This window comes from Sorex fumeus, unplaced genomic scaffold, assembly GCF_029834395.1.
Source record: "Sorex fumeus unplaced genomic scaffold, SorFum_2.1 ptg000072l, whole genome shotgun sequence".
Lineage (NCBI taxonomy): Eukaryota > Metazoa > Chordata > Mammalia > Eulipotyphla > Soricidae > Sorex > Sorex fumeus.
This window is the reverse complement of record NW_026606129.1, coordinates 303,561-373,384: the sequence shown is the minus strand read 5'-3', so window position 1 is coordinate 373,384 and position 69,824 is coordinate 303,561. Positions and strand designations below refer to the sequence as shown.

At 62.8% G+C, this 69,824-nt stretch overlaps 1 protein-coding gene across 3 annotated transcripts; it reads right to left on the bottom strand.

Moving 5' to 3' along the window:
• Positions 1-14,233: 14,233 nt before the first annotated feature.
• ARHGEF7 (Rho guanine nucleotide exchange factor 7) lies at positions 14,234-62,458 on the bottom strand. Of its 3 annotated transcripts, XM_056129030.1 has the most exons (22): positions 62,041-62,458; positions 48,735-48,821; positions 37,114-37,198; positions 36,675-36,805; positions 34,546-34,747; positions 32,385-32,473; positions 30,258-30,352; positions 30,081-30,176; positions 29,225-29,347; positions 27,815-27,953; positions 26,734-26,793; positions 26,334-26,480; positions 25,068-25,154; positions 24,336-24,414; positions 24,117-24,256; positions 22,108-22,332; positions 21,040-21,133; positions 19,600-19,689; positions 17,880-18,056; positions 14,774-14,873; positions 14,633-14,687; positions 14,234-14,495 (listed from the first exon to the last, which is right to left on the bottom strand). In XM_056129030.1, the coding sequence occupies exons 1-22, from the start codon at positions 62,425-62,427 to the stop codon at positions 14,373-14,375; spliced, it is 2,811 nt and encodes a 936-aa protein (XP_055985005.1). In that variant the 5' UTR covers positions 62,428-62,458; the 3' UTR covers positions 14,234-14,372. The 3 variants fall into 3 exon arrangements, with proteins under 3 accessions (XP_055985005.1, XP_055985006.1, XP_055985007.1); XM_056129031.1 differs by lacking the exon at positions 17,880-18,056; XM_056129032.1 differs by lacking the exons at positions 14,234-14,495; positions 14,633-14,687; positions 14,774-14,873 and adding an exon at positions 19,118-19,158 and having other exon boundaries at positions 17,897-18,056; positions 62,041-62,456.
• Positions 62,459-69,824: the final 7,366 nt, after the last annotated feature.

Below are 69,824 nucleotides of genomic sequence, written 5' to 3'. Positions count from 1 at the left end.
GAGAGATACAGATTGGCTCGAGAGAGAGCTGGGTGGTACCCTGAAAGAAGGGCACAGGTCAGAGACACAGATGCACATGGCTCCAGGCCGGACACAAACACGGCCATGGAGACAAGGCAGATGGACACAGCAAATTTAGCTTGGGTCCAGATGTGGGTCCAGATGCAGTTAGTTATGCAGATACAAACACATCCATAGCCACACGCCCCACAGACACGGCATCCAAGGTACTCACATGCATGGGCACATGCACCCACAGACACATGCACCCACGGACACAGCATCCACCAACACACATATCCACAGACACACACCCACAGACACATGCATCCATGGACACACACATCTGTGACACAGGCACCTGCAGACACACATACCCACGGACACACGCATCCACTGACACACACACCTACGGACACACGCACCCACGAAAACACACCCACAGACACACACATGCACAGACACATGAATCCATGGACACACCTACCCATGGACACATGCATTTAAGTACACACGCATCCGTGGATGCATGAATCCACAGACACATGCACCCACAGACATATGAACCCAAAGATACACCCAGACACATGCATCCATAGACACACGTGTCCATGGCCATGAATCTGCAGACACATGCGTCCATGGATAGTTATCCGCGAACACACGCGCCCATGATGCGGTTCTGCACTTGCTGTGTTGGTGAGAGGAAGGTTGGGCGTGTGTGCTCCCCCAGAGCACCGTGGGGCGCGCCCACAAGCTCCCTGAAGATCTGCTCTGGCCCCGGAAGTCTCGCAGCCATCCCTGTCCTGTTTGCAAGCTGCTTCCCAAGGCGCAGACACGCTGCGGGTCACCTGAGCTCAGGGTTGCTGTGGGGACACCCGGAGGGGTCGGCCGAGACCTGGCCATCCCAGGGAAACGCGGCCACTCCCAGACTCCACTTCTCAGCGCAGGGCCCTCAACCACTTATCACAATGTTGACCCTTACTTAAATATAAGTCAGGCAATCATTGGTGGCTCCTATGCGCTTGTATTCATGCAAGAATGTTTAGCTGCAGACAAAGGTGGCTTACTCGTTCACCTGAGCCAGGCGCGCGTGGCAATTTGGACAGGCTGACGTTTGAGCTCTTCACCAACACTAGCAAAACTGTATCCATCCCGTTGCAAATTCACAAAGGAATGAAATTGTCTTCACTTTAATAAGGACACCCCACAGACACCCTCTGCCGCCATCGCGACTCCAGCCCACGATGCCAGCGTGGACTCAGCCATGTCCAGGTGCCCATGTCTGCTGCGCGCTCACACTCCACTCGGGGGGCCGAAGGGAGACAAAGGGGCCACAGCTCTCCTTGCTCCTTCCTCTCAGCCTGGTGTCTCTCCCCTCGCTCTGTCCCCCGCTGCCCCAGCAACCCGCGGGGCTCTCCTCTCCGTGTCCATCTCCCACTCGCCTCATGGGGCCGCTGGTCGGTGTGTGCGCTCCCTGCAGAGAGCCCGGGTGGGGGTGGCAGAGCCCCAAGGGGCCGGCCGGTTCCCCCGGGCCCGCCCAGTTCTACCCTGAGACAGAACAGCTGGCCAGGAGGGTGAGCAAATCCCAGGCTGCCTGGGGGTCTGGCCTGCTCCACCAGCCTGGCCACTCAGCCCTGGGGGTGTTCTCCAAGGTGGGGTCTGGTGCCCGCTGCCCACTGCCAGGGACACTCAGGGACTGGGAGTGGGCTCAGCAGAGGGGCGGGTGCGGGAAGGAGCCCCGTGAGGCTCGGTGCTCCTCACTCCCTGGTGGGCTGAGATGCAGACACTCACGTGCGGCTCGGCGGGACGTCCATGGGCGTCTTCCACACAGACAGAGCCCGGGGAACGTGAGGGGCTGCGGGGCCCCACCCTTGGCTCTGGCAGGAAAGACCGACACCCCGACAGCTCTTCGCCCTTAAAGAAACGCTGCTGGCTCAGTGGCGGAGAGACGCGTGTGGTGACAAGACCCCGGGGAGCGGCCGGTCATGCCCGGTCAGTGGGGGGCCCCGAGGAGCCCCTTCAGCTGAGGCAGCTGGGAGCGCGTTAGTAAACTGCATCTGTGTGGGTAAGAGGCAGAACTGCACAGAAGCTGCCCCTAACGGGAACCCCAGCTGCCCAGACCAAGCTGAGTGGTAGCAGCCCGGGAGAGGGTGGAAGCAGCTGCCGGTTGCCCGGGGAGCACAGGGCACAGGAGGCAGCGAGACTGGCACTGCGGAGACTGGCACTGCGGGTGCTGGCAGGCACGAGGACGAGTCAGGGCCCATAGTCAGTGCAAGGATTAGGATGCCTGCCTGCACACGGGGACCAGATCTCCTTCCCCAGCACTGCACAGGGTCCCTTAGTACCACTAAGAGTCAGCCCTGAGCACAGAGCAGGAGTGAGCCCCGAGCACAGACCCACGAATGATCCCTGAGCAGAGCCAGGAGCGATCCTTGAGCACGGAGCCAGGAGTGAGCCCTGAGCACTGCCAGCTGTGCCCTCTCTCCAGGAAAGCAGTAGAGCCGCTTCAGACCCATGGAGCTGGACACGTCCTCATGCATGGGAGACTCGGACTCCCAGAGGGCTTGACTCCTGGAAGCGAAATCCTCAAGCTGAGAAGAATCTTTCAGTGAGTTTGGTTGCTGTGGAGCCACACCTGGCGATGCTCAGGGCTCCCTCCTAGCAGTGCTCAGGGGACCATATGGGGTGCGGGTTGGAGCCTGGGTCAGCCTCGTGCCCGGCCAGCACCCTCCGGCTGTGTGATGGCTCTGGCCGCTAATGACAGAAGCTGAAGGTCAAATGCACAGTGGCAACGCTGCCATCATCCCTGGGAGCTCGGCGGCCGGGAGCTTCAGTCAGCACCTGGTCCCTCTGACCTCGGGCTCGTCTTTCCCTGCTCCACACACACCCTCCAGAGGCACGTGCAGATTCAGGAGACAGGCGCCTGTCACCTGAAAACACCCCCACACTGCAACTCGAAAGCCTCCTGGAGCTATGTGACCACACAGACAGACAGACAGACAGACAGACACACACACACACACACACACACACACACGCGTGCGTGCGCGCGCACGCGCCCACACACCTGGAACAGTGGCCAGCGCTAGTTTGACTGAGGGAAGTCCACACCAAGCGACCCCTTCTGAAAGGCACTTCACGGAGACAAAGCGATTTCCTGTACTGCGGTTACCATAGTGACCAGCCCTCAGAGAGGCGGGGAGCAAGGATGCACTTCTCCCCTCCCGCTCCTGACAGCCACACGGCAGGGGCGCGTAAGGCGGTGCTTAGGGGTGAACTTAAAGCTGGAGAGGGAAGCTGGCATTCCCTGAGTCGACCAAATGGAAAGGGTCTGTCTGCAGCCCTGCCACCCGGGGCAGGATCAGGGAGAGCAGCCTGGCCTCAGGACGGGGCTCCCTTCTGCCCACTCCTCCCAAGCTCAGCCTCTGCCACTGTCCACTGAGAAGGCTCCCAGGGTCACCTGCAGAGGGCCCTCGGGAAGGTGTTCTTGTTTAAAAGTCATAGATTTCACCCCTTCCCTACCCCCTTTGATTGTTGTGATGACTGGAACTCGATCCCCCACAGTGCAGTGCTCGCTGGGGACACGGGACGGACACCTGTGCAGGAACGGGGACAGACCAAAGTGTGCCGGACACTGCACCCACACACGCAGGTTCCAAGGCAGCTGCTACCCCTGGTGCCACAGGAACCACCACACAACCGACCAGCACTGCGGCCTTTGTCCCAGCGAGGGTCAGCAACGCAACACCACCCCCCAAGTCCCCTGGAGCTCCCCGACTTCAGAGCCCAGAAAACAGGTTTCATCCTCACAGCAGGGATCCAGTGAGGCCTCTCAGAAGGGTCGCAGGGGCCTCACAGATGGAGTCTCTCAGGTACCCTCTCAGGAGGGATCTCAGGGGCCGCTCGGGAATCTCGGGGGCCCGCCAGGGGATCTCGGGGCCCTCTCAGGAGGAATTTGGGGAATGCTCCCAGGCGTCCTCTTGCACAGCTCTGCAGGACACGCGCTCCTGCCTCCGCCCCGTCTGTGCACCTGCCTGAGCCGCCCCAGGACAACAGCCTCACAGTGGGGAGGGTGAGGACTGTGGGGTCTCTTCTAGTCCCCTCCCTGTCCAGGCTGACGGCTGCTTCTGTCAGCTCTCAGGAGTCCCGGCCTCCGTGGCACCAGGGCTCTGGGAAGCAGCTGTGTCTCGGGAGCCCGGTCGCCGGCTTGGGGGCGTCTCTCCTCTCGCGCTGCCTTCCAGATGCTTCTTGGTTCTCAGGACTGAAAGCTCGCCGCAGACCTTTGCTCCAGAAGCGGGGACGGGAGGCCACTGGGTCTGGGTTCCTGCCTGGTGCCGCCCCTCCACCTGCCCTGGAGGTCCCAGGCCTCTCCTGCCCTGTGCCCTTTTGCGCTCAGTCACCATGCGGGTGTGCGTTCGCCTTGGGGTTTGACTCTGCTTACCTGTGAGGCCCCTCTTGGTTGTGGCCTGCGAGTGTTTCCCCCCAGGGGGCTCCCTCTCTCTGAGCACAGTCCCAGACTGTGGTGAGGCGCAGCCCAGTGTGTCCGTCTGGTTTGCTGGGTTTCTCTCCTGAGCGGCCCACAAGTCTCAGCCGTGATATCGGCTCTTTGGGGGTGACTTTCTCACTGGTCAGGAGACGGAAATCTGAGCCCTCCTGTGGCTGGCACCCCTTGGTGGACAAACCAACCCTCTTTTTTTGGCTGCACCCGGCAGTGCTCAGGGCTTACTCCTGGCTCTGTGCTGAGGAACTCAGGGACCAGATGGGGTGCTGGGGATCAGGGACAGCTCTCCCTAGCCCCCAGACCTGACCGTCTGGACTCACTCCCTCTGTCCCTGTGCTGGGCAGCCCCATGTGTGCAGCTCGGGGAACCTGAGCAGGGGATGCCTGAGCGAGTGATGGTCAGTGTGCCAGGCCACTCGCAGCTGCTGTCCTGGAGTCTCCAGACAGGCGTCGCCTGAGACTTGGGTTCTCACGTGGGAGACCTGAAGGGGTCGCTCTCCGCTTCTTTAGTCTCTGGTTTATCTGGGATGTTTCACAGCACTGAGGGGATGTGTAATCAGCATGCATCTGACCACAGTTCCTATCTGAAGCACTAAGCGTTCTTTCGTTTGAACATTATTACTAACAGACAGCTCTGGAGTGGTCCTGAGCCCACAGCTTCGTAAACTCACCTGTTGCTTCTTGTGGCTTCGGATGGTCACCGAATGGCGCAGAGAGCTGTCACCCGGGCAGCATCTCCCCTCCCCCACCGGGGGTCTCATTCCCTCTCAGGCCTGGCGCTGGCCGCTTCTCCCCGCCAGCTTGGAAGACCTGAATTTCTTGGTTTCTGTTTCCAACTGAGTGGGCACTACTGGACCCCCGCAGACACTGGCACGGGGGAGCGGGCAGGGGCATTGGCATTTGTGAGAAAGACGCACACAAATCTTGGAAAATGCTCCCCGGAGCATCTGCACCAGGTCATGTGGTGCCGGAACAGCTGAGCAACCGAGTGGCCCTCCAGGGGGGGAGGCGGCTGGCCGCCTTCATGCCACCGTCTCCCCCCTCGGCTGTTTCCGCCCACTGCGGGAGGCCACCGAGGGAACCAGCAACCAGACCCCGTGCAGGGCAGAACACGAACGAGGGGTCTGTAAGATGGGGTCCCGAGCCTCGCAGACAAGGCGGGGACGATCACGAGATGCGTCCCCTGGCACAGCCCACGGGTTGCGCTGTCCTGCGAGGGCAGCTCTGCCTCCTGAGAGGCCTGTCCGTTGAGTGACCTGGGCCGCTGTGACAGCCCCTCCAAGACTGCCTGCTGGCCTATCTTTCCGGGGCCTCGCAGCCGGCTCAGAACCACCCAACAGGGAACCGAGTGCAAGCAGCAGAATGTTCTGGAAGCTTCTGGGCTGACGAGCTTCCACACACACAAGGGGCTGGGCCTCTGGTTTCCACTGGGACCCCAGATCCAGGGGCCCCAACCTCGGCAGACGGGCAGAGCGCCGGAGCCTCTTTACAGGGCGCCCAGCCGGGCCTGGACGGTGAGGCAGGAAGTCTAGAAAATACTTTATTTTTCCCATCAGGTGGCACTCCTGCCCCCAGGCGCCACCAGCTGCTCCCTGTCCGGAGTGTTCTGCCAGCCTCGGTCCGCCTGTGCTGACAACTCGCTCCTAGTCCTCCTCCTCCTCCTCCTCCTCTCCCTCTCCCTCTGTGGCAGAGCGAGAAGAGAACACATGGGCTTGGGGCTGGAATGGCGGCCACTGCAGGCGCCACCAGCCTCCCAGCCCGGCCCCTCTGGCCCAGAAGCTGCCCCTCAGACCGGCAGGGTCCACTCGGGGCCCCAGGCAACGGCCAGAGGGGCCAGCAGAACCCCTGGGCTCCCACACTGGGCTTCAGCTCCTCAGCTGTGAGGACCTGTTGACCGGCCCTGACAAGCCCGGGGTTGGGGCAGTCGCCTCCGTAACCAGGGTCCGAGCACTGTCCCTTACGCACCCTGGAGCAGGAGAAAGTGGCCTCGGCTCAGTGCAAGGGCTCAGGGGTCATCCTGAGGTCTGTCCACTGGGACATGGGCCCACGGGCTCGGAGAGGGGGTGGACAGTGAGGATGTGGAGCCTGGGGGCTCCCTTGGGCGGCCCCTGACGCCCAAGCTTGGACAGGCCTTGTCCGTCTGTCTCTTCCGTGACCCGCCCCTGTGCGCAGGTGGCCGGCCAGGTCGGGGGCCCGGGGCAGGTGGGCACTGCCCTACGTCCTGCGTATGCCTACGCCCCTCTGCCCCTCCTCCCCTGCACCCCATCTGCCCTCCTCCCCTACCTTCTTCCGTGGTCTCCGGGGCCGTGGACTGCCCCAACGTCTCCGTCACAGTCTCCCTTTCCTTGGCCTCCACTGGGCTTTCCTGGCCGTTCCTCCGGATCAGTCTGGGGAGCGCTGACATGTGAGCCCGGGAAGGACCCCTCTCCCCTCCCACGTCCCCACCCTGGCCCCTGGGCGCGCAGCTCGCTGGGCCAGGTCACCTGTAGATGATAGCGACGATGGAGATAGTGGCGATGATGATGATGAGTGCGGAGAACACCTTCACGTAGGCTGCGGGGAAGTGGGGTGTCACGGCCCAGGACGCAGGGAGAGCTGGGACTGGCCGGGCCCTGCCCCCACGCCGGGAGTCCCCTGGAGGCAGCCCCTCGGGCTCAGACCCAGGGGCCTGTGTCCAGACCCCCCAGTGACACTGGGCCAATGTCCATGTCTGTCAGTGTGTGCCAGAGTGTCCGTGTGAGGCTGTGAGGCTGTATGTGTGGCTGTGTCTGGGAGGGCATCTTGTGCGACTGTCCGTCCGTGCAGCTGTGCACGGGGTCAGGATGCAGGGGTGAGGGGTGAGCGAGCCGTGAGCTGCAGGGAGGCTCGTCCCAGGTGTCATGACCTGGAGAGCCCACAGGGTTCCCCGGGCTGAGCGCCGGGCACCGAGCCCCACTGCTACTGGGGCCCCTCTGGCCATCCCCTTCCCGGTCTCCCGGGGCCCCACGGGCAGCTGGGGCCGAGTGGCTGCGCAGCGGGTGAGCACTGGCTCAGCACGGCCAGGCCGGCAGGAGCAGCTCTCCTCGCACCAAGCCGGGCTGGGGAAGGCGGAGGGGCGTGGTGTGAGGCTGTCCCGCTGCAGGCGGGCGCAGCGTGCTCCTGGAACCCCGAACTCTCTCAAGGACCCAGTGCCGCTCCCTGAGCTCACTTGTTTAGTTCTGGTCCCACCCGGCGATGCTTAGGGCTGACTCCTGCTCTGCACCCAGCAGTCACTCCTGGCGGTGCTTGGGGGCCATATGGGATGCCGGGAACGGAGCCCGGGTCGGCTGTGTGCCAGGCAAACGCCCTCCCCGCTGTGCTCGCTCCGGCCCACGGAGCCAAGGTTCTCAATCAGACGCGGACGGCCCCAGTGGCCCTGCTCGGCCGCGCCTGTCTCCTGCCACAGGGCCAGGCAGAGAGGGCCCCTCAGGGGGCAGAGGCCGAGGACGAAGAACGCAGGGAGGAGGGGGCACTGCCCCGTGACCGGTGCTCAGGGTCTGCTGCGCCCTCACAAGACAGACCAGCTCAGAGCCGCCCTTGGCGGGAGTTTCCAGACCCCTCGGGCTCTCGTGCACAGCTGCCCCAGGACCCCGAGCACGACCCTCACCCAAAAGTGTATTGAAGCAAAGGCAAAGACTTCTCAGGGGGGCGACTATTCACAACTCGGGAAGTCAAGGGACGCGGAGACAGCAGGAGGCGGCAGGTTGGGTGCAGACGCGGGCAGGCTGCTCAGGACAGACGTGTGGCTTCCTCTTCTTGGCCAGAGCTGGCAGCCACTGCCGTCTGCGTCCGCCAGGCCGGGGAGCAGGGGCAGGGCACAGCTCCCTGAGACCCAGCAGGGAACCCACGGGAGGGCTCCCGAGAGGGCCTCAGGGAAGACCTGGCGGCATTTCTCCATGCCAGTGAGCCGTGACCCTCCCGGGTCTGCACCGTCGCACCGAGGGTACGCCCACAGCCTAGCGGTAAAGCTCAGAAGGCGACTTCACGGACGGTGGCAGGAGGGGGCAAACCCGGAAATCAACTCCTGTCAGAGAGAGACAGCGGCTCGCGGGAAGCCACCAGGAGCTGCAAGAGCGCCAGGCACGTTCACGAATCACGGGTAGGACAGAAGGCGGGGTCACCCACAAACCGCCTGCAGGATCAATGGGGCCTGCCAAAGCCCGCTGAAGGCTGTTCGGGGGTCGACGCGCGGACCTCAGGGGTCCCATGGAGACGCAGAGGAGCCGACAGTCAGAGCACTCATCCTCCAGTCCCCGCAGGGGCGCAGGGGACGGGCTCAGAGAGACGCTGGCTGTCGGCAGACCAGTGTGGGTATGAACACGGCTGGCGGCTCGGGCAGGCACCAGCAGATGAGCCAGGAAGGGGCTGGTTGAGGGCGCCCTCCCCCCGGCCACAGTTCCACTCACTGAGCTCGATTCCGGGCCGTGCCGGGGGTCGTGCCTGCGACCCGGGGCTCCTCGTGGCCACTTGGCTATACCCCCACAAGCACGGGCTGCTGGAGCAAGTCGTGCTGACCCTGCTACCCAGAAAGTTCTGGAACAGTGTTTCTGCCTCCTGAGCCCCGTGCTCTGCTTCAGGGCAAGGGTGCTTCCCCCGGTCCTGGTTTACTGCACATTCCGGAGCCGTGTTCCCGCAGCCTCTGACGACTCCCAGGCAGGCCCCTTGGGGGGTGCTGAGGCGGGACCCCAGGGGTGCAGTGGGGGTCCCCCGGTGCAGGGCCAGGAGAGCCCCCTCGGAGCTGCAGCTGCCCCGCTCCCCACGGACAGAATCTACACAGTTCTGAAGGGGTATCTGGTCAGTGCCCGGGCCTCAGACCCTGCACCGGGCCTGCCCGCTCCCCACTCAACGAAGGGCTGAGGCAAGGACAGGGGCACAGAGCCACGGCGGGAGCTCTTGGCGTTGGGGTTTGTCGCAGGAGGCCCAGCGGCAGACCCCAGTGCCGAGTGTTCCAGAAAGCCTCTGTCCTCTCCGGGCCATGGAGCCTCACTAAGGGAGGGGCTGAGGCCACGGGGTCCCACTGAGGCCCGCCTGGCACTGCCAGCAGCAGCTTGCCCAGCCCGGCTGTCTCCTCGGACCGGCCCTCCGGGAGCCGGGAGGGAACCGCCAGCCCTTTCTCTGGGTCTGTCCCTGGGCAGTCGGGCCTTGAGTGCACTGCGGGCAACCCTGGCACACTCGCTGGGCACACTCAGGGCACCCGGGCCCTTGGCACTCACTGGGCACGGCCTTCTCGTAGCAGACGCTTTTGTAGTAGCAGCAGCCAAGGTCCTTGCAGCGGTCCCGGGAGACATTGTAGTCGCAAATGTCATAGAGCGGGATGTCACACACTGCAAGCACACAGGGCGTCAGCAGCTCGGTCAGCGGCCAGAGCCCCGAGGAGCCTGCAGGAAGCAGAAGCGCCCTCCCTCCCTCTGCACCCTATCAGGAGCAAACTCGCTTTCTGGTGAGATGCCTGGGGTCTGGGCACGGAACCAGGGGGCCGGTGGGGGAAGGGGAGTCAGGTGCCATCTCCCAGCCAGTCCCCTGAGGAGTCACAGTGGGTACGGGGTTCTCAGGGGACAGGGTGTGGGAACCTGAGGGGACAGTGGGCGTGGGGGCCTGAGGGGACAGTGGCGCGCCAGCTCTCCCTTTCTCCCACCTGCTCATCAGGGTCAGGGGCCCTTCCACAGAGACAGGAGAGATGGGGCAGCTGGCCCAGCCCTCTGGGGTTTCTCCTGAGCTCAGTGAGGAGACTTCTACGGTGCTGGCTGGCCTCTACTGAAGGGGCCTTCTCGGTCCAAACATACCCATGGCCTCTCATACACGCACACATTCACACCAACACACTCACAGTACACTCACATGTACACGCACATCACACGCGTGCACTCATGCCAAACATACATATACACACCTACTCAACACTCACTTTCACACACTAACACACCCCCACTAATATTCTCACACTCACACGCACTCACACCTAACTCATTCACTCAGACCACACATACACACATCCTCCCCCCATACTCACACAGCCTCACCACGCACACACCCCAGTCACACTCACCACTGCCACACCCACATCACACTCTCACCCATGTCATACTTTCACGTACCCAGTTTTATTTATTGAATCACCGTGAGAGCAGCCACAAAGCCTTTCAGTTTAAGTCTCAGTCGGTCATACAATGATCGAACACCCGTTCCTTCACCAGTGCACACTTTCCAGCACCAAGAACCCCAGTATACCCCCCCCCCCCCCCGCCTAGGTGGCAGATTTCCACTTGACTCTCTCTCTACGCTGATCACATTCAATATTACGACAAAAAACCCGACATAATTATTTGGAATTTCCCCCAACATTCAGACCTGCCAAAAAGACATCATTAGGCAATTTGTTTCCTACTGCTGATCATGAAGTGTATGATGTCTTGTGGCCGCAACAGCAGCCACGCAAATTTGGATTTCTGGCATTTCAGTAATAAGCCTGGAGGGATTACTGCCAGAAGCCCCTGGGTTCTGAGATTGGTCTGTGTGCCTCTGGGATCAGGGTCGTTCAGGAGCCGGAGGCGGCGTTTGTGGGTGGCTACCCGGGGCCTTGTCATGGTGGGGAGCAGGGCCGATTCCACCCCCCGTCCCAAGGGGCCCCACGTGCTTCGTCAATGCAGCCTCATACCTGGCTGGTCACGAGGCTCTAAAAGATGGAGGCCACCACGCCCGCCACTGCAGGGGGGCACAGGCGGAGGGACAAACAACCTTCCCCTCCCAGGGCAGCATAGCACTCTCACTGTCACTGTCCTCCCGCTGTTCATCGATTTGCTCGAGCGGGCCCAGTAACGTCTCCACTGTGAGACTTGTTGTTACTGTGTCGGGCATATCGAGTACGCCACGGGGAGCTTGCCAGGCTCTGCCGTGCGGGCGAGATACTCTCGGTAGCTTGCCGGGCTCCCCGAGAGGGGCGGAGGAATCGAACTCGGGTCCGCCATGTTGGCTGCGTGCAAGGCAAACGCCCTACCGCTGTGCTATCGCTCCAGCCCAGGGCAGCATAGCACTGTAGTTATGTGCAAAGTCCAGATGCGTTTCGGTTGGGCATCCTATTTTGCTCAGATTTTCCCACCACCATTCAAGCCCGCCTTCCAGGGACAAATGCTAGATCATTTACTTTCCAGTGATCACTTTGCATATCGGAAATTCCACACGGCCACACAAGTGGCTGTGCGGTTCGGAAGAATAGTCCTGGTACCCGCATACCGGGACCATGCTTGTAGAAGCCCATGGTCGCCGGGATTCCATCTGGAGAAGGCGGGGAGACGGCACCTACCCCATCTGGGACCTCCCGGTGATATCAGCTCAGTATGGGGCCCGAAGAATTCTCCGGAAGTTGTGGAGCCCGCCGACCAGTTTTCTTCACTGCTGTGTGCTGTAAGATGGCTCTGGGGGTGGGTTGTGGGCGTGACTTCCGGGGCTGACTGGGAACCAGGGCAGAGCTGCTTGGCCTGGCGTCCCCATGACACGTCACTCTTAATACCCACACCATACTCACACCCACATCACTCTCACCCACACCACTCACACCCTCCCCACACTCACACACCCACTCATACCCACATCACTCACACCCTCACCACTCACACCAGTTACACCCTCACATCACACTCACACACACTCTCACCACACACCATACTTACTCTCCCCTATACATATACCCACACCACTCACACATCCAGACTCACAAACCGACCACACCCACACCACACACCCTCACTACAGACACCCTCACCACACTCTCCTACGCCGACATCACACACACTCACACATCCACTCTCACACCCGCACAACGCTACGTCACACCCACTCTCACCCGCCACACCTCAGGCTCCTCTGTCCTTACCCGCAAATTTCCTCAGGATCTGTGCGGGGGACTTCTTGAACTCCGGCTCATACTTCATGCTGGGGCGCCTGCTGGGCAGCAGAGGGCGCGGTGAGGTGGGCATGGGGGTCCCGGGGCCGCGGGGTTGTGACGGGCGTCCCGAGGCTCACCTGCCAAGCATGTGCCCGCTGAGCCCTCAGGCAGACACACCACAGGGTCCAGCAGACACGGTCACTTCGACCGCAGCTTGTGGCAGTGCGGGGTCAGGCCGTGCGTGCCCTTGGCCTTCTGTGAGGTCACACAGCAGTGTGAGGTCACACAGGGGGGCCGGCGCCAAGCCAGGGGAGGCCCCAAGGCAGCCGCGCCTGAGGAGCACGTGGGGCTGGGTGTGCAGGGAGCACGGAGCAGCCGAGGTGGAGTGCCCGAGGCCCAGGCAGGCTCGGGGCTGCGGGCGGGAGGGCCGGCAGAGCCGCGGCAGTGACCCAAACCTCTGTTTGGGAGGAGGTGCCCGATTTGGGGCTCCCTACCTTGACACAGCCACTCCCAGGCTCACCGCCGTGGGTGACAACCTCAGCCCCACCCTCAGGGCCGAGTTCCTGAGGGCCCAGGCGGGACCCTCTGGCCCAGGACAAGCTCAGCCACCACGAGGCACCGCGGGAGGGGACCGAGGGGAGGACCCTGCAGCAGAGCGGGTGCTGGAAAGGCGTGAGGACACGCCCAGGGAGGCGGAGCCAGGGCCCAGCTGAGCTGGACCACAGGGGACAGGCACCGGGGGCAGGGCTGGGGCCAGCTGAGCAGGACGCGGGAGAAAGGGGTGGCAGCTCTGGCCAACACCACTGGGGGCTGGGTGAAGGAGACGCGGGACGGGTGGGGTGTGCCACAGGCGGCCCCCTTGGGCACTGCGCCCACCTTTAGCAGATGCCCCTACTCACACCCACGTGGAAGCTGCAAAGACCCCACTGCCCGCTGGGCACCCGGCTCAGCAGGAAGTTGGAGGGTCCGAGCTGCAGACACAGTCGCAGGCTCGTCTGGCGGTGCCCAGGCAGGAGTCGCCTTGTGTCCCCCCAGGCTGTGGCCTTGCTCCCCCTTCCCCCATCCCGTCCTCAGCCCCAAACCTCACGCAGTGCCGAAGGGGCCAAGTCCCCGTGAGCACGCAGCCGGAGGGGCCACCAAGGCGCTGCCTGGGCCTGTCAGGCCACGGCTCAGAGCCCCGGGGGGTGCCCTGGACGGGGGCGTAAGAGACCCACTCACATCCCACACCCAGGGGCCCTGAAAAGCGAGTGGGCAGAGAGTGTTCCGGTGCCCGCCATGGCTCCCGGAGGGGCCATTCCCACCTCACACGCGGGGTCAGATGGGGCTCCCCCACGGGAGTGTGGAGCTCTCAGACGCTGAGAAGCAGCTGGCCTGGGAGGTCGTGAGCACAGGCCCCCCAGCGTGGGCAGGTGGTACCTGAGCTGCCATCTCGGAGCAGGGACGGCCGCTGGCCGAGACCTGGAGGACCCATTCAGTCTGCTTCTCCCTGGCCGCTAGCTCCCCACAGGCCCTGGGCTCCGGCCCACATGGGCACCCCACTCCCGACACGGACCTCACGCTCGCCAGGGTCATGCTGGCTGAAGCGCCTCTTCTCAGTAGGGCGAGGCCCAGGCCGCACCCCAGGGGGAAACCGAGGAGGATGGGCCCAGGGACTCACAGAGGCGCTTTCCTGAGGGCCCCCAGGCACGTGCCACGCAGGGCCTGTTCCCCCCGGCCACCTGCGCGGGCTGGCCGTGGTGTGCAGCCACTGGGCCCGGCTGTGGGCCGCGGGGCTCGAGCGGGTCCGAGCAGGGACGCACTCAGAAGCGGGTTTAGCAGAAACACAATCCGTGATATTTATAAAGGTTCATAAAAGTGGGGAGGGGGCTGGGCAGGATGAGGTATGTGGGCGCTGGTGCCGGCGGCTCCACCTCGGGACCGCGTGGCTGAGGCGCTGCGGGGAGGGGTCCCGCTGCGCGGCCCGGGGCCCTCAGAGGTTGGTCTCGTCCCACGCGGGGTCGCTCACGGTCTTCAGCACCTTCCGCACCAGCTTCTCCAGGTCCTTGCGGGCCCGCTGCTCCTCCTCCAAGCACTTCCTCATCTTCTTGTTGTCCTGAGGAGTGCGGGAGTGTTGCCGCGTGGCCATCACGGGGAACAGGCCACGGTCCGGCCCGCCGGGAGTTGGCCCCGGGTCCCCCACGGCCCACCTCAGCCAGGCCGGCCGCACGGGGCCGTGCAGCAGGCACCCACCTGTCTCAGCTCCTGGACCTCGTCCCTCAGCGCGTACACCGTGTCCACCAGGCTCCTGGAACGCACACAGGGCTCAGGGCTGTGCCCGTGCAGGGAGCCGCCCGCCTCCCGGGGCCCGTGCCGAGGCCGGCCAAGGCTTACTTTTCCTCCATCACTGTCTGCCCGTTGCTCTTGATCTCCTCGATGATGATCTTCTCCTCCTCCGGGAGCAGAACCTGAGGCGCGGACTCCTTGCGCGAGCCTGACAAGACACATGCCACAGGGTGAGGGGCGGCCGAGACGCGGAGACTCAGACCACAGCAGCCAGACCGCCACCTTCCTGCCCTGCCGCTTCCCAAAGACGCACCCCCATCTCTCTGGGGACCCCGACCACCCAGACGCCAAGCTTGGCGGGATCTACGGCGCCCCAGGCCAAGTGCAGCTTCTCCAAGACTAAGACCAACGTGCCCGGGGCGGAAACTCCGTCAGCATTGGCTCCCACCGCCCTTCCCACTCCCCGCGGGACGCCCCTCCGTCTTTACAGAGCAGCAGAGACGCATGCTGGGCTGCCACGAGGGCAGCCCTCATCTGATCCCAGAGCACAAAGCGCTTCCGGCGGCCCCGGGGGAGGAGCTGAGCGCGACTGCACAGCCCCCTGTCCCTCTACAGCTGGGCCCAGGTGATGCCGCCACCCATCTTGGCGGAACCTCAAGGCGACGCACAGTACAGCCCCCAAGTCCCCCGGCTCACCACACCACCCCGGGGCTGGACACGGGGGGAGGGCAGCCTCTCGGGATGCGCACCGTGGGGTGCAGGGGGGTCCCAGCCCCCCTGAGATGGGCGCAGACGCGGGCTCCGGGCCGTGACCCTCCACCGGAGTGTGGGGTCAGCAAAGGCCCTGCCCAGCAGCTGGGCAGATGAGGAGCTGCTGCAGACTCACTGCCCAGCAAGCTGACAGCCCTCATCAGAGCTGAGACTGCAGGCCAGGAGCGCTGGGCACGGGGCCACCGATATAGCCTGTGCCAGTGGGCAGAGGTGCCGGCGAGGGCAGCGCAGCGGCGGGCCCTGAGGCGGCCTGGCTCTCACCGACAACCGAAACCTCCTGGCCAAGTGGCCCCGGAGTGCGGTGAGACCGGACTCTCCAGAGGGCGCCCAGACGATCCAGGGCAGCTCTGGAAGCCCCTTGCTTGGCTCTGGCAGCTAAGGGCAAGGAGGAGACTCTGGAGGCTCCCACATCTGTCCCCAGACTTGGTGCAAAGCACCCAGCACACTGACCAGGGGTCCGTACTCACTCGGGGAGCTGAGGGGCACGGGACTGGCCCCAGGCAGCCACAGCAGAACCCAGGAGGGTCTGGGCAGGGCCACAGAGTCGTTAGTCGGCCCTGCTCCAACGCCTCGCTCCCTCGTGGTGCCAGCCCTGCAGCCCCCATGGCTGTCACCGGACAGAGGGTCTCATTGGAGGACAGCAGTGCAGGGACAAAGGTCCACCCTGGCCAGCCCTGCCCGCAAGGACCCTGCCTCTTCCTAGTGCACCAGGCAGGTTCTAAGGAGAAAACCAACGAACACCCAACAGAACACAAAGGTAGAATTTTCCTCATCTATCCTTTCTCCCGCGTGTGCACGCACACGTGCACACACACACACACACACACACACACACACACACACACACCCCTTTCCTTTCCAAAGAAAACCCCCAGAGAGTGAACTTGCTCAAGGATCAAGAGGGACAACCTGCCTCCCCTCAGTGCCACAGGTGTGCCTGAACCACCTCAAAGGTGCCACCGTGCCACGAGGCCACAGCCAGCGCCAGGTGACAGGAGCTGCCACCAGGCCCCACCCCCCGGGAACAAATATGGAAAGCCACGGGCTAGCAAATGCAAAATTTATTTCAACTGTACATAACAGATGTCGTTGATATAAAACAGACACGTGGGGGCCCTGTGTGGGCACGGAGTGGAATGTGCGGATACTGTACACACAGCAGGCAGTCCAGCCAGGCCACACGGCAGACAGCACACCCGGGGCCGGGCCTGGGGACGCCGGCCGCTTATGCACAACACACACTGGATAGCGCCCGCGGCCAGTGTGCCCGAGGGCGGTGTCCACCTACCTTCTAGACCCGTCTTCGTCCCATCAGACACTAACTGTGCACAGAGTGCAAGGCGCCGGCTCCCGTCCCAGCCTCTGGCTCGCTCGCATGCTGTGGCCCTACGCTGCGCCCCGGCCCGGACAGACCGACCAACACGCCACCCTCGTCTCCAAGTCAGGAGTAGTCACAGACCCCGGGCACGTGGGCACGTGGGCATGCAGGGTCGTGCTGTGGCAGGGCCGGAGCGGAGCGCCCAGACTGCCCCGGGCACCCTGGGACCGTCCCCTACCGGGGAGGGGGCAGCAGGGCCTGCGCGAGCCCTGGAGCCCGGCTCGGGCCAGCGGGCCGGGACCCCCTCGGCGCCCCCACGGCCAGGAGACAGCGGCCCCGCCACACACAGGCGCAGCCCGCGCCCACCGGGAGTTCTCTATAGCACCTCTGGGCTTGTGCCAGGCCCAGCTCCCAGGAACAAAGGCGGAGGCAGCGCTGTGTCCGGGCAAACCAGGCGGGGACACGGAGGCCCTGGGAGAGTCCCGCCCTGGGGAGAGAGACAAGGTTATTCCCGACCCGTCACGGCCAGAGCTGCTCCGGACGCGGGCCCTGACCGCTGTCCTGGAGGGCGGTCCTTCCGGGAGCAGACGGTGTCTGCGGGGCAGCGGGGCCCTCCAACACGGCCTGTGGCGGCCAGCGGCACAGACTCCAGCGACCCTGCCCCCGCGGGCCGGGCGACCGTGGGGCGAGTCTCCGGCGGACTCGACTCGGTCATCGGGTGCACACGCAGAGCTGCTGCGCACAGGCGGTCACTGCCGTGGCTGCCGGACACGGGCCGGCCAGGCCGGGACGAGCCAAAGCAGCACCTCAGAGGACCCCGGCCCGCCGTGGGCAGCCATGAGGGGGGCCCTCTGCCCCGGGCCGGGCGCTAACGAGCTCCGACCGTGAACACGTGGCCGGCCGCGGCCCCCCTCCCCGGGGCCCACGGCCAGTCTGCATCTGCATCCACACTCAGAGCGGCGGGGGGCCTCCGGGGGACAGCGGGAAGACCGGACACGCTCGCCCGGCAGTTAAAGTACGACACGAGAGAGACGAGAGAGCGAGAGGGCGCCTAGGAGAAGCGGGCCTGCGGCGAGGGGGTGCAGCGTTAGTTCTGGTGAGAGATATAGGAGCAACAGCTCTTACGAGATGCAGAACCCATCCTGTAACTATGGGCTGTCCAAATACTGTCATAGTCAGAGTCTTCCGAGAGGTCTGAGGGCTCCAGGCGGGAAAGGCTACTGCGGCGCCCCGCCGAGTCTAGGCTGGGCTGCTCGTCGTCAGCCAAGACGTGGTTATGCATCAGGTCAGTGCCTTGCCATGCTAAGACGGGCGGGGACAGGCGGACAGGCAGAGGGGCAGAGGAGACGGACAGGAAGAGCCACAACCAAAAACATGGAAACAAAAGCAAAAGGTGAGGGGAGAGAGGAAGAGAGAAAATATGGTTAAACACGGCAACAACGTCATTTCTGCTCATTTCCGGCTGCTTCCATCCTCGACCACCCTCAAGCCAAAGCCGGGCCCTGGGTGGAGGTGTCCCGCCCACTGCTCCGGCAGGCCGGCCCTGCACACGCCAACGCACGCCGGAGTCCCGAGGCTCCGACCCCCTCCTGCAGCTGAGTCAGAGTGGAAAACGCTGCCCAGGGCACGGGGGTCTCAACTTACCTGGCACACACCCCACTGTAATCGAGGGTCCGCCGGTGGCACTGCCCCCCCGCCCCTTAGCAGAGGCCCCTGGGAGAGGTCGGGGCCGTCCTACCCCTTCCCTGCACTGCTGTGGGCAACCCCCCGCCCAGACGGGGTGTGAGCACTGAGGGACAGAAAGGTGGGCACGAACCGGATGCACAGCAAAAAGGCATGAGCTGGCCGGGCACGGGCACATGCAGGCTGGCGCGAGCTGGGGCCAGCACCCACGTGGTGCGGAGCCACGGGCCCTGGGCACGGGCCATGCACAGCTCCCAGGCCTGCCTGGCGGCAGCACGGCCACGCACAGAGAGGAGCAGCGGCGGGCACCTGCAGGCAGCAGCCAGAGCACAGCCCGGGAGAGAGGGCAGCGCCCAGGACGGCGCAGAGCAGCCGCCCCGCGTCCAAGCGCTCGACTCACTGCACGAGGCCCGCTCTAAGGCTCAACACCTCAACCCGCTGTGGGGCGGCGCCGCGCGGCCGACTCCTCAGCCTCCCCGCACGGGGCCGGGGACCTTCCCCGGTGCGCGGGGCCACGGTGGCGGCCCCTCGCGGCGGCTTCCTACATGGGCCCACAGCCGGCAGGGGCAAGAGTCGGGGTCCTGGGGCCCAGCTGACCCCAGAGGGGGCTGGCCTGGCTGCAGAGCTGCTGTCAACTCAGACAAAGCCAAAGCAAAAGCAGCTGAAAGTCCTCGTCGCACCTTTTTCCAGCACTGGCTCTCACAGGCCTGACACTGAAGCACTGTTCCACAGGAGCGGGGAAGAAGAGGAAGGCAAGGCGCCGCGGTCAGGGGGGGCAGGCGCCCCGCTCTCAGCCCCCCACCCGCTGGGGCACGGGGCCCACGCCCGAACGCAGAGTCGGCCGCGCCGGCCTTGCCTTCCAGACTTCTCGCCTCAGAAGCCGGCAAGTCCAGTGCAGAAATGGCCCGTGGACGGGGATCCAAACGCAATCTCGGAAGGCGCGGGAGGCCTCGCGCGGGGCCTGCCGCGGCAGCCCCTGGAAGCTGCACAAACACGGGTGTGTCCCGCCCTTCACCAGCCGGCCCACGAGCCTCTCTCTCGACCCTGCTCCACGCACAAGCAAGCTCCCCCTCGGGCGCCCCCGGGCCCGGCCCGCCCGCCCGCGCCCCCCGAGCACCATGCAGGGCGATGCCCGCGCGGCCGCTCGCCCCGTGACACTCACTGGAGTTGAGCGTCTGCCGTGTCTTGGCGCTGGTGCAGTAAGCCTCGATGACCTTCAGGATCTGCGCGTCCTCCTCCAGCGCGGCCGTGCCTGTGGGGAGCGCCTGGCGTCAGGACCCCACGAGGGCGCTGGCGAGGGGGACCTAGGCCCTCCTGAGCGGGAGAGCGCTCCCCCCAGCACCCCCCAGCACCCCCCAGACACAGCCGCAGCTCCGCAAGGGGTCGCGACGCCCGGCCACACCAAAGGGGCGCCACGCACCCGCCCGTCAGAAGTGGGAACGCGAAGCGAGTCCCTCACTGCGCCCGGCACAGGCCCAGACGCCCCAAGTCCCCCTTCCTCAGGCCCTCGGCCCCGCGAGCCACTCGTGTGCCCCAGAGTGACGTCAGCGGGAACTGCACACTTCCACGAAGGCCTGCCAGACTCGGTAGGAGAGGCCAAGGCCTGAAGCCCACCCCACTCTGGCAGCCGGGCAAGCCCCACTCGGGGCGTTCAGTGCCGGTCCCTTCGGCTTGGTCGCACCTCAGCACTGCCCCGTCAGTCACACCCTCACTCCACCCACCTCAGCACTGCCCCCTCCGCCCCCACCCGCCACTTCAGCACCCCACTGCCACACTGACGCCTGCAGGTGCTTGCGATTCCCGGCTCCGGGGGTCCTGACCCTCCTGGCAGCCAGCACCCAGGGAGCCACCCCCAGTGGTATGTCTGCAAGGAGGGCTCAGCACCCCAACACCCCCTGGCAGGCCGCTGAGACGGTGGCAGCCACTGCCCACACCCCCAGTGCCTGACTGACAGGTGCAAAAGAGCACACACCCGAGGGAGTGGCCGCACAGCAGCCAGGAGACGGGCCCCCCAGGTGCACGTCACCGCTGCACCCGAGTCACACTGCTCTGTGCTCCACACTGTCCCCAGACCAAGGCCGGGATCCTGAAGAGGCACCCCGCACGCCCCCCGGCTGAGCAAGCAAGGCAGGACACTGGGCAACGGAGGACGCGGGCGCCTGGCCGTCCGCCTCCGCAACCCCCTAGTGACACCAGGGACAGCACGGGGGTGCCAGTGCTCTAGACACAGCTGCACAATCCAGCAGGGGTCAGCCAGCACACACAGCACAGCACACACTACACACAGCACACACAGTCCATACGACACCCACAGCAGATACAGCACAGACCGTACACACAGCACACACAGCACAGCATACAACAGCACAGACGCTGCACACAGCGCACAGAGCACTCACAGGACACCCAGGACACAGCATGCAGAGTACACACGGCACATACAACACCCCCAGCACACAACACAGCACACCTACAGTACACACAACAGCACAGGAGGCGCCAGGGGCAGAGGCTGGCAGGGCCTTCAGACCCCTACACGGCCAGAGCAGCGCAGGTGTGGCCGGTGCCGCCCAGCACCCGGGCAGGCGCACCCCCTACTCACTCTTCCTCAGCGCGAACTCCTCGTCTGACGGCTTCCGCTCAGGCTTGCGTTTCGGCAGCAGCTTCTTCATGGTCTTGGGACTCTTGCTAAGGTCCTGCAGAGGCGACACCGACAGGCTACCAAGGGGGCCCATGCTCTGCCCCCAGACCCCACACGCACACGACGGCAGGCCCCGGCCCGAGCCCTGCCCCTCTCTGCCAACCCTGCACCACGTGGTGCCGGTCCAGCCGCACGCGCACACGCTATGTCCCCTAAAGGCGCGATCTGGGCGGGCCCAGCAAGATTGACATCCTGGAAACCACGCAACCGCGAGTCTCAGCCCAGAGCAAAGGACAATCGGCCAAGCCGCGCTCCCAAGGCGTCTCCACTCACACCCCCACAGGGCCCAAATCAGGGCGACTCTCACAGCCACACCACAGGCAGGATGGTGTCCACGCAGACGCACGCACACCAGCCTCTGAGGACACGCTGCTCCCGGCAGCTCTGCAGTGACAGGCGCACCCCCCCCCCCCCCACCCGGTGCCAGGAGGTTCCTGGGGACTTAGAGCCACCCGCAGCCCAGGGAGAAGAGTCGGTGCTCGTGACTGTGACTGTATCACTGCCTTAGGGTCGGACACTGTGTGTGTGTGTGTGTGTGCGCGCGCGCGCGCCCCTGGCCCTCAAAGTGTAAGTGGGGCCATGTTGGCGTGTGGCTGTCAGCGTCAGTCTGATTCTCTGACTGTCCGTGTGCATGTGTGGTTCAGAGCGGGCACGCGCGTGTCCCCCGGCCTCCATGGAAGGGTTCTGTGCGCGGGCCCCGGGGCCTGTGGCACCAAGCCTCCTGCCCCTGCCGCCCCCTTGCGTGGCCCGCACGCATGCCTCCCACATCCCCGGCCACGCCCCCGCCGCTCTGGCCCACATCCTCCTCTCCGGCAGCCCCGACACGAGCCCCGACACGGGCTGGAACCTGCAGGCCCGACGCAGCTGAGGGCTGGAGCTCGCGCAGCAGCCCCGGCACACCGGGCACACGAGGGGGGCGACGCGGCACCGTCCGCCTGGGCTCCCTGGGCGCCGCTGCAGCGGCCTCACCTCCTTGTAGCAGAGCGCGGCCGAGGGCCGGAGTGGGGGTGCGGGCCGCAGGCAGCTCAGGCTCCATGGCTTGGGGGTTTTCGGCGGCTCCAGGGGCCCCCAGTTGATGGTGGTGTGGGGGGTGCCGTGGTGGGAGGGGTGGGGCAGCGTGTGGTAGGCGGGCGCCAGCGGCACGGGCTTGCTGTCGGCGTGCTTGCTGGACGGGGTGACCGGGTGCGAGGGGAGCTGCCCGGGAGAGAGCGGAGACAGCACAGGTCAGGCTGTGGCCCAGACGCTGGGACAGACGAGGGTGCGCTCGGCCAGGGCTTGGCAACGCGACTCAGGACCGCTTCCTGGAGGACAGCAAGGGGTTGTTCCCGGGAGCCCGCGACCTGCCCAGCGCGGACAGCAACGAGAGAATCCACCATCTCGGCCCTGAGACGGCACCGAGCCCCACAGGCAGGGTCCCCGGGCAGGGGAGACGCCGACACAGGCTATGGCCACAGGGACACTTTGCGTGACCTCGTCCACGGAGGAAAGACGCCCTCTTGGAAAACAGCACGGAGGGCGGGCGGGGGGGGGGGGGGGGGGCAGGCGAGGGGGGCGGCCAGGCCGGGGAGGGGAGTGAGGAGGGTGATGGGTGTTGGACCCTAAGTGCTTGAGGCTTCATGGGTGAACTCCCTTTTCCTCCTCCCAGAGCCGCTTCCCATGCCCCTGCTGGCATCCCTAACTGAGTTCAAGTTCGTCCCTGACCTTGCCTTTGTGTTTTACCTCTCAATGTCTCAGCTCCCCAAGTCAGTGTTATGCTTATGTCAAAACTTTCCGGTAATTCTGAACTTGGTATCTGTACTGCTTTGTATTCGAAGTGCTGTGTATTTGTACCTGCTTCTCTATGACCTTTTTTCATTTTACTATAAAACAATGTTCTTTGCTCAAACGTAATACTGTGCTCCTAATATTCGGGATTCTGAAATACATCTACTCCTGGGCATCCATCCAATTACTTGACTCAGGCTTCAGTGGCCGTAGTTCCTAACACCCCAAAAGGGAGGCCCCGCCATGGGATGGACCCGGGGACAACAGCAAAGCTTGCATCAAAATGGGACATTTAGAGAGCATGAATGCATGGTCTTGATGCAAGCTGCTATGACTTAAGAGAAAGCCCCCCACCCCCCATGGGGAAAGACAAGCTGAACCATCCCAAGGACTGAGTCTGGGACTTACGGTAAAAGCCCTGCTTGCTCTCAGAGCCCAGAGAACGAAGTCTGGGGATCCTTGCCTCTGACTGAGTCTATCCAAACAACTGCAAGTTTTGATGACATATACAACTAGGGGGAAAGATAAAGCAAAGCCGACGTCCCTGGGAGACAAGAGTGTTTCCTTGCGCCACTCTCCCCAGAGAACTGCCTCTGCCAAATGTTCATCTCTGTAAATGACCATCACACCGATGTCCTTACCTCAAGCCCCTCAAATGTTCTATAAGCATGCTAGCACTTCTGCATTAAACAGGCCATTTTCATCATCAGGCTGTGGGGAGTGAAGACAGGTGAGGGGGAGGGCAGGTGAGGGGCAGGAAAGGCGAGGGGAATGAAGACAGGTGAGGACAGTGAGGGGAAGGTCGTCCTCACGTGTCAGAACAAAGCAGCCCCAGGGGATGCTCTAAGGGCCTCAGCAGCCCCCGTGTGAGTCAGCGCGCCAGTGAGGTTTGTCCGCACAGGACTGGGTGTGACAGGCCCCCGAGGCTGGGCATACCATCTGGCGGATGGAGCAGGCCATGGGGGAGCCCCCGAGAGACGCAGGTTCCCAAGGGCCAAGCCTACACGCCGACGGGCGAGGTCAGTGCGGCGCCGAGACCACCCAAAGTGAAGGCGCAGGCCTGCCCCGCGCGTGGAGTCCTGAGGGGCTGAGCAGGACTCAGGCCCAGAACCGTGGCTGGGAAGGGCCGGGAGAGGGGCAGGACTCGGGCATGGGCCCCGGGCACTGTCTTTTCCGAGCTGCCGAGCGCCGCAGACACGGGACAGGGCACTCACGGTGTGGGATGGCACCGAGTGGGGCTTGACGGTTGGGGTCCCCACAGACGTGACTTTGGTCTGCCTCTGCAGGTGTTCCACCCACTCGTGCAGGTCCTGCTGGCTGCCGCAGGACACCAGGATGCGCTCGATCATGCTCCCTGGGGGGACATGTGGTGAGCGCCCTGCCCCGCCCCGCCCCGCCCAGGCCAGCCGTCCCCTGCCGGGACCTGCAGGCACCTGATATCTCAAACGCATTCCGGTGATTCTCCCCGTCCTCGAGCTTCGTGACGGTCATTCCTGTGGTCGGCAGCTTCCCCTACAGAAGACCAGACCAAGAAACGGTGAACGGTCTAGGCGACGGCCCCTGGCCGCCCAAAATCCCTCCAGGCCACGCTGTTGGCCGGCATCAACCAAGGGTCTCGAACCCAGGGCGCCTCTCATGTACGCAATCAGGGCGGTCAGCTGGGCAGGCCAGGGCGGGAAGCGGGCAGTGGCCTCTCATAGGAAGTGCGGGAGCCTGGCTCGGAGCCACGGCAGCTGAGTGACCCCCAACCGGCAGGCAGCCTAGGAGCGGTCCCGTCCCAAGGCCTGGGCCGAGCCCCTGGACACGGGCTGTGGGCTGCGGGGCACAAGAACTGCACAGCACAGGTGAGGGACACACCCGATTGGAGAAACGTGCAATGTGAAGAGCGCACCCACGAGCACACGAGAGGAACACACAGCACACACCACACCTGAGGAGTACATGTGAAGAACACACCACACGTGAGGAACATGCCACGTGCGGACGGCACGAGAGGCGCAACGAGCACACGGCACACGTGAGAAGCAACACATGTGAGAAGCACACCATACCCATGAGGAGCACAAGCCGTACACGCATGGAGCACGCATGTGAGCACACCTCCGTGAGGAGCACATGCCACAGACACGGAGCAAACGTGAGAACGGGCGCCCGTGCCGCCGCACCTGGTAGATGAAGCCGCTCATGCGCGGGCTGGCGGACAGCATCAGCAGGATGTTGGGGAACAGCAGCAGGTACCGCTCGCTCTTCTCCTGGGGAGCAGACGAGCAGACAGCTCAGAGCCGCCCGCAGCTGTGGCGCCCGCCTGTGTGCTCGCCACGCCACCGGGGCCACGGACACAGCCCGGAAAGCGGTGACGTCGTCAGCTCGGCCCCGGGCCAACTCAGGATGTCTGCGATTTTATTTTCACGGGGAGCCCATCATTCGGGGCGGGGGCAGCGAGGGGCCCCGTCAGACCAGGGGGCGGTTCCCTTTCACCCACGACAACCCTGGCCCTTCCCTCATCCTCCATGGATGTCGCCGCATCATCCCCTTTCCTCAGCGGCAGAGGACACCAAGGGCCACCTGCAGGAGCCTGTGCACACGACCCCGTGGGCCTGCTGTGGGCCACTACGGGCTCCTGGGGCCTCCTGAGCGCCTCCTGTGTGGCACCTGGGGGCCTCTGTTGTATCCTGTGAGCCTCCTTTGAGTCTACTGTGGGCTCCTGTGAGTGTCCCATGGGTGTCCTGTGGGCCTCCCTCCCGTGGGCCTGCTGTGCTGCTCTCTGCCCACAGTGCTCCCTGTGCTGAAGGCCTGCAGGGACATGTATGGCGCCTGCCTGTGATGTCCCCCCTCGGGGTCTGTCCCAGCCGGGGTCTCCTTCCTGCTCCCACCCTCCACCTGCCCACGGCTCTGCCAGGCAGGGGTCCTGGTGCCCGTGGGAGCCGACCCGAGGAGATACCCCCGAGACTGATGCCAAGCTCAGCTCTGAGGGGACACCAGCAGTTGGGCCTGGACGTGAGCACACCCTGGCGTGTCCTTCCAAAGCCAGAATACGTTTAGTGACCCCTGCAGCCCGTCGAGCATGCAGACCGGTGCTCGGTGTGAGCCTGTGATGGCCTGCACACGCCAGCACACGCGCCCAGGGAGTCCCAAAAACATACGCTGATCAGGACCGCAGAGAGAAACGGCCTGTGGAAGCCTCGGGAGACAGCCCTTAGCCGGCGGCACGTCTGCTCCGCATGGGCCTTGGGGAGTGCCGGGCCAGTCCCCGCTGAGGGTGAGCTCCCTGACCTGCGGTGGGCCAAGGCCGAGGCAGACAACACACTGTCAACATCTGGTGGAGTGCTCCGGCAGTCAGGAGTCCAGACGGGCCTGACCCTGCGGCACACAACAGCCACAGCCCGTCCCCGCACGCCGGGACCCAGGAGATGCCAGGGCAGGGACGGTACCTCGCTGCCGGCACACTGGATCAGGACCTGGGACATGTGGATGACGCTGCCCAGGGTCTTGATGTCGTCCCCCTCCCAGCTGCGGATGGCCTCAGTCAGGATCTGCAGCTCCAGCTCCTTCCTCTTCCGCACCTCCTGGCACTGCGCCTGCGGGTGAGAGCACTGTGAGGAGACGCAGCCCGGCGGGCTGGAGCCGCGGGACAAAGGGCCTGAACGGCCAGCACCGAGGCGAGAAGCTGGAGCGCTCCACCTCTCGGCGGGCACGTGGGGGTCCATCCTCCTGCGGGCACTGAGCCCACCGAGCGCTCTGGGGGCAGTGGGCAGAGCACAGAGCCTGTGGGGCCCAGAGAACGAAGGTGATCCCAGCCCCGTCCAGCCCTGTCTGGGCCACGGCACCCACCGAGAGGGCTTTGAAGCTGGCCATGGACCTCTGGATGTCTGCCTTGTCCGGATGATAGTCCTGCAAAGAGAGGGCCAGCGGTCAGCTCAAGGGCCCTGATCCCCGGGTCCTCCCCGGCATTAAGGTGACGCTTCTCACCCTCTCCCTGAGGGAACTAGGGCCAACAGACTCAGTGACAGTCCAGAAGAGCAGCATGAAGAACTTTCATCTGTAGACTGAACCACACTCCTGCACACAGACACCAACTGACCCACAGACATGCCCGCATACACGGGCACACGTGCACACATCTATACACCCCAAAGACACATGCCTGTACACTCCACATGTACATACACATCTGCACACCCCACGTGCATATGTATGTACACCCCATGTACGCATGCACCGGGACACCCACACGTATGCACATGTCTATACACCCCCACAGAGTACATGCCTGTACACCCCCCATGTGTACGTATGCCTACACACCCCCATGCAGATACACATCTCTATACAGCCCCACATGTACACACAGCTACACGCCACCTGCATACACACCTGTGCACAGCCCCGATCGTGCACACACAGACGCCTACTTACATATGGCTGCACACAGCCCTGCGCTCCCCCCAACATGCTCATACACATGCTTGACATAAAGGCATCCAGACAAGACACCCCCCACATGTACACTCCCACGGCATCCACACACGAACCTAGTCCCAAATACACGCGTACCATACCTGCTCACAAACAGGTACCCACAAATCCAACCTGCCTGTGCACACATACACGTGTGTACTCACACAAGCACACAGGCTGGTATCGAGTGCACACACAAATCAACGTGCATCGTGTTCATGACACACACCAGCATCCAGGGTGCCCACAACGAAACAGTCATGTGTGCGTACACGTGTCATGCCCACGCGTACACAAGCCTGCCCCTCCCCAGACTCACATACATGCACGCACACGCATGCACACACCCCAGAGCCCGAGGCCAAGGCAGTGGCTGACCGCCCCCCCCCCCCCCCGCGACACCCACAGGCACCCAGATTCAGCTCTCTGAGCAAGCACGCCCTGGAGCCAGTACCTCCATGTGTCTCTCGAGCTCTTTGAGCAGCGCTGGGTACTTGTCCAGGCGCATGAAGGGCTTGCTCAGGCCGGTGGTCAGCACCAGGATCCCGGGGCTGCTGGCCCCCGCCAGCTCCATGAACTCCCCCAGCTCCTCACTGTGTGGGAGAAAGGGGGACGCGTGAGCATCCTGCACCTGCCAGCAACCCCAGTGCAGAGCACGCCAAGGCCCGCGGGCCCGGCCGGCCCTACACGCCAGCGCAGGCTCCACCAATGGACTCCTGCAGAACAGCGCCGATACGGACCGGGGGTCTGCGAGCACTGGAGGGACCAAATGTCCCAGAACCGCCTACCCAGACCCTGACAGGGCAGCGAGAGGGGCACGTGGGCAGCAGGAAGGGCACGGAAGCAGCTTCCTCATCACTGCACACCTCAGGGTCCCCCCGTGCTGCCATGAGCTCAGATGCAGAGCCACAACAGTTGCTGTCATGCACGTGTGTGTGCACGTGCGTGCACGAATGACCGTGTGTGTGTGTGTGTGTGAGAGAGAGAGAGAGAGAGGGTCAGACCTGGCAGTGCGCAGAAATCACTCCTGGCTCTGTGCTCAGGCCTCAATAACAGCTCTGCTGGGGCTGCCTCCCGGCTCTGTGCTCGGGGCTGACTCCTGGCGCTGTGCTCAAGACTTACTCCCAGTTCTGTGCTCAAGGCTGCCTCCCAGCTCTGTGCTCGGGGCTGCCTCCCAGCTCTGTGCTCAATAACAGCTCACTCCTGCCTCTCTGTCCGTGCTTACCCAACTCAGGACAGCACTGTGACGCCAGGGACGGCAACGAGGTGGACCACGTGCCGGGCAAGCAGGCCACCTCTTGGGCCCCACACGTCTTTCCCACGTGCCCGCGTCTCCACACACAGGGCCATGCGTGTGCCTGACCCTGTGCAGTTCCTCTCCGCTCTCGGGCAGCGGGCACCGCCCCACCCCACTGCCCCTTGCTGGGCTGCAAGCTGCAGGGTCAGGTAGGCCTGGGGCTCCCAGACCTGAGGGCCCTCAGCATGGGGCAGTGCTGCAGGTCGCGGCTGTGGGGCTGCAGACATAGGGACACTGAAGCATGGCCACCATGCCGCGGGCAGGGAGAGCCGGCACGGCTCCGACAACAGCCTGTACAGCTGATGTGCGCTGCAGCCAGGGCCCAGCGCCGAGAACATCAGCCCGTGCGTCACCTGAGTCTGCCAGCAACAAGGGGGTGATGCCCCCATCTCGAGTGAGGCACGACCCAGGGGCCTCCAGCGCGGCCCAGGCAGCACACCCGACGAACGCGCAGCGCCCGGACAGGCCCCGGGGCACCTGCCTGCCCAGGACAACTGCCTGCCCATCACCTGCGGGAGCGCTGTGGCCGGGCACCCGGGGTCCCAGGGCGAGCTGCAGGCGACGCACCTGTGCTCCGTGAGGACGTTCACTGCGGACGGGTGGTTGGCACAGTACGCGAGGTACAAGGTCTTCATCTGCGGCATCAGGCTCAGGAAGCAGCCGCCAACCCTCTGCTGCGCTTCGGGCGACCTACGGCACAAGGACGGGCAGGGAGCTGGGTGAGACGCGAGGGAGGGAGCACGGAGAGCCCCAGCGGGAGCACACGCAGGCCCCAGGGAGCACTCATCTGACCTGGGGGTTTGGTGCGCCCGCCCCCCCCTTCCTTTCGCCTTCCTGCCCCCTCAGCTCTCCCTGCTGGGACTCGGGCCGGAGCCTGCTCACACCGGTCGGCTGCAGCTCAGGAGGAGCAGACGTGTGCGGGGCCCGCTCCCACACAGCTGCTCACGGGCCAGAACAGACACGCCCGTCTCCCAGCACCAGAGGTCTGGGGACAGCCCCCAAGCACTGCCCGGCCCAGTCCTGCCCCTGCCCTGCCTCGGGGGCCCGAGGACCTGGGCCTGCCCACTGCCTCAGCGCTCACACGCGCAGGCCCCGGCCCGGACCTGACAGGGAGCACCTGTGCCGGAGTGGGGACGGGGACATCGTCTACCACGCTGAGGCCATCCCTGCACAGGAGCCAGCACACAGCCCCCATGTGGGGGTGACTGGTACCGCCACTCCCCCCGCACCCCGAGACTCTGAGCCCAAGCGGCTGCCCCGGCAAGGGCGAGAGTCGGCGGGGGCCGTGTCCAGCACCGCTCAGGACAGGTGGGCTCATCCTGGTGAACACACACGCACACATGCACATACACACACGCATGCACACATACACACGTGGCAGACACGTACACACACGCATGTGCGTGCATCACGGCCCACTCACTTGGTGCACTCCTCCAGGGACTGGACCAGCAGCAGCTGGAAGGCAGAGATCTCCTCCAGGTTCCCCGTCAGGGCAGACATGTTGGCCGGACTCAACCTGGGGAGGAGACCGTGAGCCGGGCGGCCCGCTCCGCCCCGCCCCCCACGGCCCCGAGCGCCCCCGCTGCCCCTCACTCACTTCTCACTGTTCTGCAGTGGCCGCAGGTAGGTGGCGAGCACGGTCTGAAGTTCCTTAGAATATTCATTCTCTGTTTCCAGAATATTCTGTAGCACCTACAGCAGAAAGACACAGCTGTGGCGCAGCCCCTCTTGGACCTTCATCCAGCAGAGTCCTCAGCTCCACCCTGCCTGCCCCGCGGGTCCCACCAAGTCTCCCGCTGCCCGAGGGCCCCAGAATGGGCGACAAGGGCCACACACAGGTGCAGGTGCGATAGGGAAGCCCGGGCTGGTCCATCTCCTCTCTGTATGCGTGCGCACACACACACGCACATGCACGCACGCACACACACAGCAGGGGACGGGGCAGTGCGATACACGTCAGCTTGGCAGGCGGCCTGAGGGGAGAGCACCGAGTGGGGGCCGCCAGGCCCTGCACAGCAGCACCTCTGGGCACCAGCCCCCAGACCGAAGGCGCCCTCCCGCTCCGGGGGACAGCTGGCCAGGCTGGTGCCTGGGAAAGGCCCAGAGGAGAGAGACGGGCTCCAGGGGTTGGCGAACTCGGGTCCGAGGACTGCTCCGGCCCAGCACCAACAGAGCGACACTGCGCCTTCCCCACAGCCGGGGCTGGGCAGGAGACAGCAGATCACGCCCTGTGGGTGCCCGCAGAGCTGGGGGCCCGCCCAGTCCTCCCAGACATGCTCTACGGCATGACGGTCCCCTCGGGTCCCCTGGACTCCTGAGCGCCGGCCATGAATGGGCCAATTCACACAGCGCGAAGGGAGGGGCACCCAGTCACTCTGGCGGGGAAACCAGGCGGATGGCGAGATGCCGGCTTCCTTCCAGGACACCCCCACCGACACACCAGGGACCAGGTGGCAGTGAGAAGGCCACCCGCAACTACCCACCCGGCGGGGGGCACAGCCCTCACCTGCCTGGCCCTTCTCCCCGGGCGCCGGCTCCGGCTGCTGCAGGCTCCCATGGGCGAGCGCGCCCGACCGCGTCAGGAGCAGCCAACAATGGGCCGCTCAGAGAGAGAGCACGGGCCCACGGCTGACGGCACGGCCTGGCACCCGGGAGCCCCAGGCCGCGGGGGCAGGACGCACCCCTCGGGGGCTGGCCCGGGGAGGCAGCCAGGCGGAGACCATCGCCGTCCCCGAGGCTGGCCCCTTCCAGCCCACCACGCCGCCGGGCACCTGCCCTGGGGATTCGGGGCCACCTCGCATCTCACGAACAACCGCAGGGAATCTCGCTCTGGGCGACCTGCCAGGCGGGGGACGCCCTTGGCCGAGACAGCCGCTGACTCGGCAGAGAGCAGCTCAGCACCCTCGCGTCCCACCCACACACGGCTTCAGCACACGCAGCACGGCCACGGGTGCCGGCCAGCCCGGCGGCATCCGCTGCAGCCCCCGGCCTGCACCCTCACGGCTGAGTGCCCCCGTGACCACAGGCAGCACCCCGAGCTCTCCACCCCCTCACAGCTGAGTCTCTGCATTTGTGCCCTGGGTGCTAAGCTGAAGCCAGCACGTGGGCTCGGGGGGAAACTGAGGCGGCAGAGTTGTAGGCACGGGTGGAGCCGTGAGGAAGGGGGCAATGGGGGGCTGAGAAGGGGATGGGCTGCAGGAAGCAGGGCGTGAGGGGCGGGGCCCCGAGTGGGGACGGAAGGGCCTCCCGGCTGTCACCCGGCCGGGCACCGCAGGCCCCACTGATTTCCCAAGGGACAAGCACGCCCCGCTGCTGCCCGCTATGGGCACCGAGAGCCAGGCACAGGCCGAGAGGCAGAGCAGTGAGGCAGTGAGGAAGGCGCCCACACTCAGGGCGTCTCGGCCCTGCCACCTGCCCCGCTCAGGGCAGCACGGTGACCGGGTGCACCGTCTTGGCACCGGGGACGTGCCCTGTGCGCAGCTACTCTGCGAGCCCCCGCCCCGCAGGGACGGGCCAGAATCGAAAGCTCCATCCCGAGACCAAGGGGCCGGTGCTGCCCCACGACAGCACCAGATGTTGCTCAGGCGCGGCTCTCCGGCCGCCAGCCTCTCCGCTCAGGCACACGGGGATGGTGGGAAGGGCAGGGACAGACCCGAGTGCCGAGGGCGGCTGGCGCGGCCGGAGAGGGGACGGACAGAGGCGCCACATGGCCCAGGCTACTCACCACGTTGTAATAGCTTTTGTTAATGGCGGTTGTGTCGAAGCCTTTGGGGGGGCTCTTCAGGGACCCGGACTTGGGCGACACGGGCTTTTCTGGAACAAAAAGGCCACCTTCACCCTGGACGCCAGGACACCCCACTACACCAACCCCCAGGGCACGAAGGAGGCACCCCAGCAGGGGGACCACCCCACCCCCCACCCCGCGGCAGGCTGAACCCGGGAGGTGGTGGCCATCACGGAGACAGGACACCCTATAGGACCCACGGGCCAGACGGTCACCCACAAAGGTAGGAGTGAGACAGCCACCGAGTGCCCAGCACTCTGCCCACAGCCCTCACACCAGAGACACCCCCGGGCATTGGCCACGCGGCCACAGACTCGGAACAGCGGGTCTTGGCACACACGCCTCCACGGGAGCCACCACTCAGACGCGACACGGCAGGACGGCCGTCGCATGGGCGCATGGACAGGCGCGCGTCTACCGCAGGGACCGCTGCTCTGAGGTTGGGCGGACAGCCCTGTCTAGGGGAGAGTGTGCGTGTGTATGCATCCGTGTGTGTGTGCATGTGTGTCCGTGTGTGTATGTGCATGTGTGTACCTGACCGCTAGGAATGCTCTGAGGGTGGGCTGTCTGCTATCTGTCTAGGGAAGAGCGTGCGTGTGTGTATCCGTGTGTGTGTGTGCGCGCGCGCGCGTAGGTGTGCGTCTAACTGCCGGAAATGCTCTGAGGGTGGCAGATAGCCTGGTCTGAGGGAGAGCATGTGTGTCCGTGTGTGTATGTGCGTTTGTGTATCTGACCGCTAGGAATGCTCTGAGGGTGGGCAGATAGCCCTGTCTAGGGGAGAGCGTGCGTGTGTATCTGTGTGTGTGTGTGTGTGTGTGTGTGCGCGCGCATGTGTGCGACTAACCATCGGAAATACTCTAAGGGTGGGCAGATAGCCCGGTCTGGGGGAGAGCATGTGTGTCTGTGATTGTGCATGTGTGTGTTCATGCGAGTGTGTGTGTGTGTGTGTGTGTGTGTGTCTAGCCGCAAGAATCACTGCTTTGGGGGGAGGGGGATGGCCCTGCCTACTGGGGATATTCACATGGATGGATGAACAGATGGATGGATGAATGAGGGACTGCCAGACAGATGGACGAGGGGATACGAATCAACAGGCGGACATGTTGACAGATGGACAGATGAGTGGGATGAGGTTGCGGGATGAAGAGATGGACAGATGGAAGATACAGGGTTGCCAGGTAGACAGACGGACAAATAGTAGATAGGGAGATGCTGGGTGGACAGACAGTGGACATGGGGTTACCGGGTGGACAGACAAACGGACACAGACAATACAGGATTGCTGGGTGGACAGACGGACACACAGGACACACGGGATTGCTGGGGGGACAGTGGATATGGGGTTCTCGGGTGGACAGATGGACGAGCTGTAGATATGGGGCTGTGGGGCGGGCAGACGGACAGATGGTGGGCACGGGGCTGCGGGGCGGACAGTGCATCCGGAGACGTGGAGCTGCAGGGGGAAGCCCCCGGTGCCACATGGGTGCCTCTGCAGGGTGGCTGTGGCCACTCTCGGGCCCAGGGAGCAGCTGACCTGGTCCCAATGGCTGCATATTTCTGGGGTGTTGCCCCAGGGCTCCTCTCAAACCAGTCGGAACATCCTGGGAGACTTCTGGCCCCCTAGGGCTAGCTGAGCTCTGGGAGTATCCTTCAGGTGGGGAGGCCCCAAGGACCCCGATAACTTGGGGGCGGGGGTGCTCGTGGACCGGACAGCAGCAGTGTTGTGTGCAGGACCCTGGGCCAATCCTGACAGTGACCGATACAGTGACCTGAGCTCCACAGGGAAGCCCCAAAGAGAGACAAGCAGATGCTCGGGCTGCGGCCACTCGGGCTGCGGCCGTGGCCTGTGGCCCTCCAGGTCCCAGACAGGCCCCACGTGGACCCACACCCGGTGCTCAGCGGCACAGAGGCAAGGCTACATCATCCCGGGTAGCCAATGACACTGACCGCCACCCTCCCACTCCACCACTCAGCCGCCTCGTGCCCGAGCTTCCCCCGGCCGCACACCCCAGACTGGAAACTGAGGGGCCGCCCCCCAGGCCCCGACACCCACCCCCACAGGCCCACCCCGGGGCCCGACACCCGCACCAGCAGCGCTCACCGCTTGGCTTGACCTCGCGCACGTAGTTGCTGGGGAACCAGCCGGTGCGGCCACCATGCGTGCCCTCCCACCAGCCTCCTTCCTCCACACGCGTGACGTGGATGACATCCCCCTTGGAGAAGGACAGCTCGTCCTCATTGGTCTGCTGGAAGCTGAACTTGGCTCTCACGACCAGCTGGCTGCCACCGGCCTCGCTCATGTCCTGCGGGGAGAGAAAGGCCACGGCGTCAGCCAGTGACATGCGGCCCCGGCACATGCGGGCACACGGGCAGTAACACAGGCACACGTGAGTAGACATGCATGCGCACACGGCAGCACGGCGGGAGCAGGGGATAAAGGCCTGCGCGCCCAGCACTGCAGGACCAGCCGCAGAGGAGGGGCAGGGGGAGGAGGGGCAGGAGCAACAGGTGACAGGCCCGAGCTCTGAGCACGGCGGGTAGGCCAGCTGCCCCTACGGAGGGCTCTGCCGTCGTACCCTGGGAGGCCGCGGGCCAAGCCTGCCTCTGTCACGCTCCCAGGGTTTCAGAGAGCAGCAGAAACCCCAGGGGACAGAAGGCCACCACCTCGCAGCCTGTACCTGGACACTGCTGACAGCAGGCAGCTACCCAGAGGACACGGCATTCCTGCCTCGCCCAGAGCCGCACACTCACCGCCCCATCGGTCAGGAGCTTATTCTCTAACCACCTGACCAGCTCCAGGACACACCCAGCAGCCGGAGCCCCCCCACCCTGCAGCGGCCGCCTGTGCCCCACAGACCCCTCTGAGCGGCAGACAGGGACCAACTGGGCTCCAGGCCTGGAGTAAGGAGGAAGCGCCCCCCAGCAAGGAGCTGACAATATGTGGAGACCTGCAGGAAGCTCCCAGCATCCGCCTCGGACAAACACGGCGGCCAACAGCTGCACCGGGCAGGAAGGGAGTCCTGGGGCCCGCGCAGACGGGCACAGGCCAGCCAGCGGCTCCTCAAAGCTCAGCAGGGGCATTCGAGGGGCCCTGCCACACACACAAAGTGGCGGGGCCCCACGGCCCACCCGCGCCTGCCAGCCACACCAGCCTCCCCGGGACAGCGGGGGCACACAAGCACACTAGGGCAAGCTGAACACTCGCACACACAAACACACAGAGACACGCACACACATATGCACACAGACACGCGACACAGACACACAGAAATGCACACACACAGACATGCAGACACACGCAAACACGCACAAAGACATACACACAGACACGCACACGTGCACACAAACTAATATGCACTCGAACTAACATACATGCACACAGACACGCATACAGCAGACATGCACAGACACACAAGTACACAGATAAGCAGACACATAGACTTATACGTAGACACTTTAGACATGCGGACATATTTGAGACACATACATGCACAGACACAAAGACATGAACACACAGACACACAACACACACACAGACATGCACACAGACACAAGCACACACTCGTGAACACAAAGACACAAGACACATACACAAAAATAAGAAATACTCAGCAGTAGGCTCTGAACATGCAGAGACAGACACACAGCAGAAACACAGACAGACACGCAGAAGCAAACACACCAGACACAGACTCGCAGGGGAGCGCTCCTCCCACGGGTTGTGGCAAGCACCCCAGACAGGCGGGCACGTCCCCTCCCAGCATCCCGCGTCCCACCCTGGGAGGATGCGGTGCTTCCCGGGTGGCCCGTCCCTTGGCGAAGCAGACACACCCATCACCAGTGTCCGGCAGACACAGGCCGGCCCTACATGAGCGTGTGTAGGGGCGGGGCCCAGTCCCTCCCCGCAGAGCACCAGGCTCCCTGACCCGGGTGGCACATGCGGCCAGACAGACAAGGCTCAGGGTCACACCCCAGACACAGATCCCAGCCAAATAAGACTGGCCACTCCCACCCCCGTGCCCAGTGCCCAGTCACTCTCGAAGCTCAGTGACAGCCATGCCCCGGGGACCGTGGGGACCCTCCCCCGACAGTCCCTCCTCCCTGTGCACCAACAGCAGAGTGGGCGCAGCCCGGGCAAGACCGGGTCGGCTCTCCAACAGCGCCTGGCACAGCCAGGGCCAATGCAGCCCCCACGGCGCCAGCATCTCCCGCCAGCACCCCCAGACTCACCAAGCTGCGGTACTGGCCCTGGAAGAGTCGGGAAGTCCGGCTGTGCGGGGGCTGTGAGCCCAGGGAGTCGAAGGACTTGATGCGGTGGGCCGAGGGCCGGGCGCACACCGAGTCGCTCCCCAGGCCGATGTCTGTGAAGGTGGGGCGGCATGAGCCGGGACGCGGCCACAAAGCGCCTTTCATGCGGCGAACAGAGACGGTCTGTCCTCGGCATACAGGCCCCACGCCCCCGACAGCAGACGGCGCTAACACGGGGACCCTCGGTGCCCGCCCCTGCCCTGGGGAAGAAAGGCCACGCCCCCCACGGGGGTCTGTCCCGCCCACAGTGGGGAAGGAGGCCGCACCAGACCGGCCGTGCATGCAGGTGGACACAGCCCAGTGGCCAGCTCCTGTGTCCAGCACGGGGCACCCAAGCCGCATCCCCCCACCCCCCATTTACCTGCAGTGACTTTATTGAGGGTCACTAAGGAACTGAGAACCTTGTTAAAGTTCTGCCCCTGGTACAGGTCATTGGCATCGAACGTCTGAAAGACACAATCCGACAAGCCGCGTCAGCAGAGGCCTGGCCAGAGCTCGCGGCTGCACAGGAGCAGACGGTGAGTCCAGAGCCCACGCACACGTTCACCAGGGCAGACACCCTGACCGTGGGCGCTGGGCGCTGAGGGTCTGCACGCGGGACCCGGGCGGGGACAGGCACAGGGACAGATGAACACAGCCGACCCCCAGCCGCTCCCTGGACGTGGCGGGGGTGGGGCAGAACCAAGAGCCGGCTGACCCGGGGCTGAATGCCGGGGCCGCGGGTGGCTGTCCGAGGTCACGAGTCCGAGGTCCAGCGTCCCCTGCACGCACACCCCAGGCAGCCAGGGGACACTGAGCGAGGCCAGTCCTGCGGGGACTGCCCAGCCTGCCCAGGCCCAAGCCCCGAGCCCCAGCCAGCCATCGTCCGCATCACCGGGGGTTAAAGGACTCAAGCCTCATCGGCCCCCTCGTCCCCGACTCCCGCTTCTGACTGAGCTAGAAAATGAGGGTCCCGACCCCCCAGAGAGGGCACGGCCGAGCGCACTCACCTTCATGGTGGCAGCGCCAAGCCGGGCCTGGAGGATGAGTGGCCACCAGGGACGGGAAGCCACACTTCCTGTTGTTCCCAAGCCGCCGCCCCCAGTGCACTCCAGGAAGCGGGGGTGGGGCCAGGGGGCAGCAGCAGAGCCCATGGCCCGCACGGGCAGAGGGGCAGACGTAGGTCACCTGCCCTGGGAGTGCCCGCGACCAGCCCCGCCCAGATACTATCAGGGATGGATCAGGCTGCAGGGGCGGGGACGCAGGGCCCACCCACACGGCCTTCATGGGAAACCGAGTCCAGAGGCTTCAGCGGCGCAGGCCCACTGCCTGCCGGTCGGGCACCAGCACCCGTCCCTGACCCCCGCCACTGCTGGAGGCGGCGCCAATCCCTGTCCGTGACAGGGCACAGAGGCAGGATCCCTCCCCAGCCGCTGCTGTCCTTCCCCCATGCCCTCGGCAGGGAGGGTGCAGGCCGGACCCTGGGCCACGGGGAGGTGGAGATGCTTCCCCACCCTCCAGACCTCACGGGCCGGGGGCCAGTCATCCCGCCCTGACTCACTGCAGCTGGAACGTTCCGCCCCTCTGCCAGGCTCCTGGAGGGCTATTTTCGACCCAAGAAAGCGTTACTTTGCACACACTTCTGCAGTGTGGCTCACAGCCTTTAAAAATACACTTTTGTCCCGTCCCTCTGCTAGCCAGGACCTGGCTCCTGATGGTGTCCTCATGCCCGTCCTAGGTAGACGCTCCATCGCTGGGGACATGGGCGACCCCCAGGAGGCCCCTCCCCTTCCTCACCCAGTGAACACTGCCGGCCCGTTGCTCCCACAAACCAGCACGCCAGGCCCCGACAGTGACAGAACAGGGCCGACTCAGACCATCTGACCACAGCCCCACTCTGGGGGGGTGCCAGGCAAGCAAGCACACGTGCGTGTGCATGTGCATGTGCGAGCTCACAGACAGGCATGCACGTACATACACGTAGACGTGCACACGCATCCTGATGCACGCACACACTTGCAGGTACCCGTGCACACACGCACACATGCAGATGCGCACACGCAGGTACGCACGCACACACGTGCAGATAAGCTCTCGTGCAGGCATGCAGGGCAGGGAGGGCCGAGGCAGTGGCTGGCGCCCAGCAGTCCCCCAGGACGGGGTGTGGGAGGTGCCAGTGAGGAGCCAGGAGCAGCAGCCATGGGACCCACACACCTGGGCCCCGAAAGGAAAAGGGCGGGGCCCGCAGCCAGCCCAGCCCAGCGCCACCGGCGGGCACCCAAGCACAGAGCCGGGAGCAGGCCCCGAGCACTGACAGGGCACTGCCAAGTGCTGAGCAAGGTGGCCAGGGCAGGGGTGGCGCCCATGCCGTGGTCTGCGGCTCCCCACCCAGATCTACTTTCTCAACGCCGAGCGCCCAAGGCCACGAGGCCGCCACACCCCTGGGGCACCCCACACCCTCCACAGACTCTTCTAGAAGCAGGCGCCACCTGACCCACGCACCCGCACCCCTCCTCCCGGGGCCTCCCTGCGCCTGCCCGGGGCAGCAAGTGCCTGGGCACCGTCCTGAGGCTGCTGGGTGTTGCAGGGACACCAGGACCGGCCCCAGCTAGTCCTGCTCACTGACCGGCAGCGCTGCAGGGCAGTGGCACCAACGTCATGGCACGTGGACACCCACCCTGCTCCGCTCCCGGGGGCCCGGTGCCCCTGGCCTTGGGCTGCGAGAGCAGGCATTCACCCCTGACCCCAACAGGCATGACTCAGGTGGGGTCACCAGGAAGAGGTCACGTTCCCAGCGGGCTGGGCCCACAGTGTGGGTACCCAGAGCCCCAATGGGGAGGGCCTGGGTCTGTTAGGATGGAGACCCTCGCCAGGTGCAGCAGTGCCGGCCCGATCCAGGGCCCCTGAGCACCACGGCAACGGTGCAGGGGGTCCCACACCGCTCAGTCTAAACCCCAACCCCCAGCCAGCACCTCGTCCGGGAACTGCCCGCCCAGCCATCGCCCCCAATGTGCCAGTCTAACTTCTCGAACCAGGTGTGAGGACCCCCAGCATCGCTGCCCGCTCCACCCCTCCCAGCAAACCTTTAAAGCCTCCAACCCCAAAACCGCGTGCCGCGACAGTGTTCGTGTGAAGAAGTTACCTCATTCATCTACACCCCTCACCTGAGGTGCTAGCCAGTCCAGGCCTCACTTTCTTTACCTCTCCATAACCCACAGTAACACACAAAGACAGCCCCACTGCAGGGGCCAAAACATACAACACCCAGGGAAAAACGACAAACGCACAGGGCGCGCAGAAACTCACCGGGCTGGGGGAAGCCGCCAGCCCCGAGAGCCAAGCAGTGACAACGCGCCACACGACCCCTCAGACAAGGAACGCAGAAGGGGCTGTGAAGGGTGCGCCAGGCGCTCAAAGAAGGAATCGGACGCACTGTGGGTAAGACACAAGAGGCCGTGAGGGCAGAAGTGAGAGCATGCAATGAAAACACAGGCAGAAATGGCAGCCCCAGAAATCCTGGCCGGGGGAACGAAAGCAGCGGAAGGCCCCAGCAGAGCAACAGCCGCGAGGGCAGAACCAGGGAGCTCAAGGGAGGTGCAGAGACAGCCAGGAACCGCAGGGAACGGAAAAGAGCCCCAGAAGGAGCCAACAGATGGAAGAGAAAGCCAGGATGAAGCCAGTCACGTCAGAATCCCTGGAGCCCCAGAGGGACAGGAAGAAAACCCTGATGGGGAAACTGCCAGACAAGGCTGCTGAGAGGGTCCCAGAGCCGAGCAGGCCGAGGGGGACCAGCTAGACCAGAAATACTCCAAGACACATCCTGATCATCAAAGGAGCATCCTTCAGATTCACAGCAGACTTACCTGACGGAACGCTCTGGGCCCGAAGGCAGTGGGGAGATTTAGTTTTAAAAAAAACCCAAAAAACTCCATGAACTGAATGCCTCACCAAGAATAGCCAGCTAGACTCATTCACACTTGACGGAACACACAGCTTCACAGACAAACAACTCAGAACTTCAAAGACTCAAAATCATTAGTTACAAGAACAACTAAACGGGTGACTTTAAGACTAGACAAGCCCCTCAAACACACCAAACTCCTGCAGACATGGGACTAAACCCTTAACAGTAATCTCTCTCAGTGTCAATGGGCTAAACGCACCAGAGTGACAGGATGGATCCGAAAACTGAACCAACATCCTGCTGCCTGCAAGAAACACATCTGCACAGTCAGCAAACACAGACTCGGAGTCAAAGGCTGGAGAACAATTCCACAAGCAAACAACTCCCTCAAAAAAGCTGGGTGACCAGGGGGTCTGGTGCCGCCAGCAGGTCGACCTGTGCCTGCGGGGCGAGTGCATCGGCAGCCTGATGGGGCCTTCAGGCTTCTGATACCCCAAATTGCCGCTGTGCCTATGGCCAAACCCCAACGACTAGGGGCCAAGTTTACCAAGAAATGAAGCGGCCAGAAGTGAGGTATGTGGGAGCCACCCACAAGCCACCTCTGGCTCAGCTATACAAGCTCATTTATTGGCCTAATTTCAGAGACCCATAAATCTCCTAAGAGATCAAAAGACACAGATAGGGCCGGGAGTGCAGAGGTAAGCGGGAACCCGGGACTGAGATCTCCAAGCCCACGTGGATCAGGACTGGGCCTCCTCCCCACAAGTCCCCAGTTTTCCAGTAGCTTGGCAGTCACATCCGCAAACTGCTCTGGCGTCATATAATCTCATCAGTGGTCAAAACCCAGAGACTATAAACTAAAGCTCACAGAGAGAACAACACAGAATGTCCTGGATATTATATTCTATCCTTAACAAGCAGTACAAGACAAATTGTCCAGCACTGCCTTTCCAGCAGGTTTGAGTGGTTGTGGGACTGGTGTCAACATACTGAACATAACCAAAGTAGAGAATATGGGGGAAACTGTCTGCCACACAGGCAGGGGAAAGGTTGGAACGGGGGGTGGGGGGATGTGAATACTGGGGATCTGGGTGGTGGAAAATGTGCACTGGTGAAGGGATGGGTGTTTGATGAGTGTATGACCGAAGCTCAGACAGGGAAGCTTTATAACTGCATCTCACGGTAATTGATAAAAAAGGGGGGGGGGATAAAATAAAATTAACATTCAGAATAAAAAAAAAGTAATGTGAAGTTCATGCCCAATTCAATCAGCTTAATCAATAGCTGAACAAACAGCAGTACTCCTACACTATTAAAAAAAAGATCATATCAATAGACGCAGAGAAGACATTTGACAAGATCCAGCATCCATGGGTTTTATGATAAAAACCCTCAGCAAAATGGGAGTTGAAGGAACTTGCCTCAGGTCAGCTGCATGGAAGGCAAACGCCCTACCTGTTGTGCTCTCACTCCAGGTCCCAAGGGACACTCCTCAACATAGTCAAAGCCACCTGCCACAAGCCCCCAGCAAGCATCATTCTCAATTCCCCTTGAAATCAGGAACAAGACGTGCTTGCCCGCTTTCACCACTTCAATACAGAAGTGGAATACTGTCCCACGAGGGCAAGTACTTCCAGTTAGGCAAGAAAAAAGGTATCAGGGGCGTCCAGATAGGAAAGAAAGAAGTCAAGCTATCACTATTTGCAGATGACGTGATATATACTTGGAAAACCCTAAGGACTACAGAAAAGGTCCTAGAAATGCTAGGTTTGTATAGTAAAGTGGCAGGTTACAAAATCAATACCCAGAAGTCCATGGCTTTTACAAATAATAAAAAAGAAAAAGATATTTAAAAAAAAATCCCGTTCACAATCAAGTACCTTGGAATCAGCTTAACCAAAGAGGTGAAGGACCTGTACAAAGAAAACTACAAAACACTACTTCAAGAAATAAAAGAGGACACGAGGAAATGGAGACACACCCCCTGCTCATGGACCGGGAGGATTAACACTGTCAAAATGGCAATTCTCCCCCAAAGCATTATACAGATTCAGTGCGGTCCCCTAGAAAGATACCCATGACATTCATTCTTCAAAGTAATAGACAAAACACTCCTGAAATTTGGATGGAGCAATAAACCCCCACAAATAGCGAAAGCAATCCTTGGGAAAAAGAGGAGAGGGGGCGTCACCTTCCCCAACTTCAAACTCTACTACAAAGCAGCAGTAATTAAAACAGCATGGTACTGGGCTAGAAACAGACCTGCAGAGCAATGGAACAGAGTGGAATATTCTGTCACCGACTCTCAAGTGTATGATCACTGAGTCTTTGATAAAGGAGCAAGGAATGTGAGGTGGAGCAGGAAAAGCCTCGTCCACAAGTGGTGCTGGGGAAACTGGACAGCTACCTGCAAAAAATGAACTCAGACTTCTGTCTAAAGCCAGGCACAAATGGATCAGCATCAGAGCGGAATCCATACGTGGAGGGAAATGCGGGCAGAACCCTCCATGTTACTGAAGCTAAAGGCATCTTTAAGGATGAAACACCACTGACCACGCAGTGGGAACAAGGATAAACAAATGGGACTACACTAAACTAAGAAGCTTCGAAAGAGTGACCAAAATACAGAGAGAGCCCTCAGAATGGGAAAAATTATTTACCCAATACCCATCAGATTGGGGTTGATATCCAGGATACACAGGACACTGGTAGAACTTTACAAGAATAAAACCTCCAACCCCATCAAAGAAAGTGGGGAGAAGAAATGAACAGAAGCTTCCTCAAAAAGGAAATAGAAAAGGCCAAAGGGGCACATGAAAAAATGTTCCACGTCGCTAATCATCAGGGAGATGCAAATCAAAACAACAATGAGGTACCATCTCACACCACAGAGACTAGCACACATCAATAAGAACAAGAACAACCAGTGCTGGCGCGGATGCTGAGGGACTCTCACTGTTGGTGGGAATGCCGACTGGTCCAGCCTTTCTGGAAAACAATATGGATATTCCTCCAAAGACTAGAAATTGAGCTTCCATATGATCCAGAAATACCACTTCTGGGAATATATTCCAGGGGTCACGGTCCTCCCGTTGTTCAGTAATCCCAGGGGTACAAAAAAAAAAATACTGTAGAAATGACATCTGCACGTCTATGCTCATCGCAGCACTGTTCACAACAGCCAGAATCTGGAAACAGCCCGAGTGCACGAGAACAGACAACTGGTTAAAGAAACTTTGGTGCATCTACACGATGAAATAGTATGCTGCTGTTAGGAGAGATGAAGTCATGACATTTGCTTAATAGTGGATGGGCATGCTAAGTGGAGTAGCATGCCAAGTGAAATCAGTCAGAAAGAGAGGGACAGACATAGAAGAACTGCACTCGTTTGTGGAATACAAAATAACAGTATGACACTGACACCTACAGACAGTAGTCACAAAAACCAGGAAGATTGCTCCATAGCTGGAAGCCTGCCTCATGAGCTGGGGGAAAAGGCAGCTGGGATACAGAAGGGATCACTGAGTCAACGGTTGGCAGGACCGCTCGGGACGAGAGATGTGTGTTGAAAGTAGATAAAGAACCAGACGTGATGGCCTCTCAGCATCGCATTGCAAACCATAATGCCCAAAGTAGAGAGAGAGCATGGAACTGTCTGCCACAGAGGGAGGGGGAGGGTGGGATAGGGTGGGGGGATACTGGGGACATTGGTGGTGGGAAATGTGCACTGGTGCAGGGACGGGTTTTCGATCACTGTATGACTGAACTTCAGCCATGAAAGCTTTGTAACTGTATCTCAAGGTGATTCAATAAAAATTAAAAAAAAAAAAAAAAAAAAAAAAGCAAGGTCGTGCCAGCGAGCCCATGAATGAAATGCGACAACAAAGAAGCTTCCCACTGGCGGTTGAGGCCAGCAGGCGCCTGGTGCCAGAGCTCCACCGGGACCAGCTCTGAGGCCCGGCCAGGTGGCCCTCGACCCTTCTGGAGCGCCCCTCCCGGAAGGGACAAGGAACACAGGTCACCAGCAGCTGAGCGGAGCCCCAGCCTACAGCGTGCCGAGAGTGACAAGCTCCAGGCAGCACCGTCCCTGGGCCTGGAGGCACCGTGGGTCTGACTATCCTGGAACTTGCCCCCCAAGCCCAGCCAGACCCGGAGTGGGGCCCCGTCTGCACCCCACGAAGACGCGAGAGGCCACATCTCGGCGACGCACACATGAACAGCATGCTGGCGTGACCAACCTGCCCACTACCCTGATAGCCACGGAGCTGGGCACGCACATTCCACCATCCCTGCTGGGGGCGTGGGGGCAGCCCAGCCCAGGGACTCGCCGACAGGACACCAACACCCGGCAAGGGGCTTCAGCAGGAGACCTGGGCAGAATGGGGCTCTGGCCACTTTTAAGTCCTACCAAGCGATGATTCATCTCATCTCCCAAATTTAATTATTGACCTCACCCGAGTCTCTTAACCAAGGACAGGGACCCCCAACAGGCCAACCCGTCCCACCACTGGAGCTCAGGCCCACAGGGCCCCAGGAAGGACGACAGTGACCACCAGCACACACGGGCGCCGAGCTGCAGCTAGCCAGCCTGCGGAGGACAAGGGGGCCAGGGGTTACCCGACGGAACATTCTGGATCTCTGGGATAAAAGCAAGCACCCCTCTGGGTGAACATCCACAGAAGGGAGGCAGACGCCAGCACCACAGAACAGCCCCAAAGACCCAGGCATGGGATACACTGGCTGCCACCTCCCCAGCTCACGGCCGCACTGGCCTCGCTCCCCGGCCCTGGCGCGCGGCCACTGCATGGACGGGGACTCGCCACAGGCCAGTGGGCACGGGGTTCCAGCGCCGCGTCCCAGCCTTCCTCCTCGGGAGAGCACAGGCTCCACAGGGCAGGGACAACCTGCTGGCCACCGCCGCCACCTGCACGGGCCTGTAGGAGCCACCTCTGGCCCCAGGCACTGCCCCAAAGGGTCGTGGGACAAAGGAAACCTCGGAACACCGCACACCCTACGGCCCGAGGGCTGGTCAGCCCCCAGCCAACGCCAGCACAGACTACGGCGGGAAACCGCGCTCCGGACAGGCAGCGGGTGCAGTGCCAGCGCCACAGTGAGCCGACACGAAGACGGGAGCGCATCGCGGGCAGCTGGGGGACCCCGGGCCAGGCGCATGCTCCATGCACAGTGCCCCTCCGGGCCCCGGGGGAAGGCCCAGGAAGCCCCGCGGCCGGGCTCTGTGGGGACACACCGGGGGGCGTAGCACCTACCTGTCCGCAGCCAGTCCGTCTCGGGGTGCTGCCGAGTCCTGAGGCGCCCCCTCCTCCCGCAACAAGGGCAGCGGCTCTCGCGAGACACGCAGAGGCCACTCGCCAGGGCTATTAATATCCCTCACACACACGTCACCTACCTGCAGGCAGAGACCAGATGGGGCTCGGCAAGAGCGGCAGAGCCGGCCAGCTCGACGGGCCACTCCACTGTCGCTCCTGCCGGCACCTCACGGGAAGCCCAGCGCCAGCGCGGTGCCACCGCCCGGACAGGCGCCCCGCCTCTCACAGCGCCAGGGACACAGCCAAGAAGCAACACCCTCCCCCGGCCCACAGCACACAGCCACGGAGACTCGGGCTGGGTAACAGGAAAGAGAAAAGGCCAGTCAGCCTAAGGCCCACACCGCCTGCAGCCAGGCTTCAACAGCATCCGTGCGTCCGACTCTCAAAATACTGCCCAGCAAAAACCTAAACACACCCCAAAATTCATCAAGAATGACAGACTGTGCAGTAGGGCTTGAAGGCCGTGTCAGGGGACTGTCTCACAGTCGGGAGTCAGCAGGGGGCACGGCTCACTGCCCAGCTGAGTGGAGGGGTGAGGCCCACTCAGGGGGTGTGCTCAGGATTTGCATGCAGGGGCCTGGAGTTAAACCACACCACCCGGTCCCCGAGCAGCGCAGAGGTGACTCCAAGCACATCCAGGAATAAATGCTGGACACCCACCAGGTGCAACCCCCGACACACCGCTTATTTCTTACAATGCAGTAAACAAGAACACGCAAAAACGGTTCACTACAAACTCAAGTCAGTTCACAGAACCTGGAGACACAGGCACCCCAGCACCCAGAGCCAGGCCAGGCCCAGAGACCCCGGCACCCAGAGCCAGGCCAGGACATGTGTGGGTCTCGGCTTCCAAGCGTGGACGCCAACGTCAGCATGCAGGCGTCTCTGGGATGGGCCTCGCTTTGTCTGCTTGTCCCTTTCTAGGTCTTACCCTCTAGGCTTTGGACAGAGCGACTGGGAGGGGTCCTTGCAGTTCCGGCTGGACATGCCCAAGGCTTGGGCACTGCCCAAGGCAGCCCACACCACAAAGAATCCCTCTGTCACAGGCCTCCCCGTAACGGAGATCAGTGGGAGGTTTCTAATGTGATGGGCTGCGAGTTTAGTTTTTAATTTTCACTTCCTCTTAGTAACTAGGAGTTTTAAAAATGCATTATCAACAGAGCTCCAAAAAACGCTAAGATATCTTTTACATTTCCTCAGAAAAGTATAGAGTGTATGAAAAATAAGACAATGTTAGAATCCATTCTTTGATTTAGAAACAAGTGTACCCCTTTCAACTACAATTCCGAGTTCGTCTCCTCTGTTACAAAAGCTTGCTCAAGACCCACCTCGCACCCAGTACTGGTCCAGAAGGCTATGGTAGGCACTGAGCAGAATCTGCCAGTCATTAAACAGACTAAATTCCAAGAGAAGCGGCCGCGTGCAATGTTGACAGTGAGCTCTGGAGAAAGATCCAACCTCCCTCCTGAAGATCCTTCTACAGAGGCTTCTGGGGGGTCATCCCGCACCTGTGGGAGCTCACTGCCACCCACAGACAGAACCAGCAAAGGTCCAGGCCGGTCCCTGAGACTGAGCCCAAGGGCAGGGAAGTGTCCCCACCTGGTGCCCCTAGACCATCTGGGTCAGATTTGGAAGGACCCCTGGGTCACGTTGGGATAGGGATGGGGTCTCATGTCCAGGTAAGGTAGGACCCTGGTCCGGGGTACCGTGTCCAGGTAAGGCAGGGCCCTGGTCTGGGGGTCCCGTGTCAGGTAAGGCAGGGCCCTGGTCTGGGGTCCCGTGTCCAGGTAAAGCAGGGCCCTGGTCTGGGGTCCCGTGTCAGGTAAGGCAGGGCCCTGGTCTGGGGTCCCGTGTCAGGTAAGGCAGGGCCCTGGTCTGGGGGTCCCGTGTCAGGTAAGGCAGGGCCCTGGTCTGGGGTCCCGTGTCCAGGTAAAGCAGGGCCCTGGTCTGGGGTCCCGTGTCAGGTAAGGCAGGGCCCTGGTCTGGGGTCCCGTGTCAGGTAAGGCAGGGCCCTGGTCTGGGGGTCCCGTGTCAGGTAAGGCAGGGCCCTGGTCTGGGGTCCCGTGTCCAGGTAAAGCAGGGCCCTGGTCTGGGGTCCCGTGTCAGGTAAGGCAGGACCCTTGTCTGGGGTCCCGTGTCCAGGTAAGGCAGGGCCCTGGTCTGGGGTCCTGTGTCCAGGCAAGGCAGGGCCCTGGTCTGGGGTCCCGTGTCCAGGCAAGGAAGGGCCCTGGTCTGGGGTCCCGTGTCCAGGTAAAGCAGGGCCCTTGTCTGGGGTCCCGTGTCCAGGGAAGGCAGGGCCCTGGTCTGGGGGTCCCGTGTCAGGTAAGGCAGGGCCCTGGTCTGGGGTCCTGTGTCCAGGCAAGGCAGGGCCCTGGTCTGGGGTCCCGTGTCCAGGCAAGGAAGGGCCCTGGTCTGGGGTCCCGTGTCCAGGTAAAGCAGGGCCCTTGTCTGGGGTCCCGTGTCCAGGGAAGGCAGGGCCCTGGTCTGGGGGTCCCGTGTCAGGTAAGGCAGGGCCCTGGTCTGGGGTCCCGTGTCCAGGTAAGGCAGGGCCCCTGTGCGGGTCCCACACTTGTGGGCGTGAAGCCCGGCCGAGGGCCAAGGGACGGTGGTCCCGGGGGGGTCCCGCGCTCGGGGGCGAAGGGAAAGGGGCGAGGGGGCGGGGGCTGCGCATCGGGGGCGGGGGCGGGGCCGGGTCGGGCCGGGTCGGGTCGGGCCGGGCCGGGCCGGGCGGGGCGGGGCCGGCCGTTGCGCGCGCGCCCACCCGCCGCTCACCTCCAGGCGCAGGGAGGCCCCGCAGCCGCGCAGGAACTCGCGGATGTTGCTCAGACACTCGCTGTCGCTCCGGGGCTCCGGGTACACCTGCAACACAGAGCGAGATGACGGCGGGGCCCGGCCGCGCCCGCCCCCCGCCGCCGCCGCGCCGCTCCGGCCGCACCGCGCCCCGCCCTCGCGGAGCCGCGCGCCGGAAGTGACGTCGCCCGCGCGCCGCGCCCGAGACCGGGGCGGGGCGGGGCGGGCGGGGGCGCGCGTGACGGGGGCGCGCACGCGGCGGGCGGGGCCGGCCCGCGTGTGCAAGTCGGCCCGTGAGCGCGTGGACCCCCGCGCGGGCCCGCGCCCCCGCGCGCTCGGCCCACGTGCGGATCCGCCCGCGTGCCGGTGAGCGGGGGCGCCCGTGTGCAGCGCCCCGGAGCAGGGTCGGGTCCGCGCCGCGAGGACGGGGCCCCAGCCCACCCACGCCCACTCTGTCGGCTCCGCCCGCTCCCCTCCAGCGGGGCAGGCCCTCGCTGCGTTTCCCGTGCTTGGTTCTGTAAAGTCCAGGAGCGACCGAAGGGAAAGGAAGAGAATGAGGCGTTTCCCCCCACGGCTCAAAAAGTCTTACTGGGAGAGTGCTGGAACATTTCCTGACAGATTGAACACACACACACACACACACACACACACACACACACACACACAACTAGAGCTGTAGTTTTGAGCCTCTTCCCCAAGTTTCAAAAAATCATGTACTACATACACAGTTATAACACCTAAATTCTTCATGATTTGATTGGGTTGGTTAGTTGGTTGATTTTGGGGCCACACCCGGCCATGCTCAAGGGTTGCTCCTGGCCTGCGCTCCAAGGTCACTCCTGCCCGTGCTCAGGGGACCATATGGGATGCCGGTGACCCACGTGCAAGGCAAATGCCCTCCCGTTGTACTACTGCTCTGGCCCAAAATTCTTCACGATTTTAAGTAGTTGCAAAGTATTTCTGACATCTTAAGGACATTCTCAAACCAAACGGTTGTTTTTTCAAATCATCCAACGGGATCTAAATGCAATACAGATATAATAGTATCCATCTAAGATAAGCTCTGAACAAGCTCGACTTTTTAAATTTACATTTTCCATTCTTCCCCCTTACTCATTTTCATTTCATCTCCCACACAGAACTGCATCCCACAGTAGTAGGTTTGAAAAGTATATGATCCGGCCGGAGTGATAGTACAGCAGGTAGGACATTTGACTTGCACGGCGGCCAACCTGGGTTCCATCCCCGGCATCCCATATGGTCCCCCCGAGCACTGCCAGGAGTGATTTCTGAGTGCAGAACCAAGAGTAACCCCCAAACATCACTGGGTGTAACCCTAAAAACAAGCCCTAAAATAATAACAAATAAAAACCTTTAAAAAAGAAGAAAAGTGTACGATCACACTATCCACTTTTGTATGATCTGGACCATTCCTCATTCTGTATCTGGGAGCTGACATACCCGGTACATCCCCGTATAAGCGCCCAGTCATTCCTCCTGGTACTTGGTTGTCTGTGTGTGCAAGCAGGGTAGTGAGCGCGCTGCTCTACGCCCCCAATCCCCGCCCCGGAGACCCTGAGCCCGCCCCGGCCATGCCACTTTGCTTCTGCTTCTAGCCAGGCACATGTCCTCTGTGTGACCTACTGGGGCCACGTGTTTCTGCCTTTTGTTGCTCATCTCGTCTTTGCACTCTGGAGTGTCACACTAAAGGGCTCCCTCACGTCCCACAGCGCGGGGGGGGGGGGGGGGCAATGGCCTCTGAGAAGGTCCACACGTCAGCCCAGCTGTTGGTCCAGCGCTTCTGTGACGTGTTCTGGTGAAATCAGCATGAAGGAACCGACAGTACGGACAAGACATCCACTGGTCTGGACGTACACTCACCCGGAAGGGCTAAAGTGACATCTCTAATCCGGGACACAGCAATGGAACTGCAGTCGCAGTGATGACTCATGACATGACAGCCTATGCAGAGAGCGCAGGGGGCTGTGTGGTTGTGAGGCTGATAACCACAAAGGTCTACACTCGTATCACCAGGGTCAGGAAAATGTCAGGCCCTCTTCAGCCACCACAGGCCGGCCTGCACGTTTCATAAAGCAATATTACACGAAAAACGTAGTGTTGTAAGGAACCTCCGTGAAGAATGTAACGTTGTGATGTAGGGTTGTAAGTAAAAGAAGTCCTGCAGATGCGGAATCTGTGGAAGAACTCAAGAAATTCCTCCTAAGCACGGAGCATGAAAAAGGTTTTGTGGAGGAGCAGGTTTTCCTCCACGCTGACGAACCTGGTTTTAAAACGATGGCAAATGAACCCGTGTAATGCAAGTGGCCCAAAGAGCCCGCCGTGAGTCGCTCGGAGACTGCGTGACCTTGCTATCAAGTGCCAACACCAAGGACTACTTAGGTACAACAAACCCTCTGGGGTTCGGTGATTCCCACAAGCACGTCAACGGGAGACTCTGCCTTGCGGGCTCGCCCAGCAGGTGGCGCACCAGAGCACAAACGGCCTCCAGGATCCTGGGACTGAGCCCACAACTGCCTCGTCCCGGAAGTGAATGCTATCCTGGGGCAGGAACCTTGCCTTCGGGGTTCAGCTGATTTTGGATACTGCCCCCGCTCACTGCCATGAAAATGCCCACCCAGACAGATGGGCTCTTCGTGCTCCAGACACTGCCTCTCTCACCCAACCCCTCACTCGCCCCGGCATCGTGACAGCTCCCAGGGCACAGGAAGCTGTGAGCAGGGCCTGGAGGCCCTCGGAGCTGATGAGAAGACCACCATGATAGTCACTGGAATCGCCTTGACACGATGTTACCGGTTATGGCGGCACAGCCTGGCAACTGCCAATTCTGTTGGGTAAACTCTGCCAGACTGCATGAAACATTTTGAAGGTGTTTCCAGAGACACAAAGATAGTGTGGAAGCCTTGGGGTGTGCACAGCACGTGGGTGAGGAGGGGCTGAGAAGGGTGGAGATGTGGGAGAGGTTCTGCTGAGACAGCCCATCAGCAGACACCTGGAGGATGTGGTCAGCAAGGGCAGCAATGAGTGCCGACCCATAGCGCCAAGACCATCCCTCTCTCAGCAGCCAAAACGGAGAGAATTCTGCCACGGAAAAAGTGTCCAGCAACATGGAATACAGAAGCGGCTGCCTGAATGCAACCTCATGCGTTGGCACCTCCACTGCCCCGTCCCTTTTGCGGGGCACTGACACAAAGCCAAGCAGGCGAGACTGTGCGATCTTTCAGACCAGCTTGGGAGGGAAAGCGTGGCGGCCATCGGCAAGTCACAGGGGCCAAACTCCCAGGAGGGCCAGAGTGATGGCACCACGGAGGGGCACTCGCCTTGCATACAGCCAGCCCAGGTTCAATCCCCAGCATCCTACATGGCCCCCTGAGCACTGCCAGGAGTGATTCCTAGTGTAGAACCAGGAGGAACCCCTGAGCACCGCTGGGTGTCACCCAAAACCAGAAAAAAAGAACTCCCAAGAGGACAGCACCCACTCCTACAGCAGCCTCTCTGCTGGCTTCCTTGCCGGGGAAGGCATCCCCCAGGGTCCTCTGGCTGTCACAGGGCAAGCCTGGGCCCCCAACAACTGGAAGGTTCACAAGCAGAGCCCCCGGCAGCCACCAGCTTCCACGATCAGAATCACTGCCATACCCCAGCCTGACCATCTCAGGATGGACCTCAGCGAGATATGACCTGTTGAAAATTCGGGTATGTGGGTTTTGTGACTGAAATCTCCAGGCTTTCTCGGAATTGGGATGGGCTACCTTCCCCCACTTCCCAGTACCCCTGGATGCACTGACAGTCACCTCCAGGAACCAACTCCAGCGCCACCATGTGAGCTCTACTACCGGCCTTTCTCCAGAGACTCATAAATAAATCTCCAAAGAGAGAAAGAAAGGAAAAAAAAACCCGTAAGGTTCAGTGTGCTCATGTTCTCGCTATCATTAAATGCCAATCCGCTGGTTTCCAGGCTCATCTTTTGTACAAGCGTACTCTGTGGAGCGTGTCCTAGAACATGGAATGACACCGTGTGTGTCTGGGCAAAGTGTGTGCACAGCCTGCTGCCCTTGGAACAGTGCCCTGCTCCAACACTACGTGTGAGTGTCTGTAAACGACATGCTAAATAAACTCTTTAAGCAGAAACAAACCTAAAACCTGTTGGAGGGGTGCCTGTTTGTTTTAGGGCCACACCCAGAAGTACTTACGCCTTACACCTGGCTCTTCTCTCAGGAATCTCCCTGGCCAGGGCTTGGGCATATGGGGTGCCCGGGATCGACCCGGGGTTGGTCACATGCAAGGCAAGCGCCCTACTACACTATCTCTCTGGCCCCTAAAACCGGGCTTTGTCTTAATAAAGGAATGAAATGGCTAATGGAGATGGCCAGAGCCTTAGGGACCTTGGCGGCCCCAGTTTCTCTAAGTGTTTGTGGTCCAGTAGGTGTTAACTGAGTGACTGTTAAATGTCGCAAACACCAAGAGAATCCGCCTACACTCAAGAGTAAGCCTTGAGGATCTCGTCTTGATTTTCCTCCTGAATCATGCTCGTCCAGTATCGTCAGATTGTAAATGAGGGAGACAATGTCTGCCTTCTGCTAAAATTATTAAATGGAAAACAGCCTTGGGTCAGTTTGCTTACGCTCACGTGACTGCCAATTGTTGCAAAAATGAGACAGAGCCCAACACTATTTTCTGGTTGGGGGGTTTTAATAGAAACACTGAGACACCTTGTCCATAAAAATAAGTGAACGGAATTGTTCGGAGGCAGCCTTCAGTGCCACGGGCCAAGTGTGGCCTGGGGCAGTGTCTCTCCACACAGGGTGTGTCCTCAGGACCCCTGGGCCAGTGGCCCAGCTGAGCATGCTGGCCTGTGGTGGCTAAGAGTGTGTACCAGGGCCAGAGAGACAGCACAGCTTTGATGCAGCCAACCCACGTCCGGTCCAGGGGTCCACGTCCCTGAGCACCGGCCAGGAGTAAGTCTGAGCATCGTCAGGTGTGGCCCAACGATCCCAGGAGAACGGGGCTCTGCTCGCTGTCTAGGAGAGCTGGCAAGGGACACCACACTGCGTACCTCCGGCGTCACACTTCACCTCACAGTGACGTGCCTGGGGCCCCCACTCACAGCCTACCAGGGAAGATGAATGTCTCCAGGTCCTTTCCGTGGGGAGGCCACCCTGTCCCCACTCTCGGGCACTCTCAAAATGACCCATTTTACATGAGTGCATCTGCAGGAAAAGGTGTGGAAATGGACCCCTGAAAGCAGCCCAGAGGAGTTGCGGGGGCTAAGGGGTCTGCCGTGCACACGGCCAGGCCTGCTGGTCCCTGAGCAAGAGCACTACTGGATGTGACCCCAAAGCAGAGCCCAGCCCAGAGGAGGTGCGACACCTGGCTGTGACCCCTGGCACTGTGCAGGAACAAAGGGCCTGAGGTCTTCAGAGAGGCGTAGCTGGGGGCACGGAGCCAACCGCCCACGGACTCCATGCCAGGCCCCCTCCCAGCCTCCGTGATCCCCGATGTCTCCAGGAGCCCGAGACTGGCACGCTGCAGCACCAGGGACCCGGCTTCTGCCCCGTCATCTCGGGGGCTCCCTGAAGGCTCAGAACTCCCCAGACCCAACAAGGAGGCAGCAGGCCGCCGCCCCCCCCAAGGGGGAGCCGCCACACCCGGTGGGAGTCACGGGCAGAGGAGACATGGGGTGGCCCATGTGGGCACCACACTGAGGCCCAGAGTGGCGTCTAACTGGGAAGCGAGACTGTCTGGGGGGACAGGGCGTGAGCATAGGGACACACACGGGCAGGAAAGCCGCGGGAGGCCCAGGAGGGCAGGCGATCGGGAAAGCCCATCAGGAGCACAGGAGGCCGAGTCACGGGGCTGCCAAGGAAGGCTGCAGAACATCCCGCCCCCATCCTGGCCTCGTCTCCCACGCCTGCCTCCACGGCCTCCTGTACCCCGGCTCCTGCTCACGCAGTCACACGCACACGCGAAGCCCAGACCGCCATGCCCAGAGCGTCCCCACAGCTGTGTGTCCCCAGAGGTCCAGCTGCGTCCCCAGAGGTCCGCTCCACTGTGGCACGTAAGGCCCCGCGCAAAGCCCGGCCTGACCCCTGCACGGGCCTCCCCACCCTGTCCGTGTCGGCTGGCCACTGCGGCACGCAGGCCCCATCAGGCAGGGGCGCCCCCACATCCTCCAGTCAGCCCAGAGATCTGTGACCAAGGCGGCAGACCCGGGGCCACCTGCTGCAGGCCCTGCTGGAACTTTCTGGAAGAAGATGGAAGAGACAGGAGCTGGACAGGGGGGCGGGGAAAAAGAGGCCCCGTGGCAGGGCAGCTGGACCCTGGCCAGCAGGGAGTGCCGGTGGGGGCTGCCTAGGGGAGAGGCACAGGGGGCTGTCGGGACGGAGAGGGCCGCCAACGGACGCTTGTGGCCATGCTCAGTGACGCAGCTCCACCCAGCTGGACCCGGGCTGGGCTGGGGCCACACCAGGGTCCCCGCCCGTCTGCAGGACCTGATGCCTCAGCTGTCCCAGGCCTCAGCCCAGGGGGAACAAGCTGTGTGGGGGAACTCCACGGGATGGGCTCAGACACCGAGACACCAGAGCCAGAGACGCGGGGCCCACACACGCACCCCCAGCCTCAGGGACACACACACGACTTCAGGGACACACACACACCTCAGACTCAGGGACACACACACACACACACATACACACACACCCAACCTCAGACACACACACACACACACACACATACACACACACCAGCCTCAGGGACATACACACACACACACACACACCCAGCCTCCCTCAGGGACACCCCCCCCCCCCGCCCGACCTCAGGGACACACACACACACAAACACACACACACACCCGGCCTCAGGGATGCCCACTGGCTGTGGGAGGCACACTTGGGGCCACTTGCTCAATCCAGAACCTGCTCCTCACCCTGGTCCCCTATTTCCTCCCATGGTCCAGACCCCAGGGAGGCCACAGGGCAGCGGCTGCACAACCCACAAAGCACACAGGAGCCAGAGGCAAACCTGCCCCTACTGTCCTCAGCGCAGGGGCCACTGTCCTCACCCCAAGGGCCACTGTTCTGAGCCCAGGGGCCACTGTCCTCATCCCCCCACCCTGACTGGTCCTGACTGGAGCTCTGTTGCTGCCATCTGTGACATTGGCACTACCTGCCCCCACCCCCGCTCCTGTCCAGGGCAGCTGCCCCACTCCCCCCTGCCCCCCTGTCCCCCTCCTTCCCCCCCCGCCCCCCCCCCGTCCAGGGGCAGCTGCGTTCTCCCTTGCGCGTAGCTGGCCTGTCACCTGATGTGGTCTGGACAGCACGTGGGAGTCGTGTGAAAGTGACCCCGATGCCAAGGACGCTTCCGTGTACTGCAGTTCAGTGGATGGGCAAAGCCCCCAGCCCAGTGTCCAAGCCTCTCCTTTCACCCGTGGACATCACTCGTCCCATTCCCCATTGCCACGTCCAGAGAGCAGCTCCCTGACCCTCCCCCCAACCCTCCCATTGGCCCGACTTTGTGTGTGAAAGCCCAGTCCTATTCAGTGAGTGCAGCTGGACCCCGGCGGCGTGCCTCAGTTTCCCTTGGCCTCCGGCCATCAGTGCAGGGCGGGAACCCGCTCTCCTGCTATCCATATGGGCAAGGGGGGCCAAGAGAGCTGCCCCCCGCCCACTCACGGGCAAGGCCTGGAGTGACCTGACCCCGTGGCCCTCAGCTTCTGCCCGGCAGCTCCTCCCACCCAGGGGCCCACCTGCTCAGGCTCCGGCTCCACACACAGCCTGGCCCCCTCTCCACTGCTTTCGCCCGCCCCAAAGACATGCCTGAGGGACTCTCAGCACTGGAGCCTCTGCCACCCTTGGGTCAAGAATGTGACCGTGACCTATTTATAGAACGTTTCCAGAGGAAACACACACACAAACACACGCACACACAAACACACACACACGCACGCACACACACTTGCACCGAGCACATGCACGCACACAGACACAGGCACACACACATGCACGCCCGTGGCCAGGAGGAAGGTCAGGACCCCAGGGGACGAAAAGGACCCTCAGGGCAGGGGCACCACGCAAGGCCCCGCGGGCAGGACACTCCATGCTCTGAACTCGGGACGCTGGACGGCTCTGCTCGCTGGGCCGAGACCGCCCGCTACCCCCACGTGCTCCTGGCGGGGGGCGACTGCCCCATCCACCACGGCTCCCGCACACCTCCGTCCACGCACTCTCTCAAGCCTTCCCGGAGAAACCAGGCAGCATCACCCCACTCTACTAAGCAGCCCCGAGCCGCCCTGAGGAGTAGCTGTCTCCACCCTGAGCTGGGCCGGGCTCCTGGGTGGCCGCCCTGCAGCCTGGGCGGCAGGTGGGCCAGAGGCCAGGCTAGGTTCCCACGCCCCCCACACAGCTACTGTCCCCCTGGGCAGAGGCGGGGCTGGAGGGCACTGCCTCTGCCCCCCCCACTGCCCTGTACCCTGGGGCTGCCAGCAGAGCCCTGGGGATGCCTGTGACAGAGACCAGCGGGCAGCGCCCAAGTCACACAGTGGCACTGCGCTGAGGGACGGCTGGGGAGGACAGTCTGAGCAGGGGCTGTCTGTCGGTCCAGAGAATCCCTCCGGACAGAAACAGCACCCAGGAGTTACACGAACCCTGCAGGTGAGGGCGTGGGGGCGCTTGTCTGAAATCATGGTCCAGGCCCACGAGCCTGCATGTGTGGAGGTGTGGAACGGGAGCCAGTGTGTGCGTGTGTGTGTGTGTGTGCATGCACAGACACAGAAAAGAACCTGTGTAACGTGTGTGTGTGTGCGCATGCAAATGTGAAACAGGAACCAGTGTGTGTCTGTGTGTGTGCAAACAGGGACAATGTGTGTGTGCACTCACATGTACAGGCATGAAACAGAAAACTGTGTGTGTAGGCATGGAATGGGAACCAGTGTGTGTGTATATATGTGTGTGTGTATACACGCAGGCATGGAAAAGGAAACTGTGTGTGTGTACACACATGTTCAAGCATGAAATAGAAAACTGTGTGTGTGGGCACGTAACAGGAAGCAGCGTGTGTGTGTACACATGCACACGTACACGTATACAGGCATTAAACAGAAACCAGTGTTGTGTGAGTGTGCATGTGCAGACACGGAACAGGAACCAGAGTGTGTGTGTGTGTGTGTGTGTGCGTGTAACAGAAACCAGAGTGTGTATGTGTGTGTATGCATGCGCAGACCTGGAACAGGAACCAGTGTGTCTGTGTGCGTGCCAGCACAAAACAGGAATCAGTGCATGTATATACAGGCATGTAACAGGAACTTGTTTGTGTGTGAGTGTGCAGGTGTGGGACAGGAATCTGATGTGTATACGGACACTGGCGTGTACATACCAGGACCCCAGAAATATAACGATTATAAACTTAAACTAGCATGTTCACTGGGTGGCACACACAGGCTCTCCTGAGCAAGCGCACACATCCCTGCATGCACACAACACTTTTCTACACACATCTCGCGCACACACACTCTCCTGCATATACTCTCCTGTATATACTCTCCTGTATACACTCTCCTGCACACACACACTCTCCTGCACACAATCCTGCACACACTCTCTCCAGCGCACACACACACACACACACAAACACTCCTGCACACATACACACCACCCCAGCGGGCTGTGAGGCTGAAGTCAAGAGGTTCTGGGCGACAGGGGATGGGACGGCCAGGCCTGGCCCGAAGCGGCAGCTGGAGGGTCGGCTGCCCATCTGTGGTCCAGCCTTCGGCTCTGGGAAGCAGCAGGCAGGAAACCCGAGCTCGGGCCGCCTGTCCTCCAGCCAGCAGCTGCGCCCTGGGCAGCTGTGCGGAGACCAGAGGGAACATGAACCGGCCACGCCGCTGCGACGGGGGCAGGGCAGGGGGGTGCTGGCCCGAAAGTCACGAGACCCCACAGGCGGCAGCCCGCATGCAGCAGGCTGGGCGGGGCATCTCAGACCCTGCGGGCTCCGGGGGCAGCCTCCCAGGGCCGGTCCTGTGGGCCCTCATGGGACCAGCCACTGAGCCTGCCGCCACCCAGAGGGGCTGAAGGACAACAGACGACCTTGGCGGGACCAGCCCTCCCTGCGAAGACGGGGGGCGCCGGGCCCCACCTGAGCCCCTCTCAGAGATGCCAGAAACTCCCCCGTCCGGCAGGCGGGAGCTGCCCCTTGGGCGTTTTCTGCAGCAGCCTCCCCGCCAGGCTCCTGCCGGCAGGTGGGCAGGTGAGCGGCCGGACGCTCAGTGACAGCCTCTTTCTGGGTCACACCCACGACTCCAGCCTGCAAGGGAGGAGGGGCCCGAGGCTTCTCGCCACTGAGCTACAGAGGCCGGGGCGGGGGCCCTCACCCCATCAGACGGGGCTTCCCAACTGAATCCAAGAGCGGCCCCCCAGGACCCCCATGCCACCTGGGCACACCACAGGAAGGAGGCCTGTGAGACTGAGCTGGAGCAGCAGCACCGCCAACACTGGCCCCTGCCCCTGACTCCTGACCCCTGACCCCGGTCCCCCGCATCCCCTGCCCCCCAGACCCCCTTCCTGCAGGAAGTGCCCAGTGCCCGGCCTCCCCGGTGCTGGGCGTGTGCTGCGTGTGCAACCGGCCACACTGCAGCCACAGTCTCAGCACCACAGGAGAAGCAGGCCGGGACTGATGCCTGCAGGTACCCCACGGGGGACGGTGCGTCCCCAAGCCGTGGGGAGGGTTATTGGGGGTTATCGTTCTTTCTGCTTTGGGGCTTGGTTTGGGGCCCCACCCAGCAGTGCGCGGGACCTACTCCCGGCTCAGGACTCCGGGGTCACTCCTGGTGGGGCCCAGGGGGCCAGGATGGAACCCGGGCAAGTGCCCAACTCAGTCCCCATCGCTCTGGTCACCCCAGCCGTGGGGGTCCCGGGCCCAGACTGTCTGTCAGGAGGTGAGAGTGGGAAGAGGCAGGTGGCCTTCACCCTCTCTGCTGTGACATGGAGTAGATGGGGGGCTCAGGAAGGCAGGACGGAGCCCACGAGAGAGCGAGACGCCCCTCATGGGCTCCTAGGCCAGCCGGGGGGCCTGGTTCCGGCAGCCCCAGCCAGCAGCTTTGGGGTGTGCAGTGAACAGAGGGAGCCCCGGGGTGGCTACATGAGGGACACACAGTACAGCCCAGCGCCGCCCCCAATCCCCCCCCCCCCCCGCCTCATTCCCTCCAGCCCACACATCCTGAGTGACCCAGAGGGGCCCGCCAACCCCTCCCCTCCCCGATGAGGGCAGGCCTCTGGAGAGCTGTGAGCACGAGAGGGCGGGTTTGGGGCCTTCCATCCCGACCTCCCTCAGCGGGGAACTTTCCCAGCAGCTCCGCCCCATGCGACTGTCAGGTCATGGGAAAGCCCCGCCTCACCGAGGACCCTCAGGAGCACCGTGACAGGCAGAGCTGCCAGGGCCCCCAACAGCCCTTGCAAACCCGCCGACAGCCTCACGCCAGGCAGACCAACAGGATTCTCTGCAGAAACGCTGGGCCCTGGGCACCAGTTTCACACATGATTCCCCCCTCCCCCCACTGCCTGGCCACACCTGCGCACACCTGGGGCTGCAGCCTTGGCACCGCGTAGGCGCCGGCCTGCTCCCACTCCCAAATAAAGACTTTAGCTTGTCGGGGGTTGGGGGCTGGGGGGGAGGGTCACACCTGGCAGGCTCTGGGGACCATCGGGGTTGCCAGGAATTGAACCCAAGTCAGCCACGTGCAAAGCAATGCTCTACCCACTGAACAATCTCTCTGGCCTCCGAAAGTAAAGACTTTCAATGAAGCTTCTCACAGGCTCCTTTGTGGGCCCTGCAGGCACCGAGGGGCGGCAACATCTCTGCCACAGGTCACCTGCATGTTCACGGCCACAAAGGGGAGGAAGGGTCCTTCAGGCCCTCCAAGAATTGGTGACATCTCCTAGGGCACCGTTAGAAGGCCCGAGGCCCCATATCCGGATGCGCCCAGCTGCAGTGACCGGGGAAGACACCAGCCCACCACCCCGCCCAGAGGGTGGCCTGAATGTGAGGCCCAGAGCCGCCCTTTGAACCTGGGCAGTTGGCAGCTCTGCCTGACTCTGGTGCTGGTGGAAAACATGCCCGCTGAGCCAGAGGGTTCCAAGCCAGACTGGGCCCCCCTCCTTCCCAGAAAAGAAAACCGCTGGTGCCCCAGAAACGTGCCTTCTTGAAGCACACACACAAGTCCCGCCCCCCACTGCTGTTAATGGCCCCAGAACCCTTCTGTGCGCTCAGGGCAGCCCTGTCGCCCGTGGGAAACTGTCTGGGCCAGGCCGTGGGTGTGGGCAGCAAGACCACTGCGGCCCAGAGAATCCCTGGGGCCCAGGGTTCTGGGGTATTTTGGGATGTTTCGATTTGGCCTCTGCAAGCTAAACATTTCCCTCATTCCTTTCTGGTTATCGAGCTGAGAAGTGTTCCAGTTTACTTGTAAAAACCCTGTCCCAGGATTTAAAAGAAAACAGTCACTGAAGTCAGCTGACCACCAGGAAGGGGGGGGGGGGGTCTCTGCTCAGCCCCGGGCAACCTGTCCACACTCAACCTCTGCCTCCTGCTGCCCACCGAGGACAGCCACCGGGCATCCCTCTCTGGGAGCCCCCACCTAGTCCCCTCTGCGGGTCTGTGAACAGACTGACCAGCGGCCTTCCCTGGAGGGGGGGTGCAGGCAGGGGGATGCCCTCCACGGGCACCTTCCTTCCCTTCCACCAGTGCATTCCACGCAAGAAACACGCTCAGGGGCCCAAGAGACGGACAGCCGGGAGGGCGTTTGCCTGGCACGCGGCCCACCCTGGTTTGATCCCCGGCATCCCGTAGGGTCCCCCGCGCACCCGCAGGAGAGATTCCTGCGCACAGAGCCAGGAGGAACCCCTGAGCAGAGCCGGATGTGACCCAAAAAAGCAAAAAAAAAAAATTTTTTTTTTTTTTTAAAGAAACACGGTCAGCACTGGCTTTCGCTCAGAAGCAGCCTGTCTGCCGGGCCGGGATCGGCGGGGGTCCGTCCTGGCGACGTCTGCGCCAGGCATCGCCCGAGCCCACGCCGCTCCCTAACTGGGGGTGCGCCGGGGCTGCGGGCGCGGGGGACGACGCGAGCCCGGGCGGCGCGGGGTCCAGCTGCCGGCGGGCGGCCGGCGCGGGGTCCGCGGGGACGCGGGGCCGGCGGGCGCGGCCGCGGCGCAGACAAAGCGCGGGGGGCGTCCCGGCGGGCCGCGCGCGCGAGGGTCGCGCACAAAGGAGCGCGGGCCGCACTTACTCTCTCGATGGCCCCGGGCAGCAGGCGCTCCAGCAGCCGGCACAGCACCACCCCGTCCCGCAGGGACGCCTGCAGGAAGCCCTCGGGGTCGGCGATGGTCTTCTTGGGCGACTCGAGCACGCCCAGGGTGATGAGCCACGTAACGGTCTGCTCGGCGGAATTCATCGCGGCCGCGCGCGGGGCGCCCTCCCCTCGGAGCGGCCGCGGCCCGGCCCGCTGCGCCCCCCGGCCCCCGCGCCCCCGCGCCCAGGGACCGGCCGGCCGCGGGGAGGGTCGCGCCCGGCTCGCGCGGCCCCGCGTGCGTCCTGGCCGCCTGTCAAGCGCCGGCCGCGAGCTGCACATGAACCTGCGGCGGCCGCGCGGCGCCGCCCCCGCCGCCGATGACATCACCGCGAGGGGGAGAGGGGAGCCGGGGCGCTCGGGCCCGCCCCCCCGCGCCCCCGCCCGCGCGCGCCCCGCGCCCTCGTCCCCCGCGCCCCTGCGCGCCCGGCCCCACGCGCTCCTGCGCCCCGCCCGCGCCCGGCCCAGCACCCCGCGCCCCGCGCCCCGCACCCGCACCGGCCCGGCCCCGCGCGCGCCGCCACCTGCGCGCACCCAAGGGCGCCCGCTGACCTCCAGGAGGCGACGCCCGCCCCGCACCCACGGCTCCGCGCGCCCCCGCCCCGGGAGCCCGCAGGCCGCCGCCCCGCGCCCGGGTCCGTTCGGTGGGTTTGCTCGGGCTTTGCGCGCGCCCCTTGGGCTCCTGCGCGCTTCTCCCCGATGCCCCGTTTGATGTGTGCGGGTCCGAGTTCGCGGGGTGGGGGGGCGGGGAGGGGTGCCGACCGCGACCCGTCGTCCGCGCCTCCCCGCTCCCCCGGGGGCCGCTGATTACGGAACACAGACGATAATTAAATCTGTAGCCAGATGGGTCCGCTCCGCGGAGGGACCGGCTCCCCACGGGGCCGCGCTCTCGGGTACGTGGACCCCGGGCGCTGCGCCGTCCCGCGCGCTCTCTGCCCGGGCCCCCGCAGGGACCTCCCCACGGGACCCGCGCCCGGGGACCCCGGCAAGGTCAGAGGCTGGAGGGTGCCGAGCCGGGGCGCCAAGACCTGGGGGGTTCCCGGGGCCGACCAGGGCGGGATCCCACCTCCAGCCCTGGCTCTCAAGGGCAGGCGGAGCCTTTCCAAGTCGCCTGCAGAACTGCCTGCCACAAGGGCTGGATAACAAGTAATAATAATGGTAATAAAATAACTGGGAGCCTGAGTAATAGGACAGCGGGGCAAGGCATTTGCTTGCCAGCAGCCAACCCGGGCTCCATCCCTGGCACCCCACATGGTCCCCAAGTACTGCCAGGAGTGATTCCTGAGTGCAGAGCCAGCAGTAAGCGCTGGGCCCGCTGGTGTGGGATCCCCACCCCCAAAAATCACAAAGGAGTCCGGAGAGATACTACAGCAGATAGGGTAGGGCGCTTGCCTTGCACTTCCTGACCAAGAAAGATTTTTTTAAATAACAACAACAACAAACCAAAAAACGGGGAGCTGGGATAATAGGACAGCAGCGAAGGCATTCGCTTGCCAACAGCCAACCCGGGTTCCATCCCCAGCACCCCATAGGGTCCCCCAAGCACGGCCAGTAGTGACCCCTGGACACAGAGCCAGGCGAATGTGCTGAGCACCGCTGGATGTGGCAAAAATAAATAACAATGAAAACTGGATAAATGACTAGGAGGCAGAGAGATTGCACGGTGGGAAAGCACCTGCCGGCAGGACAGATCCCTGAGCACAGAGCCAGGAGTAAGCGTGGAGTACTGCGGGGTATGGCGACCATCACAATTACCCTGTTGTTCGTCAATTTCCTTGAGCAGGCACCAGTAAGGTCTCCTTCTTCCTAGCCCTGAGATTTTAAAAGAGCCATTTCAGTGCTCTTTCAGGATTAGGAGAATGAGACCCATCATTGTTACTGGTATTTGGCATATTGAGCACGACACGGGAAGTTTGCCAGACTCTGCCGTGTGGGCAGGATACTTTTGGTAGCCTGCCAGGTTCTCCAAAGGAAAAATAAGATAATAAGATGTCACGCAGCCGCGAATGCGGCCACTTGCTTCCGGGAGCTGGGTTTTATAGTCTCTGCGTCTTGGCCATTGATAGGACCAACCTGGCGCTGGCGGCAGCTGGTGGGTGTGAGGCCTACCTACCGGAAGATGGAGGGTCTGGGTGCAGAAGGCCCAGTCCCAATCCGAGTAGGCTTGGAGACCTCAGCCCTAGGACCCGCATGCCTGGGTTCCTTTGCCAGGCGCCCACATACACAGTAATAATGGGAATTACGGCTGGAGGAGCTGGAGCCTGGCCCGCGGGTGACACCCAGCACCACGCAGTTCCCTGAGTGCCATCGGGGAGACCCCAAGCACCAAGCCAGGGATAGCCCCTGAGCACCACTGGGTGTGGCCCCAGGCCAATAAGTCAACAATGCAGTTAGGGCTTGACTCGGAGGCAAAGCATCGCCTGGTGGGGGTGAGCACTTGAGTTTGACCCCTGTCTCCACTGCACACTGCGTGAGATTTCCCCAAAGCATGGTGGTGGGGGGTGTGTGGTGGGGACTGTCAACGCTGGGAGAGGAACATCCAAAGTGAAGAAACACAATGCAAAAATAACCAAAGGCTGAGCCCGCCCTCTGCCATGGCCAGGGGCCACTGCCAGCCAGGTGCTCGTGTTTGCCTTGAGGAGGCAACGTTGCAGAGAGGCTGCGTGTATCGTGGGTCCCAGGGAAGGCAGGTTTGGGGCTCACCCCCGTGTCTGGACCCCTGCCCCAGGCCACATCCCCCCTCCCCCCTGTCCTATGCCCCGTGTTCCTCCAGCCTCAGCAGGTTCCCTTCCCGCCCGGTCACAGCCCAGCCCCAGACCCTGCCTCAGGCCCTACCTCCCCCTCCCCAGGCACAGAGCAGACCCCCAGCCCATGGTGGCCCTGGAGGCCCCTTGGCAGAAGGGCTTCCTCTGGGTGGTCAGGCCCCCAGGCTCGGCTTTCCCACCATTGGCCGCTTCCGCTCGGAGCTCCACCCATTCGACGTTCACTGGCCACAGGGGTGCCCGGACTGGGACTCGGGCTGCGGGTCCCGACCCCGGGACGGGCCTGAGTGGAGGAAGCGCTGGAAACGCACAAAAAGCCGTGATTGGGGAGGCGGACGGGCAGACACGACCCAAGGGCGACCGTGACAAACGGCCCCGTCCCCTGCCACTGGCGAGGCCGCGGGCTGCCAGGCCAGACCACGCAGGGACTGAGTGTAGGAATCCACGTCCTTGGGGGGACCCCTGACCTGTCCCAGTTTGCCTTCCATGAGGACCTCCACCACGATGTGACCCCACATGGCTGGTCACGGTGGGAACAGGGGCTCTTGGGATCTGACCCCACACGGTCGGTCACGGTGGGAGCCGGGGCACACACACGCACGGGCTGCAGATCACCCACAGTGTGGCCTTTGCGCACCCTGAGCACCCTGTCTGGAGCACGGTGCAGAGGGCAGGCTGAGCGGGCTCCATGCGGTCCACAGAATCCTCTCGGATGTGGCCCCTGGCCCCGCGGCTCTGATGTGGTCCCATAAAGTCAGAGGCCTGCCTCTCCGCGGGGCATCAGCATAACGGAGCCCCGGGCCTGTTGCCACATGCAGAGCCACGGCAGCTCGAACCCTGCAGAAGGCCCTCAACTGCAGGCCTCTGAGCCTGGCGTGGGGCTCTGTCAGCACCGGTCCGCAGGCCACACACACTTGGTAGGTCTGCAGCCCGTTTATGCCGCACAGCCCTGAATGCAGGCCCCAACAGTCAAAAGCTTCTGAGTACCTTGGGACCGAAACTGGATTCAGACTCACACACAGTGGAAACCTGAGCAGCCTGGAGTGCCTGGCTGTGCTGCGTCTGTCCTGCAGGGGGAAGCTTGCCGGGCCTGTGGCTTCCCAGGCCACTGCCAGGCCTAGGCCTAGGCACTCACGGCACGCAGGGGCCTGGCGGGCTGGGGCTGAGGCATCCGGCCTGTGCGCTATCCCAGCTCCTGAGTGCGCGGCGTTGGGAGCTGCACTGGTGCATCCCTGCGTGTCCCCTCTTTCTCAGCCTCTCTCTGGCTGGGAGACCCTTCCCTTGCCCCTGGCACCTGTCAGGGCAGGGGGACTCCTCAGGCCACCCTCCACAGCACCCTCCTCACATGCCCGCCCTTCAGGACCCTGCTCCCCAGCCTTCCTGGTGGGAACGGCTACTCACGGACACTAGACTGCGTGGGACCGGGCGCAGGAGCAGGGTCCTACCTCCCTCTGCATCCGACCTGCACCCTGTCCCGTGGCCCACATCAGAGCCCCGTCGGGGAGACTGGTCCTGCCCGCACAGCACACCCCTCCCCCCAGCGCACACTCATGGCCTGCCCTGCAGTCCTGCCGCCGGAGAGAACGTGGATGGAACCAGGGGCACCTGCTCCGACACCAGGGAGACGCCGGCATGTGGGAGACAGAGAAGCAGAATAGACGGTCCAGCAGAACAGGAAGCACAGTCAGAACCCAGACGCGGGCAGGGGTGCTGGGCACAGGGTGCAGGGGGTGACAGCAAGGGGCCTGCGAGGGCTCGGAGGGTGCTGTACCCCCAAACCAGCACGCGACAAATTGGAGTTAATGGCAGGTTTCTTTCCCTGCGCTCCCAAGGGACAAGTAATTTCTCTCCTGACTCTCGTCCCATCAGCTCTGTTCCTGGTGAGTGTGACCTTGGCGAGGTGGGACCCGTGCAGGTGGCCTGCTGTGCAGAGTCCCAAGGCTCCTGGGCTTCTGGGACCCAGAAGCCCCGTCCCAGCCTCACACCCTTCCCTTCCCAGGTCCTGACCTCGTGTCACTTCTGGGGGCTGGAGGGGGGGATGGGGGTGGTGTGGCCTTGCCTGCAGTCCAGCCCCAGGATGCATATGGCCCTCGGGTACCACCGGGGGTCACTCCAGAGCACAGAGCCAGGAGCAGTGTCTTAGCACCCAACTGCAGAACAGCGTCAGACCCACAGTCGGGTTTGAAATAGCAGAGTTCACACACATGCACCGGCGTTTACATGCATGCGCACAGAGTCCACAAGCATGCACACATGTGCACACACGCAGAGCTCACATACACACATGTGCACATGCAGGGTTCACATGCACACAGAGTTCACAAGTGCAGAGTTGCATGCACACATCGAGTTCACATACATGCACACGCGTACACACATGCAGGGCTCCCTGCACACAGAGTCCACATGCACGTGTGCCTGCGCACGTGCACACCACGCTTTCTTCAGCTCTTGGCCTCCTGCGCCCGGAACACAGGAGCTGAGTGCCGAGGGCCCAGCAGCCCCCACACAGCACGCGGCCCAGGGACACGGCCTGCGCGCTCCCCTGCACCCACGTGCCCCTGGTGTCCTCCAGCTCGTACCCAGAGAGTGAGCTCACACACGCCTGTCCTGACTGTCCTCACTCCCATCTCTTCTGCCTGTCCCAGGGACTCGGCCGCCACTCAGCCTGCTCCAGGGCCCCTGGACACTGGTTTTCTTCGGGAAACACGTCTGCTCCCCGCACACTGACAGACATGGTTATTCTTTCTCTTGCCCCAGTGCTTTCTAGGTTGCTTTCTGTACGTTTCAAGTATCTTTGTTTGGGGAGAAAAAGCTTTGTTGTCATGAGGTAGGAGAGAGAGCACAGCAGGTCGGCTAGCCGGATTCGGTCCTCGACACCCCTTACGGCCCCCCGAGTCTCTCGAGGAGTGGTCCCTGCACAGAGACAGGCAGTGGTAAGCCCTGAGCACAGCTGAGCGTGGCCCAACGCCCTGGCCAAAAAAAAAAAACCAAAACTGTTGTTGTTCAAATTCTTTCCCGTTCCATTTTCTGCCCTTAAAAAAAAAAGAAAAAAAAAAACAATCTGAGTCTTGCATCATGCTGGTCCACTGAGCAAACGTTCTTCTCGGCCTCTTGGCTGGCCTGCAGATGCAGCCCTGACTTGGCGCCCCCCGTGCGGGAACAGCACCACCCTGAGGCCCACCCGAGGCCCACACAGGACAGAGCCTACCCCAGAGCCTCCCGCGTCAGTGGGTGTGACCTCAGCTCTCTGCGCTGGGGACAGAGGGACAGGCTGTCCCAGCCGTGAAGACCAGCAGGGAGTGGCTGGGGGGAACCGTCACCCACAGCGCCCACCCCCTCTCACAGCCGGAGGCTGGGCAGCCCCGAGGGGCTCCCCAGTGAGAGTGGGGTCCGACATGCAGGCCTAGCCCGGCCTGGCTCTTTCTTTCCTTTTCTTGCTTTTTTTCTGGTTGTTTTGGCCCCTACCCGAGGCTGACTCTTGGCTCTGTGCTCTGAGGTCATTCCTGGAGGGCCCGGGGCTGGTTATGGGGTGCCAGGGGTGCGCCCTGGGCTGGGCCGTAGCCCCGTGTGCGTCTCCTGGCCCCAGCTGGGCCTTTCCAGACTCCGGTCAGGTAGAGACACTCCAACTCGTTGGGGCTGGAGCACTAGCACAGCAGGGAGAGTGTTTGCCTTGCACACGGCTGGCCCGGGTTTGAATCCCAGCATCCCATATGGTCCCCCGAGCACTGCCAGGAGTAATTCCTGAGTGCAGAGCAAGGAGTAACCCCTGAGTATCACCGGATGTGACCCAAAAAGCCAAAAAAAGAGACACTCCAAGTCACGATCCTGTCTGCTACGGGGATAAAGGCCAAGGACACCGCTCACCCCGTCTGCTCCCGTTCCTCCCCTCTTTCCGCTCTGCCCCCGTTCCTGCCCTGTGTTTGCCCCGGCCCTGAACTCTGACTTGTGGCCTCGAGCGGGATGGTGACCTGGAGGTTCCACCCCAGCAGGCCAGCACGGCGCTAAGGGTCCTCGTGTGCGTGTGTCTGTCTGCGCGTCCTGACTGAGCAGACTCGGAGCCTTCACAGCCGGGGGGGGGGGGGGGGGGGAGGGCACGGGCACCCACTTCTCTCTGGTCTCCAATAAGGCAGACAAAGCTTCTGAAGAGGGTCGGGGGCTCTCCGTGGCCATGCCTGACACCCAGATCATAGGGCAGGCTGCTTCAGTGCCCCAGGGCTGGGCTTGTTCTCCCTCTCACCTCCTTTAAGCCCCGGCCCTGCCCTGCCCAGGCCCAGCACCCCCGCACAGGCCTCTCGGGACACAGACCCCAGCCCGGTGTCTGCCCCGCGCCCCCGGGCTATCTGGGAAGGCTCAGTGGGGATGTGACTGTGGCGAGGGCACTCCCAGCAGTGCTCAGCGCTTACTCTTGAGTCGGTGCTCAGGGCCCCTGGGGCGTGTCTCGGATTGAACCGGGCAGACATGGCCGGGTGAGGGCCCTCCTGCTGTCTATCACCTGGGCCCCTGGGGAGGCGCCTGAGGCTGCTGCCTGCCACCATCTTCACCAGGGGCCGAAGAAGAGCTTTGACACCTCAGGGGATGCTCAGGAAGTGCTCAGGCCAGCAGGAAGTGCCCGCCAGCTCCGGACCTACGGGCGAGAACTGCCGAGAGGACCCGGAGCTCCAGAGCCCCACATGGGAGTCATGATAATACGAATATTTTGAGAACAAACTGGGGGGACCCGGACAGCACTGCAGTGGGCGGGTTCAACCCTACATGCATCCAGGTTCAGTCCTGGGACCCCTCACGGTCAGAGACAAATAGAGAAACAGCAGAGAAGCAACACACGGCAAAGACAGCAGAGCAGGGCAGCGGGCCCAGAGCCTGGCCGGGCCGCCTGGAGGGACTCCAGGAACACCCGGGGATGCTGGAACGATGCACGCGTGGAACTGCGGTGGACAGAATATGAACCACGGCACCACA

What these genes read in the sequence shown, in the direction of transcription:
- ARHGEF7 (XM_056129030.1), bottom strand. Translation starts at nt 62,427, where the DNA reads ATGTCATCGGCGGCGGGGGCGGCGCCGCGCGGCCGCCGCAGGTTCATG. An exon ending in ACAAAAGCTATTACAACGTG is followed by an intron (nt 30,353 to 32,384) that starts GTGAGTAGCCTG and finishes TTTCTGCTGTAG; the next exon opens with GTGCTACAGAATATTCTGGA. An exon ending in TCCAGTGTGCCGGCAGCGAG is followed by an intron (nt 25,155 to 26,333) that starts GTACCGTCCCTG and finishes TCTGCTCCCCAG; the next exon opens with GAGAAGAGCGAGCGGTACCT.